The sequence below is a fragment of the Symsagittifera roscoffensis genome, chromosome 5, assembly GCF_963678635.1.
Source record: "Symsagittifera roscoffensis chromosome 5, txSymRosc1.1, whole genome shotgun sequence".
Lineage (NCBI taxonomy): Eukaryota > Metazoa > Xenacoelomorpha > Acoela > Convolutidae > Symsagittifera > Symsagittifera roscoffensis.
Genome location: NC_087066.1, coordinates 17,277,381 through 17,349,469, shown reverse-complemented (window position 1 = coordinate 17,349,469; position 72,089 = coordinate 17,277,381). Strand labels below are relative to the sequence as shown.

The 72,089-nt window shown below is 35.9% G+C and overlaps 3 protein-coding genes across 3 annotated transcripts; 1 reads left to right on the top strand and 2 right to left on the bottom strand.

Moving 5' to 3' along the window:
* Positions 1 to 24,270: 24,270 nt before the first annotated feature.
* On the bottom strand, positions 24,271 to 26,050 carry LOC134846891 (casein kinase I-like). The gene has a single exon (XM_063864304.1). The coding sequence runs from the start codon at positions 25,952 to 25,954 to the stop codon at positions 24,527 to 24,529; it is 1,428 nt and encodes a 475-aa protein (XP_063720374.1). The 5' UTR covers positions 25,955 to 26,050; the 3' UTR covers positions 24,271 to 24,526.
* An 8,497-nt stretch (positions 26,051 to 34,547) lies between these two features.
* LOC134846892 (casein kinase I-like) lies at positions 34,548 to 36,826 on the bottom strand. Its single transcript, XM_063864305.1, has one exon. The coding sequence runs from the start codon at positions 36,791 to 36,793 to the stop codon at positions 35,510 to 35,512; it is 1,284 nt and encodes a 427-aa protein (XP_063720375.1). The 5' UTR covers positions 36,794 to 36,826; the 3' UTR covers positions 34,548 to 35,509.
* Positions 36,827 to 66,098: 29,272 nt separating this feature from the next.
* Positions 66,099 to 71,421, top strand: LOC134846626 (uncharacterized). Its single transcript, XM_063864011.1, has 3 exons — positions 66,099 to 66,244; positions 69,352 to 70,036; positions 70,523 to 71,421. Exons 2-3 carry the CDS (start codon positions 69,610 to 69,612, stop codon positions 71,419 to 71,421), a joined length of 1,326 nt encoding a protein of 441 aa, XP_063720081.1. The 5' UTR covers positions 66,099 to 66,244; positions 69,352 to 69,609.
* The last annotated feature ends 668 nt before the right edge of the window (positions 71,422 to 72,089 follow it).

Below are 72,089 nucleotides of genomic sequence, written 5' to 3'. Positions count from 1 at the left end.
TCAAATACTCCAACAAAACAGTTTACAGTTAAAGTTTGAAATCACAGTTAAGTTAAATAATATTACCCAACATCCCTACCCATTAAATCCACCTAACATAACAGCTCAATCACTACCACCACCGTTTATAACTACTGAAGTAATATACAAATACGACAGATACACCAAAAACACAATTGGTTACATTACATTTTATAATCCATACTCAGGATTATCATACACATGTATATTCTAAAATTATTAATTTTTCTCCAAACCCTTTTTCTAATAACCTCAAATCAAAACATAAACCCTTCCCCTCGTACAGGACCACAAGATTTATTAGTAACACATTACGATTGCGAAGAAAATGAACAAAAAACACTACATAAATATGCAATCAATCAGGTATCACAATGTGAAACAGAACCACAAGCTATAGAAACCACAGATATAATAGCAACACTCTATTCAAAAGCCCGAGCTACAACAGTTACAGGTTATAAATTCACAGCAACATTTTCCGAAAAGAAAGTACATTGTTCACAAGTCTCGAACGGAAACAGAAACCGACTTGACCATGAATCATTCTACCAAAGTAATATAGAACGTCTTTTACATCTCAATCCCGACGATTGTAAAAATGAATTACTTAGACTAAACATCACACAAAATAAAAACTCCCAAAGAAAATTAGTTAATTTTCAAGTTTTTTCAGACTCTGTACATCAATCACAACTTGAAAGACACCAAGGACATATAAAACTAGACGAAAAATACCCGTATAACGGCGCACACGGACGATTAACCTATGACCTACACGATAAACATTGGATACCACACATTGGTATAAATAACCCATCAAACTGCAAAGCAGACACGAAAAATAAAGGATACCAAGAAATAATGTTTTTCGATTGGAAAATACAACTCGAAAAAATACAACTCACACGAGATTTATCTGATAATACAATGATCTATCAAGGAATCCGACTACCTTGTAAAAATGATCAAGGATATTGCGACCCTACAACAAGAACACAAGCAACAATTGTTTGGTTCCCCGAAGACACATGTACAACATTTCAAGTAGCAAAAATACACGCTCGTATGATAAAATTTCACGAAAAATATTTCATACAATCAATTCCATATGAACAAGTCCATCCATCACGCAAACTAAGTTCCGATTTTAGAAACATAGACAATATAGAAAATAAATTGACACGTTTTCAAATATATCAAGAAACAGAACTTGCATGTAAATACAGGAATCCACTTCACAGAACACAATACTCTGAAATATTAGTTGAATATGAAAAAGGATTCGACATGACCACTGGTAAAGTAAAAATCGACCCATACGCCACAGGTCATCCTCTAAACGAAGGAACATCCTATATACCAGTTAATTTTCAAAAAAGCAACGGACAACCTGGTGGACATCTAAAACCTTCTGACACCAGAAGCACACGCTTACAAGAATTATCACTAATGAATACTACATATTTTGGTAATATCCACTATGATATTCATTGGGATATGAAACTAGACTATACAATTAGCCGCATTTTTCAAGAAATGTCACTCTCCGAATTAGAAACACTACATCAACTATGCGAATTAGAACGAACACAAATACTACAATCACTTGCACTAGCAGTATTAAAAATACCCTACGCAGGATACTTATTATCAGGAAATAGATCAAATTTTTTAGACTACGAAGGAAACATTTTATGGTTTTATACTTGTACTAAAAAAGTATCACCACTATACGTTTTTGAAGATAAACGATGTTATAAAAGGATCCCTATCTTTTATAAGAATAAAGTACATTTCGTGGATACACTTTCACGAAGAACCTATTTCTGGGATACCGCAGTCCCATGTGGATCAGAAAATAGCCACAATGTAGTACAACTAAACCCTGATGAAAACAAATATTATCTTCTCACTCCATATCCCACATTAATGCAATCACTCAAAAAATTTTCACCAGAAAGCATTCGCGCTATTGCTCGAAACCCAAATATAGACTTACAATCAATAGGAATCTATTCAAAATCAGATATTCAACATCACATTAGAACACAACAATTCCAAGAATTATTAACACAAATGGACACTATACAAAGACAATCAATAGACCAAAATTTACGCAAACTTGCAGAAACTGCAGGATTTGCCGATATCTACACGCAAGACTATAGCGGATATTTTAAAGACATTAAAGATTATATATATCTAAACGGCGAAAAATACCGTCCCCAAGATATATCACCAATTAACATTTTTAGCTTTGTTACACTCAAAAATGAGATCCTAGATTTTCTAGGATGGCCCTACTACATCTTAGAAAAATTGACTATTTTATACGCAATGTTTAACTTTATTGGATTTCTTTTCTCACTCTTAAAAGGAATCTACAATACATGTGCTATACACACACAAGTAAACAGACAAGCAAGCGTAGCACGCATACTTTTTGCAGGATTTTTTGGAATTTTTTCCACATCTATAAACAAAATTCTTTTAGACGCACAAATAAAAGAATATAACACAAAAATAACAACACGACAAAATACATACGACGAAGAACATAACAATGTCGACCCACAGCCAACGGCACCACAATTACCACCCCTACCAAATAACCATCCACTATCCCTAGTCCCACGAAATTTTAGAAATTTAGCAATCACACATAATCCAAACTTTAGACTCACCACATCACAAAGTCCCGTCCAACATATAATGACACATCAATCACAAGATGATAATACTTACGAACAAATTATTGAACAACCACATACCACCGCTTTTCAATCTCAAAATAATAATTTTTTTAGCCCACGATGAGCCGCCAACTTGGATCACTCCATCGATCAAATTCCCATCCAACCAACCTTACCTCTTCAATCCCAATAATACCACTTTTTGCTTTTCCGCCACCCGATTTTCCATCTAGCAATGTAACATCAGGCATGAATTCCGACACTAACTCACAAATTTCAGTTTTATACTCCATTTCACAGCTAAATAACCCGAATATTGAAACCCCCGACGAATTTGCCGACTCAGAACCATCTCCATCCAATAATTTTCATAACCCTTCTCAGTTTTCTCAACCTCCTTTTCAACCCATATTGTCAAATAACCCTGACCCCATCACTCCTACACCCTCTTATGCTTCCCAAGTTACCCCAACCTACTCCTCATACCATTCTGACCAATCATCTCCAGACACCCCCCGAATCTCCCCAGAGCTAGACAATTTTATTACCCTCCAACAACAGCCCTACCACCTTAACACCCCGACCATAAACCAAATCTCCTCCACTACAACTTCATCCAATCCCCCTACACTCTCTTCAAATTATACTGAATCATTAGCACCATCATCCACATCAACTGAATCCTCACTCAACACTAATAGAGCTTACCGCACTTTTAAAAGAAAGTTCCCCAACCATCCTTTCCCAGCAAAACCAGGAACAGCCCGTGAATACATCAACCACCCCCAGCATACTAACACTAGAGAATTTTTAGCTATCACTTTACCCTCATTTCCACAATACACCTTAAACACCCCTCATGACGCTAACGAAACACGCAACTTTGTAGACGAATACGTTTTAATGCCCACTCTCTCTTGGACCTCATACTATCATTTCACTAACCCTCTTTGCTTACCTTTAACCAACACATCCATCGATATAGACCGAAACAAAGACATGCTATATCGACTAACTACACCACTCACCGCTAGACAATTTACTTACGTAGGATATAAAAAATCACTAAAAATACACACTGCACCTAGAGCTAATGAATATACACTAGAATACTACGATCACAACATCATCAGAGCTAACCAAGATCAATTCTTAGACGACGATCGCTTCGCTAACCCACAAATCACCGAGAAATTTTTCATCAAGACACCATATGTATTTACACTAAACATCTTCGACCGAAAGTTTGATCACATTATTTCAGAAGCACTAACAAGCACACAAGCGTACGAAAGTTTTAAAGAACGCTTCCAAATCTTTTCACTAACCTTTCATTTCCTTGCACCACACGAAAGAGATTTACACTGCTCACACGATATTATGTTGCGAACTAAACAAACACATACATACAGTTACTATCGTTTCATCCAAAATCACTTTGACCTCCACACACCCTCTAGACAACCACACCATCGCTTTCAATTCATCAATTCAAAATACACTTCACCGTATTTCCTAAATTTCACATATTGTATTAAAGATACTAACCTTCATGGTATTCTTCGTAACTATGACCCCATAACCCAAATGTACATTTTCTGCCCCATCACCAAGACCTTCAACGCCGAAGAATCCCGACCCTTCCTTATCCCGCACGAGTTTGTACAGCCTATAGAAATCCCCATTTTAGAATTCATCCACAACACTAAATTTAACCACAAATTATATAACTTAATCCAAAACACACCTTATGAGTTTGCAGTAGGCACTGAAGAACTAACCACTATTAAGGCACTTCAATTGCTTTGGCCACTGCTTCAAACTAAAAATATCATCCGCATCTTAGCTAAACTACTAACAACTTCAGAACTAGTTCACGATATCTTCCCCCACGGTTTTTTCCCCGACGACTAACAGGTAAGTATGAATTAAATGAATATAACTAACTAATTAAAATATTAAAAAACTCACCATTCTTTATTCATGTTTTCTTTAGATTTTTAGCCTTCATCTTCGATCATCTGAAAAATTCACAAAAGAAAAATAAAAAATAGCAAACTTCTTCAAAACTGTTTAAGACCCTTTTAACTTTTGCACCAACAATTAAATAAATATAATACCAATGCAGTAAATTAATTTATAAAATTTTCCCCCAAAGCAATAAATCTACATATGATGAAAATTTGTATCTTAAAATTCCCCCATTACTAGCAGTAAATTTCCAAATTCTATGCAGTAAATTAATAAAATGCAATTGCAGTACTAACCTTTTGATATTTTCTTTCATTCGCACAGAAATTCTATCCACACTCGCACAGCTCGCCCACGAAGAATTGTTTAAAATAATGAATTTCAGTTTCACGTTTTCACACTCAACAACTCTAACATACAATAACATGTTTCAAACTTTCCTTTAACCCGGTTGGAAAGGAATCATATACTAAACAAAACTAACCAACGCAGCTTACTAAAAACCACAAATCATAGAATAACAGCATGACTTAGAAAAGGAAACCAACGGTACCCAAACCGGATTAACCCAGTTTAAAACTGGATAATTTATTCTTTTGAAGACTATTACAAAGTCTTAGAAAGAGATAATAAAACACAAAAAAGTCGAAAGACAAACCCATACCACAAACAATTTGCTTTTTGGAAAAAGTACATAACCAACAAGACATAAGTAAAACCACAACAAACCCAACATAAAATGTTGTCACATAACAGGACTCCTCATAAAAACCGCATGAAATCATACTCCCACACCTGGCCTAACCCACCAGGAAAGGACGTCCTGAGCATGCTCTATAGCCGGCCTAACCCACCGCGCTACATCCACGCTTTGTGACCACACCTTTATTTTTAATAAGAGCTACTCAAGGGTGAGTAAATCTTCAAAATAACCGAACTAAAACAAAAAGCTTTTGTGAAAACAACTAACTAAAATCATTATTAAAAAATATTAAACTAATAAAAGTTTTAAAAAATGTAAAATCACATGATGCAATATATAGATCAGAATACAACACCAAGGACGAACATCAAAAGACAAGACGACCTCACTACACTCGAGAGAGAATGACCAACTACAATCGATATGCCGCTCACAATCACAACTCAAAGGATTTAGAGTACGACTTGACTTCGCAGAAAAGGACTTCATTGAACTAGACCAATGACCACCTCGATGTTCAAGTATACGTACAGATCCGAGTAACCAGGCATCCCCTCCATGCACAATCTCCACGCCATTCCCGAGCTAGATCAAACACAAAAGAAGTTCTCTCCGAAGAACAGAAAAACCTGACATAGCCAACCATTCTGAAACCAGAATTGATGCTGTTGCAGAGACTCAGTCGTTGTCACAAGAAGAACACAACGTCTTGTGTCCTCAATTCCAGATCCCTGGAACTTCCTTAACAAAAAGGAAACAAAAGAAAAATGATGTTCGCCAAATACCAACGTCCATCATCCATCCTTGAACTACAGAAGAACTGTTCTAAAAAACTCTGTAAAACCCGGATGGGTGGAACCTGATCTAAACTATATTTTATGATTGGATAAATTAAATGTTTTACCAATGTAAAGTATTTAATATTAACCAATCATGATCCATCTAACTAACAACCCACTTATTTGTAAGTGCTGAAGTTACTTGTAATTTCAGCACCAGAGAGATTTGAATTTAACTTAGAAATTAGTTGGACTCTCCCGAGCACTTCAGCAGCCGCAATAAACCAGTATACCCTAGATCTATTGAGCCTAGCAGAGACTAGTTAAACAACCTGAGACTAGATAGTATAAGAGTAAGATTAGGATCGGTATTAGACTAAGAAGTTGCACGAATCTATCCGGCCGAAAATAAGATAGCGTGACGAGCAGACGGTGTACCCTATCCGAAATTACTCTATGAGTTATACACCCCAGTCCTAACTCAACTGTCATTCTTCTATTTAAAAGAGTTAATGAAAAAAGCCACCAAAAGGTTGCTAAATAACATATACTTCTTTAAAATTTATTCAATATTTTAAGTTTCGGTAAAATGCAAGCTAATTGAAAAATAAACGTCTCAAAACAATCGCTCCCCCTTGAGTAAGCTATCCAAACATCTACTAATAGAACTAGTATCAAAACAAATCAACTGTGTAGTCTTTAAATTTGAAATCAATTTCAATCATTCATTTGTACTTTCATTCACACAACACGGGAACACTTAGGAAAAAAACAATCAAAACATAAAATTTAGCCTTAATTTGGCAGAAAAACTAACAAAAAAAATTTCGACAACCATAAATTGGAAAATGTGACAAAAATGCTGCCAAATTCGTTCATGCTCGGATAAAATCCCGTAAACACCAAAAATTATTCAGCCTTTTGAAGCAGAAGCTGCGTGACCGTGAGAAATTAAAGATGGAAAAACGGCATAATCTTCCTACAACAGAGCGAGAAAAGTTTTCGCAAACTGCAACTATCATCATTAGTCAGTGGTTTGTGAAGTTTTCGAAGCCATCATCGAAAACCAGTGGGGGTGAAAACACAATGATGTTAAGGATGAGTGGCGTTTGGTGATTCACATACCACGCCCTATCCCCCTCCAACTCAGTAGTACCCACAACTTACTTGACAAAGTTGTATTAAAAGCATGAAAAAATTCTGCAAATTTCTACGGTTTTTTTAGCAGGAAACAAATCGTGTATATATATACGTTTATTTTATATAGTGCAAATAAACTGTTGACAATGAGTCATTTATGATACAAAATTTATAAGAAATTCTTTTTTTTCCTTGATAAACCAATTCATCTCTCATTTCTCTGTTCAAAAGAGTCAATGAAAAAAGCCACAAGGAAAAAACTTGCCAAAAAATTATATATTGAAAATTTAATAAAAAAAATAAAAATTCGGTAAAAATGCAGGCTAATTGAACAAACAAAAATAAACTTGGAGGCGAAACGGATCTTCGCACCATTTGCTATGCAACAAAGATTTTTTAAAAATTATAAAAAACGAAAAAAATTCAAAAAGTTATAACACAAAATAGGCCTACCTACATTTTTACATGTCTCGATAAAAACTCATACCACGCAAAAATCCCAGCAATTTGAATATTAAATTAGCAACGGACCAAAACTTATCAAGAATCAACAAAGTCGACACTCTTTGAGCCGACACAAGTTGATTCAAATAGATTTGATTATATAAAAAACCTTTAAGTTTTAAGTCCCACCTGAAACTACAAAGAACAACACTTGCATTTGTAACTAAAATGAAAGTCGCTCACAGCACAAAAAATATCATTTATGTAGCAACTAAGCCGACAATCTTTGAGCAGACACCAGTTGAGCCAAAAAAAAACGGAACAAAAATAATCTTTCAAGTTCTCTTCTGATACTACAATGAACAACAATTGCCCTCGCATTGAAACTTGCTTAAATCTCAAGAAAAGACCAAGGTCCAGCCATGACGCAAACTCCAGACCTCAGGATGCAAAGGCGACGGCCTTACCCCCAGGCCAATTGGGAAGAAACATGAAAGATTTTACAGTTCAATATTAACGACACAGAGGCGAAGCGATACCAGAAAAACAGCATTGCAAATTAGCAAACAGGAAAGGAAAGAAGAGACACTAAGTCTAAAGAAAACGGAAAATTTAACGTAAAAACCAGAACTAAAAAACTTCAAAATGTTGTCTCTAATGATGTTTTATTTGCGGAAAGCGTTTAATGAAAATTCAAAAACAATTATGGATCGAAAATCAAATTGTTGTCAGTAAATTTGTTGTCAGATTTTTAAAATTTGGTGCCATCCGGAGCGAAGCATGCAAATTATGGTTCCCTGAAACAAAAAGATTAATAAGCCGCCAAAATATAAGCCGAAATCATTCAGGCCGAAAAGTTTTTAAGCGAAAAAAGTTTTAAAAAAGAAAATAAACGAAGTCAAGGCTAGTAGGATTACAAATTGCAGTACATGAAGTAAGTAAAAGCATAGAAAACAATTACAATGAAAACTGCGAACGGCAAAAAAAAATCTAAGATGTAGCAACTAAGCCGAAAAATCTGTAGCAACTAAGCCGAAAAATCTGTAGCAACTAAGCCGAACAATCATAAACAGACAAATAATAGCCGACAAAATTTACCGTTTGAAAAAAGAAACAAGTCCTGCTCAGATTCGAACCTAGGACCTTGACTGTCCCACACGTATCCGTTACCTGTGTGCCGGAGAGGCTTAGCAAACTGACTTCAAGAGGAACCAAGATACCAGGTGATTATAATAAACAAGATTGTAACGCGAAAAAAGTTCATATTCCGATTTCATAACGCTTGCTAATTGCAAGCGTAATGAAACAATCGCTCCCCGTCCCCCGTGAGTTATCTCTTCAAACATCTACTTATAGAATTAAAATCAATTCAAATCAACCGTGTAATCTTTTTCTTTCTAGCAGCTAGGCTTTAAAATTGAAATCAATTGAAATATTTCATTCACATCAAACAAATTGCGCTAACAATATTCATACAATAAGCACCAGGTAACGGAAAAAACTTTAGAAAATGTATTCAAAAACAAATAATTTTGCCTCAACTTGCCCTGAAAACTGTAAAAACGGGAAAAAAAGCATAAATTGGAGTTGGAAAGCGTAGCCAAATTAGCAAACCCGGCATGCTGAAAAACATCCCGTAAAATAGACCTAAAATCAATCGTGAAAAATCAGACGTGTAGTTTTCATCTTCGCAGCAGTCTAGACTTTAACTACAAAAATCATATCAAAAAAGCTTTGATCAATTAATTCAATAAATAGCCGTATTTACAAACTTGAAAGAATCAGCATTCAATGAACTCAGACTTTGAAAACCTCCAAGACTTAAGTTTCTAGTATTTTCTTATTCGTTTAAATTTTTTACAAGACTGTGAGAACAGACAGCTACAAAGAAAAAAACTAACTCAAAAAAAATTCAAATAACTCGTCTGAGCTCGAACACTCTGGTACTTTTCCCAAAAAAACTTCAATACGCCAATAAATAGAAGCTCAACGAATCTCGAATTTTCCATCGTTCCTCGCATCTATATTCAAAAATAACACGCAATTAATTGAAAAAAGAAAGTTCACAAACATTCGAATCTGTCTCAAATGGAAACAGCCATAAAAAAGGAAACAGCTTCAGATAGATGGTTGCAAACGTGTGGAAATAGGAAAACAAAAAATTGATAGAAAAGTTTGAACATTTTCCAATTTTCTTTAAAAAAAATAGCATTTAGCTTTTTGAAAAAAAATGTTAACGATTTATATAAAACTGAATCATTAAAAAAATTTAGGAAAATGAGTCCATTTTTGGGTGTAACTTTTACGGCCTTTTACGGCCTTTACAATTTTTCTGTTCGATAGTGGAGTTTGCCTTCCTTTTAACTTAAGGAAAAAAATTTACTGAAAGACAAATCACAACTCAAATCGCGAAAAGTCTAAAAGTCAAACCGCGAAAAATCAGAGCCTAAAAAATTTTTTCCTGAAAAAAAATCTTCACAACCCATGAAAGTGACAAAAAGCTCAGAGAAAACGAAAAGGTTACTCTTCACTTAGACCTTTACAGCTAAAGACCAATACTTTACAGCTTTTTCAACGTTATATGATAACTGAAATAAAAGAAATACTAATAAAAAATTTGATTCTTTGGCTACCTGCACAAGTTAAGTAATTTTGACCTAATTTAAAACGGAAATCAAAGATGCGTATAAACGAGAATCAACATCACAATTTCTCGCAAAACAGAGCTGAAAGGAACGAGCCAAAAACTCTCAGCCCAGTCTCATTCAGTCAAGAAAAACGCAGCGGAACATCTCCAAAAAATGCGAAATTGAAAACTCTTAATAATTCAAAATCACTTGGAGAAAAACAATTTAAAGATTTTTCGTAATAAACAAAAAAGAGTTTACTTTAATAACTATTAACTTCGCAACACATGTGATACAATTAAAACATAGCATCAAAAAACTTTGAATGGAAAAAAATTGTTAAGAAAACAAGGCAAAAAAACTTGGTTCAACCCTCGTTAAACCAAAACCGAAGATGTAGTAAAAAACATAGGCTGCAAAATTTGCATCGAAATTTTTACGACCCATCCCTCTTGACACGGAAAAATAATTTAAAAAAGTCGCATAGCATTTTTGTGGAAAAAACTTTGGGATAACCGCTACTGCAAAGGAGCATCACTCAACCATTTTTTAATGATACAAAAATCCCGCCAACCGTTTTTTCGTTTTTTCCATAGAGCCCAAAATCTCAGATAAGGGAGGTTATGTTTCGAAGAAAAGTCGATCAGTTTGAAAAACGGTCAGAAATCTAAATTTATGTTTTTCTGAGGGCCAAAATTTTTTTGGAAATTAATTAGGGCATCGCCGTATAAGCAGCGGAGCTTCCCACAACCTTTTCTAACCATTGAACCCAAAATAAAAAACTTGGGAGGGTAGTAATCCAGAAAATTGAAAATATCTTACAGAAATGGGTCAAAACCCCCCCACATACTTTTTGAAGGTTGTAGAAAGTGAGAAAGTGGGGTGAGCTCAAAAAAAGACAAGGCATACATGCAGGCACAAAAAAAACGATATTGAATTATTTATTTTAAAATCGCTAAAAGGATAAAAAAGATTTTAAGATTTTTCGTACTCTATCAGAAGACTTTACTCAAATAACTATAATCTGATATTAAAACACAGATGCAAAGCGGAGCTTCGCCACATTTGCGATACAATTAAAACCTTGCATTAAAATTGTTGTATTGAAAAAAAAATTTTAAATTAGCGCGAAAAACTTGGGTCAATCCTCGTTAAGCAAACAAAAGTGTCGAAGAAAAATTATCGGCCGCAAAATTTTAATCAAAATTATTACGACCCATCCCCCCTGAAACCTCTAATGCAGGGGAACACCACACAACCATTTTATCCGATTCATACAAAAATCCCGCAAACAATTCTCTCCATTGGACCGGAAATCTCAGATTAGGAAGGTTATGTTTCGAGAAAATTCGATCAGTTTGAAAAACGGTCAAAAAATCTCAAATTATGTTTTTCTGAGGGCCAAAAAATTTTGCGGAAAAAAAGGGCGTAACCACTTCAACAGAAGAGCTTCCCACAGGCTGTTCTATCCATTGAACGCCAAATCTAAGATAGTGTTCGAGAAAATGAAAACAAAAATCCACAAAAAATGAGTCAAAAAACCCCCCACATAGTTTTTCGAAGAATGCAGAAAATCAGTAAGTGTGGTGCTGTAAAAAGAGACTAAGCTTACATGCAGGCACACAAAAGAGTTGGAGGTCTTTAAACAAAAAAATGAACTCACCTGCAAGACAAATCATAAGTCAAACCGCGAAAAAACAGAGCCTGAATAGTTTTTTGTTTAACTTATGTTACTGACAATAAAGTGCAAAGTGCCGAAAAATGCAAAGAATTCGAAAAAATCATTCTTTAACCTAGACCTTTGCAAATGTTCTAGCGCAAAAAAAATCGAAAAAGTCGTTTTTTAACTTAGACCTTTGTACCGTAATTTTTTCCCTTAAACAAATCGGAAATTGAAGATACTGATACACGAGAAACAACATTCCGACTTCTCGCAAAAAAAAGCTGAAAGGCAGGAGTCAACATCTCTAGCAACCAGCCTCATCCAGTAAAAAAAATGCAGCGGATTGTACTAAATATTGCGATATTCGAAACAGTTTAAAATTTAGTATAGCTTCAAAGATAAAAATGATTTTAAAATTTTTTCATAATCTAAGAAAAGATTTTGCTCAAAAAAACTATCATTTGACAATAAAACACAGAGGCGAAGCCAAGCTTCGGAACACTTGAGATTGATTAGAAGAAGTCATTTTTTTTTTCAAAAAAAGCAAAAAAAAAACTTGGGTCAAACCTCGTAAACGAATATTTAGCCATAACATTTTTGTGGAAAGCAATTTGGACATAACCGCTCATGCAGGTGAGAATCACTCAACAATTCTTCCATTGATACAATAATACAGCAAACCGTTCTCTCCATTGGTCCCAAAATGTCAGATTAGGAAGGCTTTGTTTCGAGAAAAGTCGATCAGTTTGAAAAACGGTCAGAAAATCTAAATTTATGTTTTTCTGAGGGCCAAATTTTTTTTGGAAATTAATTAGGGCATCACCGTATAAGCAGCGGAGCTTCCCACAACCTTTTCTAACCATTGAACCCAAAATAAAAAACTTGGGAGGGTAGTAATCCAGAAAATTGAAAATATCTTACAGAAATGGGTCAAAACCCCCCCACATACTTTTTGAAGGTTGTAGAAAGTGCGAAAGTGGGGTGAGCTCAAAAAAAGACAAGGCATACATGCAGGCACAAAAAAAACGATATTGAATTATTTATTTTAAAATCGCTAAAAGGATAAAAAAAGATTTTAAGATTTTTCGTACTCTATCAGAAGACTTTACTCAAATAACTATAATCTGATATTAAAACACAGATGCAAAGCGGAGCTTCGCCACATTTGCGATACAATTAAAACCTTGCATTAAAATTGTTGTATTGAAAAAAAAATTTTAAATTAGCGCGAAAAACTTGGGTCAATCCTCGTTAAGCAAACAAAAGTGTCGAAGAAAAATTATCGTCCGCAAAATTTTAATCAAAATTATTCCGACCCATCCCCCCTGAAACCTCTAATGCAGGGGAACACCACACAACCATTTTATCCGATTCATACAAAAATCCCGCAAACAATTCTCTCCATTGGACCGAAAATCTCAGATTAGGAAGGTTATGTTTCGAGAAAATTCGATCAGTTTGAAAAACGGTCAAAAAATCTCAAATTATGTTCTTCTGAGGGCCAAAAAATTTTGCGGAAAAAAAGGGCGTAACCACTTCAACAGAAGAGCTTCCCACAGGCTGTTCTTTCCATTGAACACCAAATCTAAGATAGTGTTCGAGAAAATGAAAACAAAAATCCACAAAAAATGAGTCAAAAAACCCCCCACATAGTTTTTCGAAGGTTGCAGAAAATCAGTAAGTGTGGTGCTGTAAAAACAGACTAAATTTACATGCAGGCACACAAAAGAGTTGAAGGTCTTTAAACAAAAAAATGAACTCAACTGCAAGACAAATCATAAGTCAAACCGCGAAAAAACAGTGCCTGAATAGTTTTTTGTTATACTTATGTTACTGACAATAAAGTGCAAAGTGCCGAAAAGTGCAAAAAAATCGAAAAAATCATTCTTTAGCCTAGACCTTTGCAAATGTTCTAGTGCAAAAAAATCGAAAAAGTCGTTTTTTAACTTAGACCTTTGTACCGTAATTTTTTCCCTTAAACAAATCGGAAATTGAAGATACTGATACACGAAAAACAACATTCCGACTTCTCGCAAAAAAAAAGCTGAAAGGCACGAGTCAACATCTCTAGCAACCAGCCTCATCCAGTCAAAAAAATGCAGCGGATTGTACTAAATAATGCGATATTCGAAACAGTTTAAAATTTAGTATAGCTTCAAAGATAAAAATGATTTTAAAATTTTTTCATAATCTAAGAAAAGATTTTGCTCAAAAAAACTATCATTTGACAATAAAACACAGAGGCGAAGCCAAGCTTCGGAACACTTGAGATTGATTAGAAGAAGTCATTTTTTAAAAAAAAAAGCAAAAAAAAACTTGGGTCAAACCTCGTAAACGAATATTTAGCCATAACATTTTTGTGGAAAGCAATTTGGACATAACCGCTCATGCAGGTGAGAATCACTCCACAAATCTTCCATTGATACAATAATACAGCAAACCGTTCTCTCCATTGGTCCCAAAATGTCAGATTAGGGAGGCTTTGTTTCGAGAAAAGTCGATCAGTTTGAAAAACGGTCAGAAAATCTAAATTTATGTTTTTCTGAGGGCCAAAATTTTTTTGGAAATTAATTAGGGCATCACCGTATAAGCAGCGGAGCTTCCCACAACCTTTTCTAACCATTGAACCCAAAATAAAAAACTTGGGAGGGTAGTAATCCAGAAAATTAAAAATATCTTACAGAAATGGGTCAAAATCCCCCCACATACTTTTTGAAGGTTGTAGAAAGTGAGAAAGTGGGGTGAGCTCAAAAAAAGACAAGGCATACATGCAGGCAGAAAAAAAAACGATATTGAATTATTCATTATTTTAAAATCGCTAAAAGGATAAAAAAGATTTTAAGATTTTTCGTACTCTATCAGAAGACTTTACTCAAATAACTATAATCTGATATTAAAACACAGATGCAAAGCGGAGCTTCGCCACATTTGCGATACAATTAAAACCTTGCATTAAAATTGTTGTATTGAAAAAAAATTTTAAATTAGCGCGAAAAACTTGGGTCAATCCTCGTTAAGCAAACTAAAGTGTCGAAGAAAAATTATCGGCCGCAAAATTTTAATCAAAATTATTACGACCCATCCCCCCTGAAACCTCTAATGCAGGGGAACACCACACAACCATTTTATCCGATTCATACAAAAATCCCGCAAACAATTCTCTCCATTGGACCGAAAATCTCAGATTAGGAAGGTTATGTTTCGAGAAAATTCTATCAGTTTGAAAAACGGTCAAAAAATCTCAAATTATGTTTTTCTGAGGGCCAAAAAATTTTGCGGAAAAAAAGGGCGTAACCACTTCAATAGAAGAGCTTCCCACAGGCTGTTCTATCCATTGAACACCAAATCTAAGATAGTGTTCGAGAAAATGAAAACAAAAATCCACAAAAAATGAGTCAAAAAACCCCCCACATGGTTTTTCGAAGGTTGCAGAAAATCAGTAAGTGTGGTGCTGTAAAAAGAGACTAAGCTTACATGCAGGCACAAAAAAGAGTTGGAGGTTTTTAAACAAAAAAATGAACTCAACTGCAAGACAAATCATAAGTCAAACCGCGAAAAAACAGAGCCTGAATAGTTTTTTGTTAAACTTATGTTACTGACAATAAAGTGCAAAGTGCCGAAAAGTGCAAAGAAACCGAAAAAATCATTCTTTAACCTAGACCTTTGCAAATGTTCTAGCGCAAAAAAATCGAAAAAGTCGTTTCTAACTTAGACCTTTGTACCGTAATTTTTTCCCTTAAACAAATCGGAAATTAAAGATACTGATACACGAGAAACAACATTCCGACTTCTCGCAAAAAAAGCTGAAAGGCACGAGTCAACATCTCTAGCAACCAGCCTCATCCAGTCGAAAAAATGCAGCGGATTGTACTAAATATTGCGATATTCGAAACAGTTTAAAAATTAGTATAGCTTCAAAGATAAAAATGATTTTAAAATTTTTTCATAATCTAAGAAAAGATTTTGCTCAAAAAAACTATCATTTGACAATAAAACACAGAGGCGAAGCCAAGCTTCGGAACACTTGAGATTGAATAGAAGAAGTCTTTTTTTTTTAAAAAGCAAAGAAAAACTTGGGTCAAACCTCGTAAACGAATATTTAGCCATAACATTTTTGTGGAAAGCAATTTGGACATAACCGCTCATGCAGGTGAGAATCACTCAACACTTCTTCCATTGATACAATAATACAGCAAACCGTTCTCTCCATTGGTCCCAAAATCTCAGATTAGGGAGGCTTTGTTTCGAGAAAAGTCGATCAGTTTGAAAAACGGTCAGAAAATCAAATTTATGTTTTTGTGAGAGCCAAAACTTTTTGTGGAAAAAAATAGGGCGTAATCACTTCAGCAGCGAAACTTCACACAGCCTGTTTTATCCATTGACTTGAAATATCATATTTGAGAGGGTAATGTCCGAGAAAATGAAAAACTTCTCCCCCACAGACTTTTTCCATCCCCCACAGACTTTTTCGAAGGCTCTAGAAAACGGAGTACGGAAAACAGAGACTAGAAAAACATGCAGACACAGGCGACTGGGCGGTCTTGCCATTGGTACAACCTATTCGCAAATCGTATAAATTGTTCGTGATAAACACTAACATTTTTGAAAATAGTGAATCTCGCACATAGTGAATTAAATCTCGCACATTGTCATGATAAATGTTTTGATCAAACAGGAGCAAAAGGTTCGAATCATATAAAACCTAAGCTTTGGAAAAACACGACGTGAAAAACACAATTGATAAATTTGATTTGGAAATAAAACGGAAAAACAGCCAAAAAAATAAGATGAAAACCAAATTTAGGACGACAACCAATAACAAATAGTTTACAAGTATTTTTTTTACCATAAGCAAACTAAGAACTAAGTTAAATTGAATTTTCAGGAAGTTATACAGTACTGAACAGCAGCTGAAATTGAGCAGCAAATGTGTACGAAGAGTTGTTTACGGCAAAAAAGTCTAGTTCCCGATAACAGGTCATTTGCCCTCGCAAGATATTAAATTTGCACCAACTCAAATACCGCAATACCGGTAACAGAAATTGAAAAAAAACAAAAATTAAAAAGTGTGTGTGACAGCTTACAAATTGTAAATAAAACAAACAAATTAATTTTCAAGATCTACACACCAATTAATTGAGGTTTCTAGCGACAACTAAATATTGTAGTACATCAAAAAATCGTTACCACGATGCGCATTTGAGGAACCTTTCCCAATTAAAATTGGTTAAAAACGTAAGAATGAAAAAAAAAACTGAAAGAAAAAAAAACTATTTTTTTGTGAAGCTTTTTCAAAGTTTCATGATGCTTTTGTTTAATTTTTGTTGATTTTCAATCAATGTCCAATCAAGGTCCCTGTCAGTAAATTTTTTTAGGTTGTCTCCTACCATATACTGACAATTATCTCGATCCTTGCGAGGAGAGGAGATACGGCTAGAAAATTTTAGCCAAATATAAGGAAATAGCCAGGAAACAATTCAGAAAGAAAGTAGCACCACATTTTCCCCAAAAACTTCCTAAATTGCGGCAGATTTAAGTTATAAGCTATCCAACTACAATCCTCGTTCTTATTACCACAAGTATTTTTTTCATGTACCACAAAAATCAACGTAATGGTTCGAGAGAAAAATCATATTTAATACCTTTCACTCGCGATTCGAACGACAAAAAACAATTTTGAGAAAAAAACAGGTTGGAAACTTCTGAATTTTAGTCTGATTCAATGCCAAAAACTTGATAAAATCAAATATTGTAATTTCAATGAAAAGAGTTTTTGTGTGGCATAGTTATATCAAATGATCGTTATAGTTTTAATTAAACTGAGCTATAAGGATCACAAACTGTCAAACTTAATTTCACTCAAAAACTTCTTATCCATAAAAACTTTTGTCAAAACCATATAAAACGCCACTACGCTACTTAATAAAAGAATACTTGAGGAAAAAGAAATTCAGCTAATTGAGGCTAAAACTGTATTAAAATTTAAAAAAATCAGCAGAAATATTTAATGCGAGCAAAAAAATTCAGTGAAAATAAAAAACTAAAGCAAAAAAAATAAAACAAAAAAATTGAAAAATACGAAAAACATTTTTCATGTTTTTTTTTTCAAAAAAAAATTGTTTTTTTTTGTGCGTGGTGTGATGAAAACATATGACGATAACTTGAAATTTAGGCATATTTGCCAGTCACGCCAACATAAGCAAATCGAGCAACGGTTTTAGTGAAAAATTGAAAAGAAAAAAGTTCAAACTATTTCCAACATTTTTTTTGCAGAAGTCGATCTGAATTTTTTTTCAAAAGTGGCGCAAAAAACTTCAAAACATTAAGTCACTGGTAAAAAAAAATTTAAATCACTATGGCTTATCTTTCTGTAAAAAGCCTGCTCAGTTGATTCAACCCGCTCGGAATTTGACTTAACTCGGTTTTTCAAACCGGTTTTTCTCGACACAAGGGCAAGTTTTTCAAATTTTTCAATTTCGATCGAATCAGGACTGAAATGGTTTTAATATGATAAATCACTACACGCATTACGATGATTATTTGTGTAAAAAGTTTTTGGTAGAAAAAAAATAAGCCTTCTCGCTCACCTTATTCGCTCGAAATTAGACCAAAAATCAATTTTCAAATTGGAGTTTTCTCGAAACTGAAAACACTTTTGATGTCGTTCGAATAACGACTGAGATGGCTTTAATATTATAGTAGCGTGTAACGCACCTCCGGTACTTCAAACAGATTAGTGGATGTGAAAATTGCGTATGAAGTTTATGGAAAAAAAAACGAAATGAATGCAACCGCAACAAAAAATTTTGATTACATAAATTGAACCATAAAAATCATTTCAATTAAAATGTTTTGAGAACTAAAATGGTCAAACTACAGCGTTTCAGATCTTCGTATTTTTAACTCAAAAATGAAGATACCCTAAAATGGTCAACAGCATACAACTGCAACTTCCATATTAAAAAAAATTGAACCAATCTTATTTGCAAAATCATCTAATTCATAAATGGAATTCAAAATCTAGCGTTATTAATTTTAAACTATCATTGGTTTAATTTAATAGTAAGTTTAATGAAAAACATTGAAATATCAAAAATGCCAAAACCGAACATTTAAGCAATAGCGTTAGGATGCGAGTTCACAACGCCCAAGAAAAGGGTCGACAATTTGAACATTTTCAAAGAAGACAAAAACGTCATATCTAACAAAAAAATTAATGAGCAGTCATATTTCGAGTGCAGATAAACATCCTGAGAGTAACTTGAGAACGCTCCGCTATAGTTTTTTTTATCTTAAGTTTTTTGAAAGCTTTGGAAAAGCATAAGCAACGACCTATCTCCGAAACTAAAATGATTTTAGCATTCAAACTTTGAGGCATGAACTGCAAACTCTGAGCGTATCATGGGAGCACCCCACTATAGGTTTGAAATTTCGAATTTGAAAAAGCTTTATGTTAATTAAAGTATTGTTTTTAGAAATATATTTTTTAAAATCATAAGTCATATCTTGGAAACTAAAGAATTTCAGTAGTCATATTTTGAGGCAAGAATTGCACTCCCCGAGAGTACTCTGACAGCACCAAACTACAGAATAAGAATTTCAGCGTTTGTCAAGTATTTATATAAAATTGTAAGTTCATTGAAAACGTTTGAAAAAAAATCATACAAACATCTTATCTCGGAAACTAAAAGAAATTGTGCAGTCATATTTGGAGGCACGATTAACAATACCTGAGAGCACCCTGACAGCGCCCAATTAAAGAGGGGAATTTCAAATTTTGTGAAAATGTTTGGAAAAGCCACAAAAATCGTCCGATCTCGCAAACTGAAAGGATTTAGTTTTTCTAAATTGGCGGCCGAATTCGCGACCCCTGGGGGAACCCTGACAGCATCCCACTATTGGGTTGCTAATTTCAAGCTTGGTGAAATCAACTCTGAATTCAAACTGCAAAATCGAAAAAAAAAATTGTAACCATTGCAATGTACGTTATAGCTTAAACGTGAAAAAATTCTTTCGTTAAACGCGCAAAAATAATACTTGAAAAAGCTTAAACATGACAAAATAGTGAAGCCGGCATTTCAATATTTAATAATAGATATTACTCAACCCATTCCGATGGTTATTTGTACCAGATTTTGCGTGAAAACAAAAAACACACCTGATTACAAAGTTCCTCCCACTTTTCAATGGTCGGAACAGTAAGTCAACTATGCTGAAATATTAAAAGCTGACACCCAAGAAGCCGAAAACGATATAGTTCATGATTTAATCCGAAAAAATTCAAAAAACCTAACGAAACAATTTATACGATATCGCGTAACGTATACGATACGATTCATCATTCGCAAAACTCCTCAACCAAAGAGCTACAGTCGAAAGTCAGGAAGCCGAAAAAATGATAAGCAGCAAAAGAAATTAATTCCAAGTTCAATCGCTATACATCTACTGATTATAACCATATATATAACATTCCAGCAGGCTTCAATTGAGCGTTTAAAAACAGCACAGAAACGAAGTGACGAAGACCAATACGCTTTAAAAAATGAAAAATGTCAATACATACAACAAAAGTTTCGACCGTTTTTCGATACACGAACCTTCAGAACATCGGGCACGCTCTTTACATTAGGACTAAATCAGGAGATTCAGCGACGGTTACTGCTAATTCTTAATAAATGACCCATAATAGCTTCCAAATTTGTGTTTAAAGGAAAAACAGCTCCCGATTACAACATATTTGTTCTTGCAAACTCAAGTATGCATTTGTTTTACGCTTTAGGCATTACAGAGTTCACACATTCTGCGACTGACTGCGTGACTGTGTCCAGACACAATTGAAAAATTAAATATGCTCGACCTTCGCCGAAACTGCACGAAGTGGGAAAGATCTATGGCCTAGGTTTTCTTTTGATACGAGGATCCTTAGAAGAACCGATCCGAAATTTCGCTTTACGGAGTTAAATAGCTCAAGCAGAATAGAATCTATTCAACAGATAAACAGAGTCGCCACTACCAACATGGTTCTACAATTGTTTTCACCTCACCTTACTCAAACTATTATTACCTAATTATTTCAACTCAGTTTCAAGGTTTTCTCGCTATCCAAAACGCCAGAAAAAGTTCAATAAAAATCTCAATGTTTTTTTCTTTTTAGATTTACTTCGACAGCAGTTTGACGCGCAGGATTCTTGAAAACTGCACCTTGTCTGATACTTGATTCCAAGTTTTTTGCATTTTGTGAAAACAGCTCGCTGCCTAGATTTGGAACCGTGCCTGGACTTTTTAAGGGCCGTACCGGGCCCGGGCCTGACTTTCAAAAGAGTTCACACGTTTCACCGTTCAAGCCACAAACCCCCAGTAGGAGCGTGACTTCAGCAGGGCTGGGTCAGCCAAGCGTGCCCTCCTTTCTGCGGCAAAAGTCAGCCAAATTAAACTGCTAGGATCGGCTGCGGCCAATGGACTTATTAAACTTTGATTTTTTTGAAATTCACATTGGAATTTCAATTTACTTTTTTGTTAGAAAATTCGTGTTTTCAATAAAAATGGGACTAGGGCCTGAAACAACGGGACAGGGCCAAGCCAGGACCTCAAACTCATGCCCGGTTCCACCTCTGTTGGTGCCTGAATGACCACTTCTCAATACTTAATAATTTCCTTAATTCAATCGCAATATAACTATTAATGGGACAGTACAGAACAAGGAGATTGAGTTTAAAAAAATTCATCACAAACAGGTCCATGTTTAAACTCCATTTTTTTTTTCATTTTTAAAAATGCATGTTGTTTTGTGATACTTATTAAGATACCATTTTTCCATCGAATCTATTTATAGACTTTAAAAGCACATTCATTTGGTTGCTCTTTTTAAGGCTACTTTTTCTAAATTATCCAGCGACGAACGGACTAGTATATAATCCTATTTATAAAAAAAAGTGGATAAAATATTTGAATTTGATCAAGAAAAAATAACATTAACTATAAATACAATTATAACCTACAAGAGCCGCCGCTCAGATTACCTGCTAGATATTCATCCAGTACACAGCAAACATGATTTCGATTATTGATACTTTCTTTTTCTAGCAGACAAGGATCGCAAATTGTGTATTAAAAAATTAAATTTCGACCAAAAGGGGTCGTCAGCTCCGAGATTATTAATCAGGTAAATGAGACGTAAGCAGAATTAATTGAATAAATGAGTGATAACATCGCTACATGATTTAAGAAACATACGAATTGAAATCCCACAACAGAGAAAAGGAGTTAATGCTTCATAACAGAAGGACCGAACGACTAAGTCTTATTACCCAATCAAATTTCACCATTTACCAACGTGATGAAAACATGACAACTTAATCATGTTTTGAGCAACCAACCGATTAGGATTGCTTCAAACTTTTCGGCCTTTCGGACCTTCTGATACAAACATAGCCCAGAAAGGCAGGGATTGCAAAAAGCATACAAATTTTCAGCCTCACTGTGAATTTTTTTACAATCAATTTCAACTGGGCTACGATTACTTGTATACTTTTTGCTGAAAAACGATGTTGCCAGCTTGAACTTCAATTTAGATTTTCTATCCCTCACACCAATAAGAATACAATTGAAACTGTTGGCGTAAAATTCAATGAGCATTCTGCAATTTCCATTTCTTAAACTTCAAAAATCTATGAAGATGTCTGTCGCCATTTCATACGTTTTACTTACTTTCAAGTTAATTTTTATCGGCAAAGAAAGGCTTTCGCATCCAAAATTGCCACACAATAAACGTTGCCAACGACAGTTGGACAAGTGCCATCTCTTTTTAATGATTAATGATTAATTTGAGCTAACTTGATTAATTAGTTGTTTATCTAGGATCAACATAGTAAGGGCCTTGTGCCTAGCGTTGGTCCTAGGCGGACAAAAGTTTATTGATTATAAAATTGTATTGCTGTATACAGGGGCGGATCTAGGATTTTCTCTAGGGGGGGGGCGGATTTTCAAAAAAATTTCGAAAATTTTGACGACCTTTTTTTTTTTAGGTCGATCAGATTGATTTTCCGAGCTCTCCCAAAGCAGTAAAAAGACCCTGTTTTGGCCAAATTTTCTGCGCCGCAGGCAATTTTCTGAAAAAACAGGTCAAAAAAGTCGTTTTTGGGCACTTTTTGGAAAATTTTGACAAAAAAAACGCGTTTTTTTGGCGCGCGCTCCCCCTCAAAACTAGTATATATTGGCGCCGAAGGCGCCTTTAGAAAAATTTTAGGGTCGGTCGGCCAAAAATGGATTTCTTAAAAAGTACCAAAGGGGGGACCCTTTGGGTTGGCAGGGGTTCGAATCCCTGAGGGGGGGGGGGGGGGTTGGTGGCGTCCGCCCCCCCCCCCCTAAATCCGCCCCTGGCTGTATATGTCATTGATTAAGTCCGCTGGAATTTATTATTTAATTTAATTCAGCTCAAGAATCCTTTTTGATTGACATTTTTTTGATAAAGCTAACACAATTTGAGAGCTCTCGATCATTAGGTTTTTCCTTCCGCAATATCTAAAAACTAAAACGTACTTTTAGAACTGAAATTCAATCAATTTTTTGCGCCATTTTTATTTTTGTAAGAGAGAGCGCTTCTTACCTTCCTTTTGACAATTTGATTTGAACTTAAAAAGAAATCAAAAATTAAGCCGCGAAAGATCACATTTGAGCGGGTTACAACTTCAAAATATTTTTATTTTAGAAAACTAAGGATCACGACCTAAATAGGTGTCTTCATTTTGTTCATTGGCACTTTCAAAACCCGTGCGGCAAAATGTCGCGATTTTCAGAACCAAATCCATGACAACCAGTAATCACGTGCTCACCATTCGCAGATCAAATTGCAAATTTTCGGGCAAATAGAGTAGGCGACATCTTGGGATACAGTCAAATGGAAATAAACATATTTATTTTCGATAAAAGCATTAACAAGGTCATTTTCTTAAGAAATCGCATAAATCTGAGTACCGCTAATTGAACCTTAGATGTTTCAAAACATTCGTCGATGGCGGGTAGAGCAGCTTTTAGCATAAAATCTTTCAACAAAATTTTCAATCCTGAATATACGAGCTCGCTCATCAGTTAGATTTTCAGAGAACAGTATTTTAAATGCTCGGCAAGTCAAATGGACACCTTTTTCAAAAGCAGTATTAAGTAAATTGTTTTCTTTGCAGATCTTTTTATTTTTTATTCACTAAAAAATTCAACTTCGAGCGAGTAATTTGACGAATACTAATGATATCTATTGAGTATTGCATTGCAGGTGTGTATGATGCATAATAAACAGACAGATAGTGGCGCGCAAAACGTTGACGTCATTTCTGCCAACTCAAAACTAGAAAGAAGAAGTGGCAACTAAGTTAGATAGGGAGCGTTGAAAAGTTCTAGAAAGTTCGTTCTTGCCGTCGTCCAAAAGCGTGAACTAAATACCACCGATGAACTTGTTTGTTTGTCCACTTTCATTGCGAGTTTGTTCATCATGTTCGTCGAGCTGGGGAGTTGGTCGCTCCTCTGTTTCGTTTGCTCTTTTTCTTTCGTATTTTGAACAGACAGCAGTTGATTTCCGAGCCGGTGTAGTCTAAATTCGGATTTGTGGAAGGATTGTTCACAGTCGCTGAGTCATGTCGTTCCGGCGATGTCAGATTTCCTCCGTCTCCCGTACTATGTCTTCCCCCACCCGAAACATCCGTGTGACCTCCCCCTCCCCATGAGGGTCTATTATGCACCCCTAATTGACCAGTGCCGCCTGCATTCTGAGCCCCGGATGAAGGTTTTTGCCACTGTGAATTGTGACGCTCTCTAGCTCCTTGAGGAATAATCATTCCAGAGATGCTTTCCATGGACGCTGATGGCGAAGGAATCGGAATCTCGCTCCAGTCGAAAACAGAGTCATCTTCGTATCCCTGGCGCTTGTACAAGCCTTGGAACAGTTTGATCAAATACTGGTAGTCCGGAGTCTCGAAGAAGTCCAACTTTCTAACGTACCTCAAATAAGTCGCAAACTCCTCGCATTGATTTTCGCACAGGACATCAATGGGAGTGTTTCGCTTCGTCTCTCCGATTTTATGGTAGCGTTCCTTAAGTGTCTCTGCTTTCAATCCTTGCCAGGGTAAAGATCCTCGAAGAAAATACAGCAACATATGACCTAACGCTTCCAAGTCATCGCGACGACTTTGCTCCTTTCCCAAGTGTGTATTGATACTCATGTATCTAGCTGTTCCCGTGAGACTCTTGTGCTCTCTGTAGGGAATATGTTTGTTGGTCTCCGGATCAATGTACTCTTTGGCCAGACCGAAGTCTATTATGTGAATCAAGTTTTCCTTCTGGGTGCTTTTGCGGCCGATCAAAAAGTTCTCTGGCTTTATGTCGCGGTAGATTAGATGTTTCTCATGGAGATACTGTATTCTGGAAATTAACTGGATTGCAATCATTATGACTGTTTTGAGAGAGAACCTTCGATGACAGAGGTCAAACAGATCCTCCAGCGACTTGCCCAGCAGTTCTAGCACCATTGCGTTGTACTTGTTGCAGGGTCCGAAATAAAACACCTGTGGCACTCCTTCGTGGATCCCAAGTTGTTTGTAGTACCTGTATTCCAAATGAAGCTGAGGCGCTCTAGACTTCATCGGCTCCAACTTTATTGCAACTATCTCTTTCGTGTACATATTCATGCCTATTCTCAGCTCGCCAAAATTACCACAGCCTATTTTCTTTCCCACTCTATAATTCGGTCCCACCATCAACGGCCCGGTTGACCCTTGACTTCCTCCGGTCGAGCTTCCGGGGGTGGAGCCGGTGGTTCCGACATTGCCACGTGCAGTGCCTGGCCCTCTGTTTTGTGACGACGCTGATCTCCTGGTTCTGTCCTGTGATTGGCTACTGGCTGGTGGCACACCTTGAGTCATATTTTAAAAGGGGTGAAAGAGGACAGCTTGGGCCAAGTCGAGAATTTGTACTGAATAATTTCTGGTCTCATCCGAACTGAACCAAGAAATTCATTATGACCTGAAATGGACATCAATTTCAAGATTGACGAGAATCGTGCATCAAATCTAAGTTTACAATTCCAGTTTAACCATTGCCAAAATGAAACTCAAATAACACATTAATAGAGATCAATCAGTGAAACAAACCACCGCTACACTAATTGCATCGGCACAAGGTTCCGACCACAGATAATTTTGAAAATAATAAAAATTAGATTTTTTCTTCAAATTGTTGTTTGTTTGTGAGAGAACGGAGAGAGACTGAAAAAAGCTGAAGCGTAAAAATTTTAATGTCTACTGTTATTTTGAGAATTTTCATGCAGGAAAAGAGCTAACTGAAGCTCCAAAAACTAGTTCTTGCTGCAAAAAAAATAAAAACTATTTTTGTAGTTAAAATAATTCGCACCATTTTTTGTAGTTTAAATAACAGCTAATCTCTAGTCGCCCTTGACTCACTGAACTTTCCCACTGTTAAATTGGCTAAGCAAAATCAATTTTTTGTCTCATTTAAAATTAATTCTCCATTCATCGAGGATTGTGAATTCAAGAACAAGCAAGCACAGAATGTTCCGACACATTCATGAGAATACAAACAAAATTTCTTCTTTTCTTTAAATTTGGGTGTAGTTTTTTGTGCGCGGTGAGATGAGAACAGTAGAAAATTAATAATATAGGCATAATCGACAGCAGTGTATTCTAAAAATGAAATACAATCACAATTTTTTTTTTAATCTAAAATTTCTTTGTTTCCACATTAAAGTTTAAAAACATTTTTACTGCCAAAGATGTGCGAAATGAAGCTTAAAGAGCTGGTTCTCTATTTTCGGCTACATCTCGGATTCTATCTGTGACCTAGACATTATGATTATCACACACTAACCATTGATCCACGGACACTTATACATCACAAACACTGGCCACAAATAAAGCAGAGAACAGATGCTATGAAATTTCCAATGCTACAGATCGTGACTACAGCAAAAGTGCAACCAAATAACCAAACACTTTTATTTGCGAGTTAGCTTATATAAAAAAGAAGGTCTGTACTAATACACTAATGTTCGCAAGCTTGCTAGTGTAAATAAAAATTTTACTGCCAAAGAAGCGCTAAACTAAGCTTACAACGCTAGTTTTCTTATTAGTAAACTCAATCTTATTTTAGCCTAAGGACAAATTATTATACACATAGGCAAACCTGAGCTTTGCGCCAATCAATTGCGATATAAAAATGAATTACTATGATTAAAAGCAAATGCAAAAAAAAATCAAACATTGAAGAAAAAAACTTTAAAAAAATTATTTTGCCAGAACTTTTAAAATAAAAATTGCCATTACAAAAAATTCATGGAACAAAATTACCTGCACCATAAGAAACTTTACAAGGCGATTCGGAACCTTCGAAAAAAGCCGAACTGTTTTCAAAGTCATTTCTGCGAGACTAAACCGACAAACATAAGCAGAAAGAAAATAATTTGAAACAGCCGAAAAATTTCAGATAGCAAAAAACAGGTCCCAACTGGAATCGAACCGGTCCCGGGCTTTGTTGTCTCAAAGATATGTGCTATAGCAACTTGGGAGAAAGCTGACCCAAAATGAGTCGGGCTACGGGAACTAAGCCGAACAAAAATAAACAGACGGACGATGGTCCGAAACAGCGCAAAATTTCTAGTTTGCAAAAAAAACAGGTCCAGACTGGATTCAAACCACAATTCTTAGCCATCTCAAACAATTGTGCTAACTATTCCAGATTCGCTGTATGGTAGACTTTTCTGATCCTAACATACTGAAATTGAAGTCACTAAATAACAAATTGGCTCAATTACCGAAATTTACCGACCAATTTTTTTCGACACCTTTTTGGAACTTACGTAATAGCCGATGCAGTTTGCAAAAATAATGCCATAACAAACTGCCAGTAAAAAAATTAAAACCGTGTGCCTTTCAATGAAGTTTTTTCGCTCAGAGACTAGATTTGCTCTGCACAGAGGATAAGTTGTAACCCAACAAAATAGTCAATCAAAAAAAGGCTGAAGTCAAAAATTCAGAAACGAATTCAGTCATTCAGGTTCGAAGCAACAAGCTGTATATAAAAAGCGGTTGTAAATTAGCTACTTTAAATGGATTTTCTTTCTATGCAAATCGCAACCTTCCGAAAGAGCAGAGCTTGAAAATATTATTTGAAAACCCGCATCAAAGCTTGTGTTTCCGAAAAATTGTGCATTTTAGCTTGAAAAGCTATCAGAAAATGTATCATTTATGTTTGATTAAAAAGTACAATCACAAACTCTATGAAATCAGACCAAAGCCATTTTCTGCAAAAATTTGGACAAATTAAGATGTTCATTTTGATGATATCCTACGCTCTTTAGCAGCCTGGCTAACTATCGGTTTATTCGGTTTGATTTAAATAATTAGGATAAAAATGAGAAGGGTGAAGGACGAAAAAGTTTGAGAGGGGTGAAGGACGAAAGGGCGAATGGAGCCGGTACCGAAAAAAAAACAATAAAAAACGGTGTGATTTCAGATATGCCAACAAACTTTAAGTCGGACAGATTCGAAAACAACCTCAGATTAAAACCTTTTCAGTATTGATTTAGATTTTAACGAAATTCAGCGAGCTAAAGCATGCTGAAAAACAAAGGAATTTTTTCAAGCGACATGTCGCCATGCAAAATAAAACAGAGGCGAAAAGCTTCAATCTGCTTGCATTCAGAATGAATGACAAAGACCAAAAAATACATTGAATAGTCGGAAAATGTGAAATATATCTAATATTTGCAAAGTTGTTCCTACTGAATCAGATTTTTAATTCAACTTTGCGAAGTATAAAAAACGACACATTTCGACGTTTTAACGTAACGTATTTTTTATCGGTGCGTGTGAATGCAAAGAGAGTGGAGCTCTTTCCCCTCTGTTTTTACATAGTTCTTCTTGAATGTTTTTTTTTAAGTTCAAATCGTCTTTGTAGAAGCACTGATGGTTCGAAAAACCTGTCTCACCAGTTTAACGATGATTAAGGAATTATATGGAAAAAAAACAGCATGAACTAATTTTTTCAAACTTTTGTAATCAAATTGACTCATTCCTCATATTTGAGCCAAATTGTCAGAACATTTTGATAGACAATTGATAGCCTGAACGTAGCGCATGGATCAACAAAATAAACTTTCAACAAGCTTTGAGGACAGCTGATCCCTACAAACAGCTTTGGGGCCCGGTTCAATTTGAACTCCGCAAACATAACCGGAAACAAAAATGAGGAGAATGAAGGTGAAAAAGCAAAAATCATCAGAGCAAATTTGAATGAGAAAAAAAAACTGCAAAACAAAGACATCAGACAGTGTTAAGGGACTTTTCGAACTTTTATATTTTTTAGTCCCATCAACACAGACCAAGCGGAACTTCGTTTAACAAAAAAAATTCTACGGAGCCAAGCCAGCGTCTGTCGCCATATATGTGGTTGGAACCACTTTAAGTCTAGCGGTTTTCAAAAGCTCAGAGAGCACGACAAAGATTTTCACTATCAATCTAAGAATGAATCTTATATACTACCCCCTCATGGGACTAAAAACTTTAAGCTTACTCGCCAGCCCGCTACAAATCCCCCTCCAACAATAAACTCTCACCCAGTGATCACACCTCCCCTTGTAGCCTATCAAACTCTGACTTCGCGTCCGTAACGAGGTTTTTCAAAAACAAATTTAAAATTGAAAAATAGCACTTCCTCGCTTGGACCCAATTACTCAATTACTAAAAAGGTCCGTGTTCGAGAGGAAGGGACTCTTTCCAACCTTTTTATAATTCCCTTCTATAAGGAGAACTAGAAATAGTGAAAGACCGAATTTTAGGGGCGCAATGCGTACAACTAAAGGCCAGGAACCAAAATCTTTGTATCATAATTTTCTACACCACTCCCCAACCTAGCTGCCCCCAAAGACTTCAAAGCCTTTATTACAGCTTTTCTCATCTGATGAAAACAGAATCGTTCTCGGTGACGATAATGCCCTCTCCAATATCACCGAAGACCAACATGGGGCCAGACTCGGAGCAAAAATACTGAACTTACCTTTACCCCCACTAGACGAATATCATCAAACTGGGCTCCCATAGGATAGTTACATGTGAGCATCCTCGGGTCTTTCCCTATCCTCGGGTCTTTCCCTGGCCTCGCCGTCTATTTTATTAAATCTTCCAAGGCAAACAATTTTAAAGGTAAGCTTAGAGCATCTCCCAATATTAATTCCGATTATAAGTGCCGAAGATATACCGTTCGCCGCAAACTTTTTCTACTTTTAGGAAGGCAGACTAAAAATTTAACTAAAAAAATTGAGATTTCAGTGAAAAAACTGGCGCAGCACGGTGTACACGCCGCGGAACTGAACTTTATTGACACGATATTTGCTGCAGAATGTCGTCATATACCCGCTGGCCGTAATTGTTTTTAATTCTAGCCCTCAATGAGTTTATAAAGAAACTTGCTCACTAGAGAGATCATATCAGACTTTTCAACCCATCGGACCCTTTCTTAAATGTTTTATACAAAAAGATCACGGCCAAAACTTCTAAAGAAGAAAAGAGAAGGCGAGAATTCCTCCAGAATTTTAATCATCATACGTCCTCCAGTAAATTCTGGAAAGTGTCCCAATCATTAGATGGCAGCAAGTATCTGGTAGGAAACCATTCAATTACTTTTAATGACAAAATTTTTTTACGTGCAATATACTAATTGAAAACCCACTAAAGCAGAAAAAATCGAAAAGCAGCTAATGAGAAAAGCCCTCAAACTTAGAACCGAAGGCTCACTAAGTTTTATTCTTCTAAAATATGAGAATAACATCAATGCGGCAAAGCCCTTAAAAACATAACCGGATGGTCTATGCACCGACCGCCTAATGCACATCGGACCAATAGCCATAGCCTTTTTAACAGACATTAATCTTTTAAATTTCATTATTTCTTTCTCTTATTAAAATCCAGTACATTAGAGAAAATTCGTAAGTGGTACCCCAACCAAAACGAACATGTCATAGTTTCAAACTCCCTTGCACAGTGTAGATTTTAAGTCAACTGTCAAAAATGAAGAACTTTTAATCAATTCCACCCATACCAAACTTCAATATAATCAGCCATTGCACCATCCTGGATCTCCTTCATGGCACCAGCGTACCGAAAACCTACTTAAGAACTTTTCCCACTACCTGGGTGGACGTCAATCAAAAGTTATGTACAGGGACGCTTTGTCAGCACCTAGGATTGTTCGTAAAGGCGTCCCTCCAGACTCAGTCTAATCAACAACACTTTTCTTATTTTTACGTCGATGACGCTCCACTCTCGCCCCCAGATGTAACACTGCGCTCGTACGCAGATGAATTCCCGCCGTTTTCTAAGTCGAGCAATTACTTAACCGCCTCATCAATCTCATCCAATTCTCTAACTAAGTTGCACAAACTTTTCGGCTATGAGTGACTTGTTCTTTCTTATAAAAGTTCGGCCAGCTTTTTTTAAACAATGTCCCTAAGTTTCGCAGAACATTGTACGCGAACATCCTCAAAAGCTGCCCGCATGTTATCGATCATAAAGTCTCTATCCGGAACTTCTTGCCGCCAGTCAAAGAAACTTCACTGGTTACTCTAAAAGCATTGGTAAGATCAATTTAAGATTATCCGAGCCCTGCCAGGTCCCACGCTGCCAGAAAATTTTCTTTAAACAAACTACAAAACATCAAAATACTGCTCTCCGCGTGACAACAGGGTGCACAAAAATGAGCGCAAGGACACATTTACACTCGGAATGTAAACTTTTAAAAGTGGACCAAAACCATCAAATGGCGTCGCAGTTCGAGCTCAAGACTTTCGTTCTTTTCAATCCGCATTTTTTATCATCATTATCTCGAACACCAACGGAACATCCGCCCTTCGGTGCTTTAATTTCAAACCCTTGAAACGGACACTATCTTATCCGAAACTAAAACTCTTACGCCTTTCAAAAACTTTAGTGAACGAAGTTCTTCCAATTTTACCTATCTTAAATAGCTTCACAAACAAATACACACTTGAGTTAGACAGGCCATATCAGATGGAGGACCCACGAACGTTCTGCCCCGAAGACCGTATTAAAAATCCCAACCGAATAATCCCTCCCTCGTTCCACTGGGATCCCTCCCCGAGTTGAGATCTGGATATACCCATTTCTTCAATACGTACCTGAATCGAATTGACTCCAAAGCTCCCCGAAACGATCTAGATTGCTCTTCCGCATACCACTTTTCATCGTTTTAACTGTTCCCAGAACATTTTTTTTTACCGCAATAGACTTGTGGCTTCGTTGCGAAGTTTTTGAGGCTTTGTGTGGGCATGCCGGACACGTCCTCTCGAGGCTGAAAACAACAGCATCTTCGCACCATTTGCGATTTATCAAAAACATAGAATGGCAAGCTACCCGACCGAAAAAAAAATGGTTTTGAACAAATCAAAAGCACTCAACCAAAAATTTTGAACCTGTCTCATACTAATTTAATTTTGGAAAAACGCATTCAGAAAAAAAGAATTGTCAGCGGCAAACTAGCAATGAAACAAAATTAATGAATCAGTAACTAAGAGGCCAAAACTAAGACGATCGTTGAGCCGGAAAAATCGTCATAAAACATTTCGAGCAACAAAATGTTTCAAAACCCTCCTAAAAAAATTATCATCTCTTTGTAAACAACGCAATTTGAATTTAGAAACAAGTTTATAAATGAAAAATACTTGATCCCGCTTACAATTTCCATTGTAAAAATACTTGATTCCGAAAAATACTTGATTCTCATTTGATCCCGCTTACAATTTCCAAGCGTGAAAAGCTACTTTTTACATATCTTTGAATAAACGGTAGCGTTTTTGATACAATAGCGTCGTTCTTAGGGAAGTTTGGCTTGGCTGATAGACGTGTTTTCGTCAAACGAAAATCATAAGAGACAAATTATGAAATTATGCAATGTTTCATTTGTTTGGTATCGCAAGTGGTACGAAGCTCTGCTTCACCTCTGTGTTGTGTTTTCAAATTCATTCGCGAATGATTTTGAAAAAACAAGACAGAGGTGAAGCAGAGCTTCGTACCACTTGCGATACCAAACAAATGAAACATTGCATAATTCATCTCTTATGGTTCTCGTTTGACGAAAACACCTCTATCAGCCAAGCCAAACTTTCCTAAGAACGACGCTATATTATCTAATTATTCCGCTAAAACAAACCGAAACAATTTAGACCGAATAAGGCTTTCAAGAGAAAACAACGAAAGCAAACAAAGCAAATCCAGGGCTAGTAGTTGTACTGTATAAAGAAAAAACAAAAACACATGCAACTGCAATGAAAAAAAGCTAAAATCATTCGAAAACCCCTTTTTATCCAAAATTAAAGACCTAAATTCGACAACTGATGTGTCTTTACTTGAAATCGTCGGCTAAAAACCCAGGAATTTTTTTTGCATTTGTTATTAAAATCAGTTACCCAAAACACAAGACGGATTCATTAGCAAATTAATTTTATTTCTTTCTCATAACTAATAGACGACGAAAATGAGAAAACTGAACTTTCGGTCAAAATATAATGATTTACGTCAAAATGATTTATGTCAAAATTACCAAAAAAACTTTCTTCAAAATCTTAAAATTATGCGTAAACGTCTCACGCGTAAACGTTGAGGCCAAATGTAATGGACAAGTCAAGAAAGTTGATTTTATCAAATGATTCAAAGGATTTTGTTAACTTTTAGTTAAGTTAATAATCTGGAAAATAAACAGCGGGAAAAATCAAAACGCCAAAATAAAAAAAAACAATGTAAAATATCAAAAAAAAAAACAATAACTGAATGACTTAAAATTCATATGTTTCATTAACACTTACAAAATTACAATGACAACGGGGAACTATTTGAGCCTTTTCCGGTCAAGAATTGTCAGAGATCCAGATTCTGCATACTAGATGAAATTTCACTACATAGGTTAAGAAAAATAAGCGATATTCAAAAATTTTCAATTAAAAAACTGGTCGAAAACTGATCCAAGGCAGATTCATGAACTTCCAGCTCGCTTTTGCAAAAAAAAAAACATACAAGACACCTTTATAAAATCTTGCATCTAACAATTTTACTAGCATTTTTTACTAGCAGAGCACCTACAAAACTACAGCTTTCAGTAAAATCGCTTCTGCTAAATTAAATCACTATATGAATTGCTGCTCCCTTTAGTTAACTATCACAACCATGTCTACAAACTCTCATTAAACACTACGTTAGCTAATTGACAGAATCTCGTTTCTGTGCTTCAGAACTGTTACGATCTCATTGACGTATGACTCGAGTTGCTGATTATTGTTTGCTGATTGGAAGATTTGCAGTTTCATTCGTATTCTAATTCTTATTCAGCACAGTCTAAACATGTGACGTAAAAGCTACTATTTGCTATCAGTTACGCGAATGTTTTTTTATTTTTCAGTTGCGTTGACAGTTAAAAGCTTCGAAAAACAACAGGACGTTGAGAAAATTTATTCTGAATAAAGAAAATTAAGCTGATAAAAATAGAAAATAGGAGCACATTAGAGTTGGTTTGCTATTAGCACAAGCTAACAATGAAAATAACTACTAATAACATTTGTTTAATTGAAATAAACGGCTGACATGGATATCGTTGTTTTATTTTGAACGGATAGAAGACGGACTACTGGACGCAATAAATGAACAAAACAAGGAAAGTTAGGAGGAGACCAAGTAAAACTATCACACTCTCCCCATAAAAACAACATTTAAACGTTAGCCTCCTTCAGTTGTTCGGCCATAATCAGGACGAAACCCGATGTGCAACTAGTGCATTGATTAGCTGAACTTAAAACTGCGGAATAATAAAAAAAAAAACTTCTCTTGAGTTCATTCAGGATGGTATTTTCGTGTTCTCAGGGGAGCGTTAGATAGTAAACTTGATTCAAGTTTAGTGCATGTATGATAGTAGTGGGTGCCAGCTACCAGCATAAAGCGTCCTTAAACAGAACGTTTGATGGCTTCTGAAATGTAATATTTATATTACAGCTGATTAGGCTCAACGAAACATCAAATAAATCTAACTAATTTCTTTTATTTTACGACGGCAAGTGATAAGCTGAGAACATCTTCAAAATCCCATATGAGATGATTTTGGACGTTTTCTTTCTCAGCGTTCGGCTGAAGAAACATTTTAGGCTAATTTTTGTGGTCCGAAAGAAGGAATAAGTTTTAATCAAAATTAGACAAATCAAAACCATCAAAACGATCTACTGCAATCATAAGATGTGTAGTTGCTGCGCTAGCTGATTCTTGAACGAGGAATTTCAGAAAGTTGTTGACAGCATAAATTGACGATTTTTCGATAACTAATTGACAAAATATTTTCAGCAAATGCGCTTTAGCTCAACAGAAGAACCTAATGGTAGATAGTCCTATACTTGATTCGTGAATGGAAGCTCAGCGAATCCTGTTGTTTTCGGCCGTTGAGCTCTTCCTTCTGTTTTTTCTCTTCTTTTTGATCTTGAAGAGACAGCAGTTGATCTCCGAGTCAATCTCACCCCCATTTGGTCCACTGGGGTTGGTTCCTACCCTCGATCCATCAGTTCTCTGAGGAACCAACTTTGATTCACCGCGTGACGTTTCCGTGTTTCTTGGGGGTTGCTCATGAGGCTGATTATTTGGGTACTTTGAGGCCTGTCTCGGATCAAGAGGGAAGCCCGTTGCTGGTTTGTTAGGGGGGTAGCCCGAGCGGGGACGATTCGCAGGGAAATTTTCCTCGATGACAGAAGGACTCGGAGATGGTGTCTGAATAAGACTCCAGTCAAAAATCCTGTCATTTTCAAATCCTTTCCGGTCAAATAGGCGTTGAAACATGTTAATCAGATACTCGTAATCTGGAGTTTCGAAAAAATCGAGCTTTCTGACATACCTCAAGTATGTGGAAAACTCATCGCATTGGTTTTCGCATAAAACGTCAATAGGAGTATTTCGTTTAGTTTCTCCAATCTTTTGGTACCTTTCTTTTAATGTATCTGCTTTAAGACCCTGCCACGGCAGAGAGCCTCGAAGAAAGTACAGCATCATATGACCAAGTGCTTCCAAGTCATCTCGACGACTCTGCTCTTTTCCCAAGTGTGTATTGATACTCATGTACCTAGCGGTTCCTGTTAAACTCTTATGCTCGCGGTAAGGGATATGCTTGTTTGTTTCTCTATCCATGTACTCTTTGGCCAATCCAAAATCAATTATGTGGATTATGTGTTCTTTTTTGGAGCTCCTTCTCCCGACTAAAAAGTTTTCAGGTTTTATATCTCTGTAAATGAGGTGTTTTTCATGAACGAACTGAAGACGTTGGATGAGCTGAATAGCTATCATTAGCACTGTTTTCAAGGAAAATTTTCGATCGCACAAATCAAACATGTCTTCCAGAGATTTTCCGAGCAGATCCATAACGAGTGCTTGGTGCTGATTACATGGTCCAAAATAGTGAACACAGGGTAGTCCTTCGTAACTCCCCATCATTCTATAATAGCGATTTTCTAAATGAAGTTGAGGAGCACGAGATTTCCGATTCTCCAACTTGATCGCTACTGTTTCCTTCGTGTACAAGTTTACACCAATTCTCAATTCGCCAAAGTTTCCAGATCCTATTTTTTTTCCAACTCTGTAGTTGGGTCCAACCATCAATGGGCCGGATCCCGGGGCATTAGACCCTGCACTAGATCCTCGAGTATCTACCATTGTGATACGCTTGCTAGTAATTCATTTTGACTGAAAACTTCAGAAGGTGAAAAATTACATTAAACATGTCAACTAAATTTTTAATGGAAATCTCGTGCTTCATTCGCAAAACCAATTGATGAAAAAGCAAAAGGATATATATTTCTTTGGACCAAGTCACGGAGTGACGGAAGGGATTTATGGCACAGGGCGGAGATTTTGCACCCAGCTTTTTTTTGCATCTCAAAGAAAAATCGTAAAGCGTAACGGGTAGTATCATCCTAAAAATCTTTCAACAGAGATACGAATTCCAATGATAAAACGTCAGTCACTGGAATTCGTATTAAAAGACAAGTTTAATCGACGGAGAGATATAACTGCAATTAAAAATTTAATTTAAAAATGGAATGAAGTAGCACCAGCAGGGAGGGAAAAAGCACAGGAAAAGAAAAAAAAGAGATCCTCAAACTGCACAAGACTAGAAGGCTCGACTGATGACCATAGTGGCGTTTCCTCTCATGAGGCACACGGAGAAAGTTTTGGAGAAGGAGGCGCACTGATGCCAGAATGGGAGTATTGCCAGAATGGGAGGGTGCACTAAGACTCTTCATGTTAAAATGTTTGTTGTGTGAATCGGCCGAAACCTCTAGTCGCCTTCTGTTAAAATGCGGGTATTGCGTGAATCGGTGGGCTATCTTGAGCAAAAGTTTAGCTTGTTTTGTATGTTTACCTTGGGGACCTCATCAATCTTATTGTAAGAGAAGAATTGACAAAAAAAAAAGAATGAAAGACATAGAAAGTGGAGAAATCAAAGTCCTTCAATCAAAAGTAACTACGTAAAAGCATTAGAACCAAAGCATAGCTTTGTCGTGCGTGTGTGACATTCGACCAGAATGGCGCCAGAAGGCAACGAATTTTTATTATAACATCGGACTGGGAAGATTGACCGTTTTAGTGGATTAGCTGTACTAATTTGACAACTTGGCGAATTAGGAAAAATAATAATAGTAATAATAATAATAATAATAATAAACAAGAATTTAGAAAAAATAAATCCAAGGGAGTAAGCTCCCTTTCAGTTTTGGTCAAATCAAAAGTTTTAAAAGTTTAGTTTTCTAATGTTTTTACAGTTCATGCATCGGCAGTCAATTCTCCATAAGGGTTCCATAAGGGTTTCCATAATGATGAGCCATAACTTACAATAGGTACAACATATGACTTGTATGATTTTAATTTCATGGCCTTTGTTGTTATTTTGGAGATGTTTCTATTCACAGTGCATAATGCCTTCAGAGCTTTGGCAGATCTATTTGTAACATTTTCAGTCCAACTTAATGTGCTAGTGATTATAAGACCTAAATCTTTCATTTCTGCTGTTTCTTCAAGAACAGTTCCATTTACTTCAACTTTTGCATTTTCTTTCACACTGAGAATTTTGGTTTTTGACACATTTACTGCCATTGAATTCTTTACACACAAATTCCAAATTCTCTTCGCATCGATATTTAAAATTAATGGGTCATTTCAAACAATCTGTTATCGTCTTTGTAGCCAAAACTTGCTGACATTGCACAATCTGGTAGGTCATTTATATAGAGGATAAACATCAAAGGTCCGAGAATTGACCCCGGAGGCACACCACTGTGTACTGGTAATGGCTCGGATACTGCTTGTCCAATGCCAACGGTTTGATTTCTATCTGTTAGATAATTTTTTAGTAGCTTTAAACATTGTCCTGTGAAACCAAAGCTCCTAATTTTTCCAAGTATCATTGCGTGGTTCACCTCGTCGAATGCCTTTTGGAAATCTAGGTGGAGGCAAGCCAGGTAATTTGTTTCGATATTATCATAGTAAGTATATACTTCATGGAGATACTCAATGAGATTTGTAGCAGTAGATCGTTTTCGTCGGAAGCCGTGTTGTGAGTTTGAGATGCTGAATTTTACTGATGAAATCATTTTATCGAAAATTAATTTTTCTAACACCTTTGAGATAACCGTTAGCAGACTTATTGGTCGGTTGTTTGAGACAAGTTGCTTGTCTCCCTCTTTGAAGATAGGAACAATTTCGTTTATTTGGCTTTTTGATCATGTTAAGTAGCCAAGTTTATCACAGTTCAGTCATTAGATATGGGTTAAATGGGTTTTCATCAATGTATTGAGTTATTTTGTCCCAGTTTGCTTTCGAGAATGAGAATCCCTGGAAGCCATTGCGGTCATTCACTTCTTTTTCTCTGATGTAATCATTTTTGAAATTAAGTTGGGTTTTGCGTGGCAAGGAGGATGATCCGTTTTATACAAGGATGTGAGTCTATTGTCTTTTTTCATGAGAGTTAACAAATCTGGGTGGTTGCAGAGTATTACGTCGAGTTGTTCTTTTTCTTTTCCCGTTATCGTTTGTTCGAAGTTAAGTTCTGCAAGAGCGTCCAGGAAGGCCTGTTCGTCTTCCTCAGAGGAGATTAGGGTCGACCAGTCCGTTTGAGCAAAGTTGATGTCTCCAGTAATCATCACGTTTCTTACATTTAATTCTATTTGGTTTTGCCTAATAAAATACAGAAAACTCAATAGGTTGTTTGACGACCAGCGGTATTCGCTTCCTTTCGGGGCACAGTATATGCAAGCTATAATGACGAGGTTTTTTATCAAGAGCTTGACTATTAGGCAGTCATTGAAAGTTGAGGGTATGCAGTAGTGAGGTATTTCGTGGTTTATCCCAATTATAACACCTCCGTGGTTTGATTTGCCGTTAACGCTTTGCCTGTCATTCCTATGGATGCTAAATTTGTCAAGAAATATTGCTCCTGTCGTCACATTTTCAGTTAATCATGTCTCTGTTAGACAAATGATATCGTAGATTTTTTATATTGGTTGGCATTCGAGAAGATAGTTCTTCTAGAATGATCTAAGATGTTTCTGACTCGAATGGTCAGTTTGGCGTGACGTAATAAATTCGTTCCAAAATAAAGACACGTCAAGACCCTAAAATTTTGCTTTAACTTAATTGAGAGAAAATCAGAACGACGATTGTCGCGAATAGAACAAGACAGACAGATTTTCGTGAGAACGCAGCAATAGTAACGACTGAAATAACAATAGAAGCTGTCCGAATAGTAACGATTGTAACTGTACAATCGTTATTGAAAACTTCCCGAGAAACAGGATGGGTATTGGGACGACATTACCAGCCTTCCGGAGGGACGATAAGACCGCTCTTCGTTCGGATTCCAGAATCCGGAAGGGTCTAAGGGAGGAAACTAACTTCTTTTTATTAACTTTAAGCTTTCTGGAATGTCCTGAGTTGAATTCAATTAACATCGAATTCATTGTCAGAGTATGAATAGCAGGGAGTTGAGGGAAGGGGTTGATCAATCTCCGATGGATATGTTGATTTTTATTCACTGAACAATGACTACATCAATATAAAAAACAAGTAATAGCCCTGATTTTAGTAGTGACTTCGTGGTCTGGGGATACTGAGACCCAGCCATGAGCTCAATATTTTTACATGTAAGTAAGTTAATCTGAGCGTTCTGGCCGATAGCCCAAAACAGTAACGATTTTGTCGACCCGATGTTAGAAGGACCACACAAATATTTGGCTTTTGTAGAGACGGTTAAAAGCATTTAGAGCTGTGCCTAGACGCTAGCCAGTCGTTTTACAACCTAGCTTTTTTCCGTCGATATGTACTTCCGGTCGAATGTTACAGTGGCCTAGTAAAATACTCAATATATCGTCAGAATTTTTGGTTCCGTATAAGTTTTGATCTACAAAAAACCTGAGTATGAATGAAAAGAAAAGTGCACAAAATTGCTTTATATAGTTAACGAAATTCAAAAACTTCAAAAAACTTGAGAAAATATCAAAAACGAAACATTCGAACAGGAATAATTAGGTAATACTCGCCCGGAACTACATACCGAGCGAGAAAAACTAACTTATAAAACGGTTGGCTAGAGTTTCAACAGTCGTCTGCCTAAGTCACATATGAGGTTAAGAAGAATATGCCCTATAACCATTGGCTCAAGGGTCAGGGACACTATCTCTCGCGCTTTTATACCTCATTCAGTCGGAGCCAATTCGGTTCGCGTAAGATACGAGACTACAAAATCGTGTTACAGCTTAAAGGTCACTACGAAAATTCCCCCACTCATGGCTAGGTCTCTAATTACCTAAAACATGCGAACGTCATCAATAACAAGGTTGGAAGCTCTAATATACCATTTTTTTTATTGGACAGTGGACCTTCGATCCAGTTCAGATGGATCAACCTATGACTCACATTATCTCAACATAATCACATAAAATGCACTCAAGAAAATAAATTAAGTACTGTTATAGTGACACGACTTTAGAGTAAAGCAACTCTAGAAAGTTTTTGTAATAGATAGTTGTGAATCAAAAAGTTCAGTTTAATTAACCATTGGGCAGCGTGACTCGTCTGCCTGCCCAATCAAGATTTTTTCTCGCCCAGCGATGGTACTTTCTTAGGGCTTCGGGATGCTCTCTGTCAGGAACAAGACAGCTCTACTCGAATTGATGATTTCAGTAAAATTGCGAACGGCAATTTTACTCTGGTATGATTTTTTATCGACTTTCCCCCAATTCTGATTCAAGTTTTCTGATCACAATAACTTCTTATTTTTAGTTGATGCGAGAAACTTGAGCATGACATGATGGATTCGAATTTTTCAAAAAAAATTGTTTTCCCTAAAATCAAGGTTCAACTTCCAAATAATACTGACAGGCACAATCTAAATAGAGATGCTTTTTCAACCGTCTCTACACCAGCCAACTCAAGGAGGTTATCGTTAGATGGGGTTGACGAAATCATTTTTGCTTAAAGGCTATCAGCCGAGCCGCTCAAATTAACAAAATTGCATGAGAAAACAGTGAGCTCCTTGCTGGGTCTCAGTTTCCTCAGACGACGATGTCACTCCCAAAATTTGGGCTGTTATTTTATTACGATTTAGATACTATACTACTACTGTTTTTGTACAGTAGAGAAAATTACCTCAATCATCGGAGATGAATTGACACTTTCCCTCAACTCCCAGCTTCTCATTATGTGAAAATAAACTTAGATGTTATTAATTTCATTTCAGGATTTTCCAGGAAGCTAAAACTTTTTAAGTGTAAATTCTCCATTCCAAATTCCAACCAGAGACCATTTCGTTTTCTTCCATATCGCCAAAGAAGTTCCATTTGCGCAAACAGGAAAGGTTGCAATCCTTTCCGTCAGCTTTCCTGGCTCGTGAGATATGTCCAGTAATGATTGTGACTGTAAAATCAAAGCTTTGAAGGTTTTCTGTTCTTCAAATATCGATTGTTCGTTTTTCACGTTGCCGTGATGTTGGATGTCACAGATGCCGTCTAGTTTTCTAATAGTGAAAACTGTCTCTTTGTTGTTCGCGTTTTATGTTTTGCGAATTTTTAGAGTTGTCACGTGTCTTTACTTAAGTCGAAGTTTTGAAAATGCTTTTTTTTAAACTCAAAACAACCCTTCTTAACTCAATTTTTTTTCAGACAACGTTCATAATCGTCCTATTTGACGTATCTTATGGTCATATTTTTCTGATTTAAAATCATTTCCTCGGAACAAAATTGGCAGCATTCTGGCCAAATAGCACATTTACAACAATATGTGGTATAATATTACTTTCAGTTTTATCAGTTTTAAAGACAGGATAAATTTGCAACAAAATCTAAGAAAGCAACACATTTAGAAAAAATCTTTTTTTTAAGACAAGAATAATTTGCAACAAACAAATTTTAGAAAAAATTCTTTTTCAATACAAGAATAATTTGCAACAAACAAGTTTTGGACATTTTTTCAGCCAGAAAACTAACCAAAAATTAGGTGTTAAATAAAGAGAATATTAAAACCGGATTTAAGGAGAAAAAAAATAGATTGTTAAACAGTGTTACAAAGGTAATCTGTCTGTAAAAAATTGTTTTTTTATCACCTTTCCTTAAACCTTGAAACAGTTTTATATGAGGCTGCAAAGCCAGGGAAGGTGTACAAGGGCATTTTTAGATGTAATGTGAAGTTTTATGCGCAACATTTTTTATACGGAGAGAAGTTTTGAAAGAGCCGAGTATAAGATAGTTCCAACTTGAGAAAAATAATGCTGTTAAAAACTGACTGTAAGCTAGAAGGAAATGAACTATCTGGAAAAATCTGGAATGAAAATGAAATGAACAATCCAGAGCAGAATGTTCAACTTCCATGACGCAATGCTAGTTGAGAATACAATTTGCGATTAAAAATAATTGATACCAATCCAGATTTGATTGAACGACGTTTAAAACTATAAGCAAATGGGTCAATAATGAACAAACTTAAAAACTTCAAACGGGTCTTTCTCAAAATGAGTTTAGTTTAGCCAAAAAAAAGACTTGGAATATTGGAACAAGCCTATAACATGCCAGAAACAATTCGAAAAAAAAACACGAAATAACTAGAAAATTTTGATTTTTTTCTCAAAAAAAAACATCTTAAGTTTCAACTTAGATGCTTGTTTCCCAAGTATAAGCACTGAACACTTTTTGAATGCCAACTAATTAGTTCTGAATTTTGGAAGCTTGGCCAGATCTAGCGGTTCTTGTTGTACCTTTCTTGACAGTCTTTTGAGACGTTGTTGTTGTTGTTGCACGACCTCTATATCTTTACTTGTCATTTTTCTGGCTGGGAAAATCTAGGCAAGCTTTGTTTCCATACTCGTAGCTAATCTCCTAGAGTGGTACAATTGTTCAATTTGCCACAAAAAAAATGCCGCGACGCACTTTTCCGTGCAGTCTTTGAGGCGTATTCAAGTGGTATGGCACACTGTCCACGTTTGCCACCTTGGTGTGTGAGCTGGCCCAGATCATGAGGCTGCCAAATGTTATCATCCCGTGCTTGACGACAAAAGAGCTCATCGCTAGCGTCAATGCTCAACATGTACCTCGAGAGCCAAAAGAGATAGTTTGAGCGCAAAGATCACCGGCCGTCCATGATGATTTTGTCTTCTTGGATAACAATCTCTTGCCGTGATAGTCAGAAAGGGTATCGCTCCTCTCAAAAAAATCAGTTGCTAATAAAAGTATATAAATACCATTGGTAAGTTTAAAAAGGAATAAAATAAGGTGTGAATTAAAACTGACCAATGTCTTAAAAGAGCAACTAGTGACGCGAAGTCCACTGGACTTCGTAGAGTAGACAATACTGGTACTTGCTTAATCTATAGAAGAAATTTTTGCTAAAAAGTAAATTTCAAACGTTTTCGCAACTATGTGCATCGTCAGGATTTTTACAATAAACTACTCTAAATGACGATAAAACATCAATTTACAAATGTTATTTACAATAAATCACATACAATTTGGTTCTAAACCATCATGATAAAAAATTAGCCAATCACAGTTGACCTCTAAATTACTATTAAGATTAAAATACTTTTAACCTCTAAAATTAATTAAACATTTTAAAATTAATTTGTCTGGAAGTTTCTGAGTCATAATTTCGATTTAGACATGTACGTTTTGAATAAAAAACCAAAAATATTTTGGGACTAAATTTTCAGTGTTAACTCCCTGCTCCTAAACTCATCGCGCGTGTTCAAGCCCGGTTTCTCTTTCCTGATATGTATTGCCTCTAGTGTTAGCAATTTTGTTTGGTTGTTTGACCTATCTATAATTTCCCAACTAAGATCTGCGCTATTTCCCTCAAGTTGGCATTGCTGAAGGTGGAGGCCTACCGGTGAGTCTGCTTTCCTATGTTCCTCAATTCTAGTGGTCAAATGTCGAACAGTTTGTCCGACATAGGTGGAAGTGCATCCACTACATGACAGTTTATAAACCACTCTTGACTTGAGGTCATTAGAAAATGCTGACTTCAGTGATGGTAAACATGATTGTAGTTTTCTTGTGGTGAAAACCACTTGAACGTTCGTTAATTTTCGCAACCTGTTAGCAAAATATTGGCTCTGGTTACCTCTATATTGCACCATCAGCATTGGGGGCTTTTCATCCTTTGGTGATTGAACTGACAAACCCCTGTCACTATCCAGGGGCTTGCCTTTACCCTCGATGATCTTGCACAAGGCGTCTGAAGCCACCTTTGCGGACCAATTTTCAGGGTACTGATTTGTCAGCCATTGCGCCCTATTAGTTTCCATAGCCTTATCAAATTGCTCCCAGCTAGATGTACTCCTAAAAACCCTGTGTACAGTGCCTTGGATAACACTACGCTTATACTGAGTTGGGGCGCAGCTTCTATAGTTCAGTATAGTCCCTGTATCTGTTGGTTTTTGATACCAACTGCAAGTTACACGCCTATCCTGCGATATATTTATGTTCAAATCCAGGAACGGCAAATTCCCCTCCGAATTAGTTTTCTCTAGAGTGAACTGCAAGTTTGGATGAAGAGAATTGGCGGCATCGAGAAGACAACTCGGCTCCCCTCTGACTGTTCTAACAATGTCATCCACATACCTGAGGAAGTGGTCTATAGAGGTCAAGGTTAAGAGATACTAAAATACTAAATCACAACATTCCCCACTGCACAAAAATTTATATCTGCCCACTCCCCAATGTAGTCAATATCACACATATACTCCAATCTCCCTCACTCCACCAGGGCCAAAGTTGAAACAAAAAATAGCAGCGTTTAGCACCAATGGAAATTCACAGAGATAACAATTTACAATGGAGATGATTATATGCTAATATATACAGGCTACCTACAAGATTAAACAGATATCTACAGTGACTGTACAGCAGACAAAATGATATGTACAATTGGGGTTATGCGACATATCAACAAATTAATCAAGCTAACCTACATAACTAACTAATTAAAATGTACAAAGTCACTCAATCTGAGAATAAGTACAGATACGTAACATAAGTAACCAATGGAGAAAAAAATGTCGGTACTAAGAATTATGCTAAACGAGTTTTTCAGTTTTCGGAGTTTTAGTATGTGGCGTAAAATATGTCATGGAAACTGTCGGCCTCCTTCCTTACATTTGTGTCTATGCCTGAAGATATATCGCTCCCGTTATCGTCCTGAATGTCATGTCTGACTTCTTCCAATGGATAGTACTAGAGAGGATAGTACCGCGATCTTTGGCGTCAAGGAGGTAGGGGTTGACGAGGAGCCTTGTGTAGTTTCCGCCACCAGTGTTGGATGGAAATGTATGTCTTCGAGTGGTGTCAGGTAGTCCGAAGGAGAGTCTGAGGGAAAGTTCGTCTGTAGGTTTTTCGTGCCGGAGAAGGTGATCAGGGGTTTGTCGTCGGAATCCGCTATTTCGATGGTTTCTGCTCCTAGGGTCACCTGGTCTATGAAGCGCCTGTCTCCGTAAAATTTAGGGGAGCCTGGATTCCTTCTGGGCCGTGGTTTGTTGCTTTTCGGGGTTTTGGGCGTCTCCAATGTCTTTTCCGGAGAGCTGTCTATCCTAATTGTGTTATCGCCTGTTCCCGTTGAGAGAGTACTCGTCGTCTGAATGTTGGTTTCACTCGCTTATGAGTGTCCTGACTTATCTAAATCACTTTCAATATCAAAAGTCGTTGTATTAAATACAATTTCCGAGTCCGTACCCAAATAATCATCGATAACTTTGTCCCAATGAATGCTAAAATCTAAGAAGCCGAGGTGTTGTTCACTACCTTTGCTGACGGGAACTTTGAGAAGCGGTCGATGCAAAGTAAAAGGTAATTTGAGTTGCCCCAATTTATGTCCAAAGGACCCGCGAACTCTAAGTATACTTCTTCGTTTGGTTCAGAAAGGATTTGTAATTTCTCTTCCAAAATCACTTTGAAATTGTTACCAGCCTTGATGCACTGGATACATTTTTTCCATGATAATAAATCTCTCTGTATAAATGTGGCCACCAAATGTTTTCTGCCAGAGATTTCATTCCAAAATGTCCTTGGTGAGTTTCATGGAGTAGCGAAAAAAATGGCGACCTCAGAGCTGCTGGTACTATCAGTTTGTTATCGTTAAATAACAGTCTTTCTTTAACATGGATGTCTCTTCAAAATTCTTTGGGTAAGCTCCGAATCTATCCAATGGTCTGCCTTCTTCTACTGCCTTCTTCATATCCTTGAGAATTTTGTCTTCGTCCGTCATGAGTCTAATTAGTTCTATTAGAGCAATGTTCAATGAGGGATAAAAGAGTGTCTGGTAACTTGAGGTCTCCCTTAAATTTGGAAAGTAGTTTCTCATGGATGTCTGACATTATATCATTGTTAAAATTCAGTAGAATTCCTTTATTTTCCGCCCTGAGGGAAGTTTTTAGCGAGTTCGCGGACGTGATAAAATCTTCTAATCGCTTTTTGTTTTCTGAATCTAGGGAATGATTAACTGATAACAGTGACTGCGCAAGAAAAAATCAGAAAGTTTTATCTGACAGGTAAAAATAATTAAAATCAAATTTTGAAAGATTTAATGGGATACAACCGCTTGTACAGGACTCTGAACGCGAGTGATTGGAATTACAAATTCTAAATGTGTCGTTGACGTAATTCGGAATATTCGAGAAGAAAGACCGTTGGATGCATAGCGTTAGTTCTTTTTTTCCGCCCATTGGATTATTTCATTCCAAGTTACTAATAGTATTTACATCCACTGGATTGTACAATTCGTTCTTCTTTGTACAATTATTCTTTTTACAATCAATATTTACAGAGAAGTTTTCTACGATCTTTTTAACTGTTGCCACTACAAATTCATTATCGTAAAGTGAGGTTGGGAGGGCTTTTCCTGAAGGTAATCTCGACAGTAGATCTGTAAATCCTATTTCTTTTCCTGGTATGTGTTTGATCTTGAAGTTAACTGGTAAAAGTCGATTTACCCAACGGGTTATTCTGCTGTGCATAGTTTTGTTACTATGATTGGCATTTAAGGCTGATAACAATGCCTTGTGATCCGTTACAATTTCAAACTCAGCGCCATACAAGTAATTTTTAAAACGCTCTCTAGCCCAGACTACTCCAAACAATTCTAGCTCGTTTGTAGAATATTTCGTTCCGTGGCTATTTAAAAATCGAGAAGCGAATGCTATTGTTATCCAATTTATCCCATCCCATTGTTCTAAAGTTGCTCCCAGGTCGCTATGTGAAGCGTCTGTTTTTAATCTTGACATCCTTTTTATGTCAAAGTGATTGTTCTCTGTAATGTTGACGATCTGTTTCTTTAATTTTTCGAACGCCTTTGTTTGATCGTTGTTCCATTGATAAATTGATTTTTTTTACTAAAAGTTGTCGTAAGGGAGAACTTAGATTTGACAGGTTCGGGACGAACTTCATATATTGGTTGATTGAGCCGAAGAACGACCTTAATTCGGATATGTTTTTGGGGTTTGGGAGACTTTTTATAGAATCTGATTTTCCCACCAATGGTTTCACACCCGAATTTGATATCTTGAAACCCAGCCACTCTATTTCTTTTTGGAAAAATGCGCATTTCTCCCATTTTACCGCCATGTTCTTGTTGTCTAAGATGTTTAAAATTTTTGTTAATATCGCTTTGGTTTCATTTAATGATCCTTTCGAAGCTATTTAAATGTCGTCGATATAACAATTGGTAAAAAAAATGTCTTTCAATAAAGAATCCATCACCCTCTGGAATTAGTTTGGCATATCGCGTAGTCCGTAAAATCCCGTTAAAAGTCTGTGGGTCCGGGTGGTTTCACCACCTAAAATACTAAAATTGCATTATTTGCTAGTGTCCTTTCATAATTGTAGTTGACTGTACGCATTTTTTAGATCTAAATTACTGAACCAAACTTCCCCTGAACCTTTGCTGGAAAGTTGGAGAGCTATGTTGTCGATAAGCTCGTGTATGTTTGGCATTTGGTATTTGTTCTTGAATATCTGGTTATTTAAAAGTTTCGAATCTAATGCCAACTTGATACTACCGTCTTTTTTCCTTGTTATCACTATAGGACTAATAAAACAGTCTTCATAGCATTTGCTTAATTTCACAATGTGCCCCTCTTTTTCCATTCTATTTAATTCCATCTTTACACTATCTAGTAAACGCAGAGGAACTCTTCTGCCTTTGGTTTGAATAGGTTTGAATGGAGAGTGGAAATGAGTGATTTTTCTGTCCAATAGTAATTTCCCTACTCTGTTAAGTAATCCTTTGTACTTATGTTACAGATTAAGAATTGTGTCTGAATGATTGTTGAATTTACACACATCCGGGAGTGTTACGTTGTTGACGGGTAGTAAAGGCTGCCGTTGGGCTTCGATTCCGATTTGTGGTAAATTATCGTTTCCCAAAATATTCCTCTCATGTCCAGAAGTGATAAAAAATGAAGTTTCGTCTGCGATCCATCCATTGGATTGTATTTTGACTACAGTTTTCCCGATGATGTTAATTGTATCATTGGTAAACCCGCAGTACAATTCCCGGGTCTTCTTGTCTAGCGGGTATATTTTCAATTGTGGGTTTCTCAACTTCAATTCGTGCAGGAAGTTTTGCTTCAGGAAGCTCACTGGTCTCGCAGAATCAACTGGAATGTTCAGATTAACTATCGTGTCGTCTCCCAGTCCAATATTAACTAATTTCTTGGTTTGCATACCATTGGTGTCATAGATGGTTCTGGTTTTAAGAAAGAAATAGTCGTCGTTGTCGCGGATCCCCTCTTCAGTCCATGCGTTGATGACGCCACAAAAAATTTCTTCACTCCTTGCTTGAAGGTTTTCTGGGAAGTATAAACAATTCTGACTATTTACAGATTCTTCAACAGTATTTACAGCGGGTTTTCTTCCTTTCGATTTACATAGTCTTCCGAAATGTCCTTTATATTTACAAATATTACAGATTATTTCCTTCTCCGGACACCAATTTCAGATGACCCTTGGTAAACGCATTCCCGCATTTCATACAAGTATTAGATCTTTCTATGTTCCAGCTTGGTTCCTTTTTTATATTATTAAATTTTTTGTACACTCTGCCGCTACTTCCTGTCGGGTTGATTGATCTAGTCATATTTGTTAGTTTCAGATGGTTGTAGTAACCTTTTCCGTCGATGATGGTTTGGTTGAGTGCATCCAATGGATTAAGAGTTTCCGAAAGTAATCTACGTTGTAAGTCACAGTTTTTCATGTTAAAAATAAATACATCTTTGATCCACTCCTGTTCAGCGTTGATTCCAATTTCGCATGATCTTGCTAAATCTGATAGTGCGCCCCAAAATTGTTCATAGGATTACCTATAGTCCAAAATTGTTCATAGGACTAAAAAAAAACAGTTTTCATCGCATTTGCTTAATTTCACAAGGTGCCCCTCTTTTTCCATTCTATTTAATTCCACCTTTACACTATTTAGTAAATGCAGAGGAACTCTTCTGCCTTTGGTTTGAATAGGTTTCAATGGAGAGTGGAAATGAGTGATTTTTCTGTCCAATAGTATTTTCCCTACTCTGTTAAGTAATCTTTTGTACTTATGTTACAGATTATGAATTGTGTCTGAATGATTGTTGAACTTACACAAGTCCGGGAGTGTTACGTTGTTGACGGGTAAAGGCTGCCGTTGGGCTTCGAATTCCAATTCGTGGTAAATTATCGTTTCCCAAGATATTCTTCTTATGTCCAGAAGTGATAAAAAATGAAGTTTCGTCCGCGATCCATCCATTGGGTTGTATTTTGACTACAAATTTTTCGATGATGTTAATTGTATCATTGGTAAACCAGCAGTACAATTCCCGAGTCTTCTTGTCTAGTGGGTGTATTTTCAATTGTGGGTTTCTCAACTTCATTTCGTGCAGGACGTTTTGCTTCAGGAAGCTCACTGGGCTCGCAGAATTAACTGGAATGTTCAGATTAACTATCGTATCGTCTCCCAGTCCAATATTAACTAATTTCTTGGTTTCCATACCATTGGTGTCATAGATGGTTCTGATGTTAAGAAAGAAATAGTCGTCGTTTTCGCTGATCCCCTCTTCAGTCCATTTGTAAATCACGCCACAAAAATTTTCTTCACTCCTTGCTTGAAGGTTTTCTGGGAAGTATAAACAATTCTGACTATTTACAGATTTTTCAACAGTATTTACAGCGGGTTTTCTTCCTTTCGATTTACACAGTTTTCCGAAATGTCCTTTATATTTACAAATATTACAGATTATTTCCTTCGCCGGACACCAATTTCAGATGACCCTTGGTAAACGCATTCCCGCTTTTCATACAAGTATTAGATCTTTCTATGTTCCAGCTTGGTTCCTTTTTCATATTATTAAATTTTTTGTACACTCTGCCGCTACTTCCTGTCGTTTTGATTGATCTAGTCTAGTCATATTTGTTAGTTTCAGATGGTTGTAGTAGCCTTTTTCGTCGATGATGGCTTGGTTGAGTGCATCCAATGGATTAAGAGTTTCCGAAAGTAATCTACGTTGTAAGTCACAGTTTTTTATGTTAAAAGTAAATACATCTCTGATCCACTCCTGTTCAGCGTTGATTCCAATTTCGCATGATCTTGCTAAATCTGATAGTGCGCCCCAAAATTGTTCATAGGATTCCCTATTCTTTTGCTTCCTGCTTAGCAGTTTATATCGTTTATTTGTCGGTTTGATAAAAGCAGCTTCTAGTAGTTCGAAAACTTCTTTGAACAAGATTCCTAGGACTTTCGCCCTTGGTTGTTTTTGAGCAAAGACTCTCTTTCCTTCCGCTCTTAGGGCCAAATATAAGATTGGTCTTACTTTTTTGTCGGCCTCATATCTCCTCATTCCTCCGAATTTTCGTTTCTCTTCTGCTAGTCTTTTGTCTTCCGCGTGCTCGTGGACTCGCATGGTCTCTTTATTTCTGGCCTCCCTAGTTTTTCTCTGTGGGTCAGTTTCTGACTCCTGGGCGCCTTCTAGGACTGGTATCATTGTCTCCCCTTCCAATGGTTCCTTTAGATTGTCTATATCTAGATTTTCCTTAGCAATGATAGCCAGATGAAATTGGTCTATCCAGTTGTTCCATTGGGCGGGGGGTTCTACCGTGTGGTTTGGCCAAAAGGCGGGTATTCCCCGCCGATTCGAATCAGTTGTTGACTGCGCCATAATAAAAGTATGTAAATACCACTGGTAACTATGCTAACTAACTAAGTTTAAAAAGGAATAAAATAAGGTGTGAATTAAAACTGACCGATGTCTTAAAAGAGCAATTAGTGACGCGAAGTCCACTGGACTTCGTAGAGTAGACAATACTGGTACTTGATTAATCTATAGAGGTCAAGGTTAAGAGATATAAAAAACTAAATCACAACAGTTGCCATATCAGTTCGGTCACAGAACTGTTACCCCGTCCATCTTTGTGAATACACAAGTTGAGAAACTTTTTTACAGTTGCTGTTTTCTCATTGGATTTCACGGCTGCGATCAAAATGCTAGGTCGACGCACCAAATTCTTGATATCTCAGCGTCCACTAATGCGTTTTTTGGTGGTTTTCACACAACTCAGACCAATTTCTGCACAGAATTTTTTGACAACTAATTAGTCTCCTTTTCAATATGTTTCTGCAATCAATTTTGCTTCGGCGTTTCTTTTTGCAAAAAAAGTGTTAGTTTTGATGCTTTTTCCAGTAGGAGTCAATGCTTTACACAAAGTATGCAGCATCGTGATCTAAAAAATTCATCAGTCATTTCACATTCTTCACCTGAACATTTGCTGGCGACAACCGATCTTCGTCCATTTTCGCGAATTTTGTCAAGACATGATAAATCATATTTCTCTTTTTGGAAATGACAATTCCCACTGTTTTATTGACGAACCAGGAACCAGGTATTGTTCCCACCGTACGGGTCAAATGAGAACCCGGTGTCGAGAAATTACTGCTTTATGAATCAAATACGGTCGAAAATACTTCCCATACACATTCAGCAGGCTCCACATTTCACCATCCTGTTGACCGTCCACCGAGTTGAAGAGATTAAAAATCGAAAAAAATTTTGATGGCACGAGGTGTGCGTAAATAAAAGCAGGCCCTGAATACAATACTGGCGTAGAAAGTATGAAAAAGCTCTTCCTCGGTGGGATTTTGGAAGGGGTCCTTTTCAAAGAAGGAGATAAGTTCTCGACATAAATTAGGCCTTTCTGTCATATGACAAGCTATGAAGGTTCCGGCGTCGATGATTCGGACAGAAGTTTGACCCGGCGAAGATTGTGATTGGAGATTTAAACATCTTTTTTGTTATTCAAGAAAATTTGGTCTAAGAGACAGTTTTGGTCTGAGCTTTCAGAAGATTAGGGCAATTTTCACCTGTTTTTTTTTGGCGTTTTTGACAGAACTTTGAGTAAAAATGCCCACTATGGGGAACTAAGACTGCTTGTGGAGTTACTGCTTATTTTTAAATTCGTTTTAGAGATTGGCGCAAAAAAAAAACTTAACTTAGCGAACTTTACTTGAAGTGAAAAAATTTGTGTTGGTCAAAGTTTGCTGAATTTGAGATTGAATTTGAAGGAAAAAATTTACAAAAAAATCAAGAAATTTCACTGAAACTGTTTCTTTATTTGAAAATTTTGACAAAAATTGTTCAGTCCACTAATTCCTCCGTTAACATGCAAACCTTGGAAATGACGTTCCATAAAAAGTTCAGATTAAAATTAGCTGAAAAAAGCAGATATGAACAAAAAGTGTAATTGGGCTTGAACATTGAGATTTTAAAATTTTGGTCTTTAACTTAGAGGTTTGGGCAAAATTTGATCATCACACTGATTGCTTCAAAAACTGCAAATCGTCTAAGTATTCTCCCAATTCAAATAAACAAACTTAAACAACCTTTTTTTATCTTGTTTCAGAAATTTTTCCGCCAACCAAAATGTTTTGCTCTCTTTTTCGAAGTTGTTTTTTCAAAACGAAGAAGTTTCTCTCACCTGAGGTTCTCCTTGCTTAAAAACATCATGATTATAAAGTTTTTGATGAAATTGTTAGCTATAAAGGTGGAAGAATAAAGGTAAATTTACTCTTTAGTGTTGAAGAAAAGCAAAAAGCAGGTGTATTTTTTTCCAAGTGTATTTAACTTTGACAAAAAAACTCGCTGTTAAATGAAAATGATCATAAAATTTTTTAAAATAAAATTGGAAGAAGAAATGCAAGTTTAACCTTTGTTGATGACCAAACCGTCGTTGCAATTTTAATCCTTTTACAAAAATTTTTATTGGCAAAGCATGAGGTATTGCATGATTTGGAGAAACTTAAATTAACCCCAGACTAAAGAAGCGTCCCTCAACTGAATCTGTCTTCAAACTAACTTAAGTGTTAAATAAATCTGCTAACCAGCGCCTACATTTTTATTCGATAATTTTTCACAAATATGCGCACTATTATTATTGCCGTTTGTGCGCAAAAAAGATATGGGTTATCCAAGAACATGCAATGAGGATTGAACTAGAAAAATCCATATTTCAACATGATTTGATAGGATCAGTGGTTAAAAAATACCGCCTATGTAATTTTCTGATTCGCATGGTGCTGCCCGCTTATTGAATCACTTTTTCAAAGCCAGAAAAATTTTTGAACTACAGCAGATCAGCTCTTTTGTTATGTGCGCTATTTTCAATTAAGTATGTCTATAAAATCTTTCGAAAACCCTGCGAAAGCCGATTACCGCTTAATCGACGAGATGTTTTTGATTTAATTGTAGTTATTCAACCTTCACAGAAATCGACAGATGAAAGAACTTTTTTGTCATCACTTTTTTGCTACCAATTATTTCCAGGAACAAGAACATCATACCTCCCTCGATTAGATGGCCAGCTTGATTTGGGTTTTTCATCTCAATCTTCAGATGTTCAGCTATGTCCAAGATTTGTTTTACCCCAAAAATCATCACATATCAAGGATCTCAGTCGTCAGATTGCACTCAGCGATACCTCAGTAGAGTTTCCCAAGCTTCCAAAAGCAGTCATTAATACAAAAAAATCCCATGTTTCAAGAATGTCAAAGCTAAAACATGCGATGAACACCGGAACATAGAAACCTGATCGCCCAGGTAGAACCTAATTTTGTCAAGATATATTGGGCGGATAGAAATTATCATACTGTTGACAGCCTAGCGGGAAAAATGCAGAGCAACAGTAGGCGAAGTTCAAGATTTGTTCAAAATTCAAGAAGTATTAATAAAATGGATATTATAGAGCACGGGTTAGAAAACGACAAATTGGACTTCTAACTGGACTTCAATCAAATAATGTTCCTTCGATGCTGTCTGCAGTTCGATTTGATTGTTTTCGTCATTATAGATATCTGCACGTTGATACCATTTGTCCATTCCTGGAACACAACTGGAGAAAATATTAAATCAGTTTTTGACAAGACACAGATTCCGAGTTAAATTGGTGGAAGCAGTGAGGCTATGGTCGTTCAACGCTTTTGAACCTGAGAGTTTCATCAGGGTTTTCCTTGTATTTGGGAAAACGCTCACCTTAGAAAATAAACGACGTCAACCGGCACATGTTTAGACTTTTGAGTTTAGAACTGACAGATAGCACGCTTCTAACGAAATATACTGGTAAATCCTCAACATATTTTAAGCATTTGCAATATACTGGTAAATGCTTAAAGTCTTCAAAAACAAGGTGATTGTTTCTTCATTTTTTTTGAATTTTCATCAAATAGCGCGAGACCCGTCTTACACATTTGTCAGTTTCAGGGACCACACTATTATTCTTGTAGCCTTTTTTCTTTAAATGATTTTACTTTTGTCACTTATGCACGTGTTGCATTTTCTTCCTGTATAAATCCACTATCAAGATAAAACGATAGTTCTTAGAACGAACTCGAGTGATTGAAAATAACTACTATATAACTACCTATCAAAACATTGGCCGTGGATTGGACTCAAACACATGCATTCGTTTTGGTAGCCAATTACTATAATCATACCGTCATTACCATAACCATGGCAAAACACTTATGTGCAAATGGAGTATCGAAGCTTCTGCACTCCGAAAATGATAACATTGACAAGTGAAAATGACGACAAAGAGCTGGAAGAGCTGCTGTCTGAACGTGAGCTTGAAAAGGTACAAACTTTTCATTAAAAAAAACTTTTAGAATTCATTTTGCTTTGTCGTTTGAGTAAAGTCAGCCCTCATAAAGTTTATCTGACTGAATCCGATTTAAGGACTCGCTCAACAAGCTTGCGTATACTTTTGTTTGTACCGTTTTATTTAGCCCGTCGAAAACAAGCCGCAAAACTAACAACTCAAGATAAACTTACCGTTAGAACCAACCATGCACCAAGTTAGCAAGGCCTACCAATTCAACCAGCCGCGTTATGCAAAAAAATCGTAAATCAGTGCAAGGTGATGTCCAGATACGTCTGAACAGCCACAGTGCAATGATTCCTTATTGGTACAATGTTCAATTCGCTTCTTGTTGTTAAGAAAGAAAAACATTTATTAAAATAATTTTTATAAATTTGTTTTTTTTTTTAGTTTTGTTTACTTCTTTTTAGAAGTCAGCCGCAAGTCACTCTTTATCTGAGTTCCGGTCTTGAATGGGATCTTACATTCAGTTGGTCCAGCCGGTGAATTTTCGTGGAGAGTACTGTGAGCTTGTGTCTTTCCATTTTGACTGTAGAGAGAGTACCATCCTCTGCTAGCTTTGGGAGTTAAGTTCCATAGTTCGGCTGAAAATACCAGCAAATTTGCGTTGGTTCAACCTGGGAGTCCGCGTAAGACATGCATTTTTTCCATTTGGCTGTCAAAGTGTAAAACGTTACACAGTAAATTTTGTATAAAAAATAATCATAATTCGTTCCATTAAATTGATTTTAATTCTTCTTGATTTGCCAGAAAAGACTAGTACCGTGTATTCAGAGCCTGGATGAATGAGTATGCTAAGAATCGTTCAAAAAAAAATTTTCAAATCAAAACGCAGTCAAGAGTGGACTGAAATTGACAGAAAAATCGACCGGCAATTATTGAAGATACGAAAAGGAAGTACTGAAAAATAATACTGTGTTTTCACGTTGTACCTTAAGTTGAACCTTTACAAAAAATTTTGCCGCAAAATAGACAAGAAGGAGCTGGAAGAAGAATGCGCTCCAAAACACATAGACGACGATTGCGGAGTCAGTGTCACAAGGTTACAACTTGGAATATGAAAAACGGCGGATACCAAGATTCAGAAGAAACAAAAAATTTGGAAATTAGAGTTGTCTGATTGATAAAAAAAGGCAAAAAAGTGGCATGAGAAAAAATTTCAATTCTGTATTGAGCGATTAAAAACTTAACGGGCGAATCAGCTAAAATCAAAACTCGAGAAAAATAAAAAGTTATTTCTCTGCCTTGAGTTCAAAATTGTTCCAATTACAAATTTACAACTAGATCTAACTCTTTTTCAGAAATAATTACCAATTTTTTCAAAGAAACTTTAGTGGAAAAGATAATTAAATTACTCCAGCCTGTATGGTTGTTTTTAATCAGCTAAAAACACTGTAGATTTTAGTTGACATGAAGAAACTTGAGTAACTTTCGTAGATTTGTTTGTTGCCAAATTTATATACATATATATACATATAGATACATACATATATATATATATATATACGAGACATTGTCTAAAAAAATTTTTGATGATAGATGAAAATGGTTTATGGGAAAACGTTAGAAGCTCATTTTTTAATATTGATCTTTGAAGCAGTGAAGTCCCAGCAGATGCTGTCATATTTCTGATAGAGTAATATTATAATATTACATCTTTGAACACTTTAGGATTCAAAGCTTCGGTTTGAGAACCATGACTCCTTTTGTTGCTACCCACCGCTGATTTATCAAAGCGCAAAGCGATAAAAGATCAGTTATTAGTTTCCATAAAAGTTAAAAATCGAGTTGATAAATCAAGTCTCGAAAATTTTTTATTTGATATATTGTGACAAAGTTCTTCAGAACAGCATATTTTTCTGTTTGAACTTATATAATTATACGTTTTTTTTGTATTCCTTAGTTTCTCAAAGAACTAACCATAGAAGTAACATTTCATTGGTTGTAAAAACAGTCAAAATAATGATCTGAAAGTGTGCTTGAGAACTACAAAAATTATATCAAAGTTACGCTTGCGAGACCCCCATTTACCATCGAGACCCCCATATAATTTCAGTGATTGGTTTCTTATATTAAATCTTCTCAACTGCTAAAAGGAAAAAATTTTGTTGCAAATCAGCAAAAAGAAGTTAGTTTAAATGCTGAGTGATATCAATGCAAATACAAAACTTTTAACTTTCATGAAAAAACTTTAGTTTTGTAGCTCAAAATGTTGTTTGGCAGATACACAACCCAAAGTAAACCTGTGAGTATGCGAAATAGTGCAAAGTAGTGCAAAATAGTGAGTATGCGAAAAATTAGTTGTCACAATAGAACAAACGACATATTTTTTTTGCTTTGGTTATAGTTTTCACCTCGGCACTTCGTAAGCAGATTTACAGCCACGGGGAAGATTCTTGTTTTTTATTTTATAAGCTGATTTTTCCAATTGAAACCTGTTCAAAATAGCAGTTTCAATTTTGTATATAACAAAAAAAATTTCCCTAAACACATCAATACGAAAATAAAAAAAAAAACAATGAACAAGAAATATATTTTTTTTCAACAGCATTTCTGAAAACTACTTCCTCTTGGACCATTTTTGTGAACCATTGGGGTCGAAACATTTTACGTCATTTGCAGAGCAATTCATTACACGAAAAACTGCGACAATGCTGGCAACAAGCGAAAAAACTCAGGTGCTGCTCGAGCCGAATCTTCTCTACGAATCAGTTCTGCGGGCAAAAAATTGATCTGCTCGCAATAAGCCGAAAGCGTTGTTTCAATCATTTCTTTTCTTAATTTTTTATCCACCCCTCTATAAATTCAAAATTGCATCACTCGTCCTTAATCACGTAGCCTCGTCAAAAAAAATTCTTGTAGCCTCGTCAAAAAACTTTGACAAATAAGATAAATCATTGGTGCGAAAATGATTTTCTGTAGGTGATTATATCTATAAGTCATTTCAAACAACACTTATTTTTAGCAGAAAGAGATATGAACTGCCCTAACGATACACAATCAAGCTGTAAGCTAAACCAAATGGAACCAGTTTAAAACTAGTATTTATATCCAATTATATTATTGATAAAACTATCTGTATAAAACACTTCTTACTAACGAATCATGATCCATAACTAACACTAATAACAATTTGCAAGAATGAAACTATTTATAGTTTCAGCCAGAACAGAATTAACTTAACTTAGCAAACAGTTGCTCTTCTTCAGAACAGTTCCTGATATCTTATCTCACAAACACCAGAATACACTAGATCTGTTAGAGTAAGATTAAGATCCGTATTAGACTAAGAAATTGCACGAATCTTTCCGGCCGAAAATAAGACAGCGTGACGAACAGACGGTGTACCTTATCTGAAATTACTCTATTCAGAGCCACCCCGAACCTAAACTCAATACACACAGCACTCAAATCTCAGAGCTCAATAAAGAAATTTTTCCATTGGGGTCCATCATTAACGGTGCCAACGTGCTTGAATTCTTAGAGATGCAGACATAAGACATTCTTAAAAAAATAGCATAAAGAGAACTCAAAGCTGGATCCGGTTGCAACCTAAGCCTTAAACTATAACGGATGCCTTTGTGTTTGTGAATCGCCACGGGCCGGCGCAACTTCATGGTTTCAAGCAGAATTTTTCTTAATCATCTAGGTGCTAATGAGCCTACAACCATTTAACTCCAGAGGAGCTGCATCCTAACAATTCATTATACGTTGTTTTCGTATTCTCTTAGTTTCTCCGGTTTGACTATAAGATTGATATGCAAACCAGGAATTTTCTTCTTTTCGTCGCAGCCAAGAAGTAATACTGTTTGTAAAAACAGTCAAAATAATGATCTGAAAAAGTGCTTTAGAGCTGCAAAGTTATATCAAAGTTACGCTTGCGAGACACCCATTTGGACCTGTTTAAACAAAATTATTTCAAAATTAGTTCTTATATTAAATCTGCTCAACTGCTAAAAATTAAAACATTTTGTTGCAAATTAGCAAAAAGAAGTTAGTTTAAATGCAAGTACAAAACACTTAACACGAGACACGAGACCTACTTCACAAAAGACCTGCAAAGAAAAGTTTGACGGCTCCTCGTATTTTTGAAAAGTACTGCGTGGTTGTTAGTAAGGATGGCTGCAATTTATTTGTTTTTTGATAACTTTCATGAAAAAAAACTTCAGTTTTGAAGCTCACAATGTTGTTTGGCAGATACACAACCTAAAGTAAACCTGTGAGCACGCGAAATAGTGCGAAATAGTGAGTATGCGAAAAAATAGTTGCGAAAGAGATTCTTTCTTCGTTTTCGATAACACCTGCTTAAATTCTTAGGTGCAGACATAAGACACTCTTAAAAATATAGCATAAGAAGAACTCAAAGCTGGATCCGGTTGCAACCTAAGCCTTAAATTTTAACGGTTGCCTTTGTGTTTGTGAATCGCCTCGGGCAAGCCCAACTTCATGGTTTCAAGCTGAAATTTTTCTTAATCATCTAGGTGCTAATGAGCCTACAACCGTTTAACTCCACAGGAGCTGTATACTAACAATTCATTGGACCTACGTCAACGTTTCTGTTCGTTTTTGGTCGGTACCTTGATAACAACAAAACTGAATGGACTCGAACTTTGTGTCCTAAGGTCACTAGAACCAAATGTGTAGAGATAATTCTTGCTTTTTTTAGGTAAGATAAATCAGGCCCCTCAATTTGAGTAATGAGTATCATCTTTTCCGCTAACAGTTTTAATTTATTTTCAATTTTTTAAACATAGACAGAGTTCTAATACAAACCTGAGAAAAAAAATTGTCAACTATCAATGAGAGTACTTGCTTGCGATTATTTATAAGGATAAGACCCAATTTATTTTGAAGGGAAACATTCAATTAAAACATTTAATGTTTTTACAACAGAGAATCTAAAGGGGTTCATTCACACCCGGGTTGTTTCAAGTTTTCCATGTATTTAATGTTGGTTCAAAAAACAAGAAGGATTATATTTTTGCTAATAAGTATATATCCATTACATTTTAAAAAATTTTATTCATTATTCGTCTCATAGTTTTTTGCCAAGGCAGCATGCAATGACTTAGAAACCCTCCTTGTAACTTTTTGAACAATTATAAGTTTTGAAATCTGTTTCGTTTTTAGAGTAAATTTTAGGCTGTTATTCAAACCTTTTAAAAATTGTGTGCGCGCAACAAACAAAAGAGAATATAACAAGACGTGTCCGCATTCAAGTTTAGGCGTAAGTAATCGATTATAACGGATTATTATGATGAATTTTTGACACTTATAATTACCAAAGTTAGGTGTTTAAAGAATTTACAATCGAATAAAATCAAGATATTTTCCAAAGGTTATAATATATTATAATCGATTATAAATGATTATAGTTCATCCAAAAACACTTAAAATCAATTATAACCGGTTTCCATCTGTTATAGTCTCTTATTTTGTCATGATTATATCTCATGCGTAATTATTTTTCTGTCAATAGCAAAATCTCTAGAAACGAGATGTCTTGTCACACTTTGGTTCATCTGAACATAAAGTTTTACCACGAAATAAAAGTTTCATAGAATTCCTTTTATATTAATTGAAAAGTTCCCGTGGTATTTGAAAAATAAATCTTCCGAATAAATCATGAAACTAAAGCAATGTGCTGACATTTTGGTGGTTAAAAAAACGTAAAATGGGCATCATGAAACAATATCAAGGAGAAATGAACACAATGAAAACTTGAAGCATTTCTATTTCAATTTTTTTTCAATTTTATTAAGACTGGAAAGCATCACAAAATAAAGAATAGCAATTACACATAGCTGTAGTAGTTGAATAGGTAAAATAATGAATTGATTAAATAACATTTTCTCCCACTAGTTGGCAAAGCAGCAAAATAAGGACTCTGGAAAATAAGCAAGACTAGGAACATATCTAACATAACTTCTTGAGAGATATAAAATACAAAAATTCGTATCAGACAAGTTGGTCAGAAGAATGATTTTTTGCTGAAAACTTTTAATGTCATATTTTCGTTTCATACACTGTGAACAACGATCTAACTGGTATTGCCCTGATACTTCGGTATGACAGGCATAGTTGGTATACGTGTACAATCCTTGCCTCTTGGTTGTTGAAGAGTTCTCAATTTTTTACTGGTTTTTCATTTTGGTTTCTTCAAACATTCTGGAAACAAAACTACTGATTACCTATCTGGGTTTTGTTTACAAACAAGTGATCTGTGCTCAATGTTCTGACATCTTTCTAATTTATTCAAAATGAGGTGCTTTCAAACTTTCATTGATTGTGCTCTTTTTGTTGCCTATATAATGGAGGGGTTGCAACTTCTTAAATATAAAATCTGTTTGTTTTAGTTGATTTATGGTAGCATTCACAGGCTGCAAACGTTTGTGGTAACAGTCACAGAGTGCAATTCACGATTATAATGGAAAATTATTGTCCAAAATGTTGTCATTTTAATCCATTATTGTCGCAAATTTAGACCTCGAAATCGAGTATATCGTCATTAAAATCGATTATTTTCGTAAAAAAACAATCCATTAAAACCCATTATAATCGATTGTACTCCATCTCAAATCCTTTATGATGGATTATAATCCATCTAAAACCCATTATAATTGATTATAACGGATTGTAATCTATACATTTTTTTGCGAAATCATTTGCAAAACTTGCAACACTTCTGCGTTACTCACGGCCCACTCGCAATCTAAACCTACTCGAATTAACCCCCCTCCCCCCATTTTCCCCCCTATCGGCATTTTCCCAAACCCCCTCCCCCCACTCCCCTACCGTTATCCTTACGCTCACCCCCAGTTTACTAAAGTTTATCCCCAACCCACCCATGTTTACAGTTCCCCCCCAGTTTGTTTTCCATTTTGAACGGTGACGGGGGAGGGAGTATACTCAGTTGTTCAGATTATCCTCCCCCACATTTTTTACCAAAGGGGAGGAAAACGAGGGGGGAGGGTAAACTGTGGAGGGGGGTAAACAGAGAGGGGGGGAGGGTAAACAGGGAGGGGGTAAACGGGGTATATACGACAAAAATTATGATTAAAATTGAAAAACGAAATGTAAAATTTTATGAAACCTATTATGTAGCAACTGCACTAAACAAAAAATGCGATAAATTTGAGAAAAAATTGTTAGTTTTATGACTAATTTCTCGAAAAAAAACCATTTTAATTAATTATAAGCGATTATTAGGGATTACATTGGTATTAAAAATATAAGAAATGAAAACATTTTTAATGGATTATAATCGTTTATTTTTGTAATTTTATAGATACTGACTAAAAAATGACAACATAATCTATTATTATCCATGGAACTCCAGTGCGGGTGGGTTACTGGATGATAATTTGAAACAAGGCTCCTTTTAAATTGTGATCTGTTAATGATATCATAAATCAAACGATACAGTTCTCTTTCAATATATAAGCAAAAAAGCGTAATCCACAAGATATTGAGAAAAATTTTGTATAAGATTTGAAGAGGTTAGAACAATGACCATAGATTAAAAATTGTTAAGCAAAACTCGGACTAGTAGTCAGTAATGCTGCCTCAAGATTGTTTGAGAGAACAATTAGGGACAAATTAGCAACAACTCAAGAAAATTTGAACAAACAAGAGGCGATATTTGGATAGAAATATCAACTACGCTTGTCATACAGAAAAAGGGAATGCGAGTCAGATTGTTGTCGGTAGGGTAAGAAATAGAAATATGGCAGTAAAAGTGATCAGCAACAAATCGTTCGTCTGATCAACCGGCCTGATCAACCGTCTGATCAAGCTTGTAAATCTGTTGTGATTTCAAAATAGATAATCCTAATATAGCGTCGTTTACAAGCCTCTTTTGTCAGCACTTTGCCAAACGAGGGAGAGCTTGTTATATAAAGAAGCATCAGTAAACTATACGTATTTTCATTTTTGTTTTTATTTGATGCGCGCACACCATTTTTACCAGGTTTGAATAACCGATTAAACATTACTCTAAACCAAAGCAGATTTCAATTTTTTTTAAATTCATTGCACCCATTTTATTTGGCAAAAACTTAGAAAAAGGGTTTTCTAAGTTATCGCATATTACTTTGGCAGAAAAATTAAGGAACATTTTAAATGAAAAAATTTAAATTGTAGTAGATATATGCTTTATAGCGAAAAATTTAGTCCTTCTGGTTTTTTGGAAACAGTGGACAACCTGAAACAATACGGGTGTATGAGCTGTTCTAAAACAAGATATTCCTATTCCAATGTCTATTCTCCCCCCTTCAGTCTAATTACAAACTTGCACAAAAGATATCTATATAAAAGAATAGGTTGATAGAAAGCAATTTTATGATGACCGAAAAAATAAGAAAAACATTTTTCTTTCTGATTGAAAATAGTAACTTTGTGCAATTTATTTGAAAGAACTGTTAATTATGCAACCACCTTGAGCTCAAATAATTAATTCAAACCCAGAAAATATTGATGAGATTTGTAGAGCATGGAAAGTAAAAAAGATATACTATTTTAAAAAATGTATACTACGTGAGCACATTCATTTTGCATATTGGGAAAACAAACTGTCAGTAAGTTTTTTTTTGCCAACTAGGGGAAACAATTATGACCTCATTGAATCAAATTCGTGGGTTCATATTTGGCTATACGTCCTTATTACTCTTTCTTTTTCCTTGCGCGCAACTGATTTCTACTAATTTTAGAAAAAAAATTGAAAAACAAGGCAATAAAATCGAAACATAGCTCTAAAATTAGTTGCAGTCGTTTTAACTGTTGGAATAGTAATGAAGAGAGTACCTAGGGTATCGCATGTCACCATGGCAGAAAATGTCTTGGAAATTTTGAAAACAGATTTCTAAAGTGTAGTAGATAGGATATTTTAATAGCGGAAAACCTTTTTTTGTTTTGTTTTTTTGAACATTATAAAAGAAGTGGACAGAAACAATCCGTGTCTATGATTATTTTTGATGCAAATACAAAGTTAATGCGCTTTCACTGCACAAACAGAGCTCCCAAAATACAATCCTGCCCCAGATGATCTATACAAAGAATTGAGCTGATAAGCAGCAAACATATGATGAGACAACAAATAACGAATGAAACTTTCCGGTTCGGATGCAAATGTGAGCTTTTTCATCCAAAAAAGAAGAAAAATTGTCTGTTGAGCCAAAAAGGTTTTGCATTTGAGATTGAGCTATGCAAAGCTGCCCGGTTTTAAGTCCCATCGTTAATTATTGCTATTTCTATAGGATCCCATTGATCACTATTTTCCAGCACTGATTCAAGAATAATTCAGGGTTTTTTCCATATCTAAGCTGCGATATTTCAGATCTATTTCAGTAGTGATTTCTAGAAAGTCAGTGCTAAAACTTTAACTCATTCTAGTAGCTTTTAAATGACAGCGTGAGTTAATAAACTGAGTTAATGCTTGAAGTGTATCTTAGTCTTCGTGTCGCAGATTTAGCAAACATGTCTACTTAGCTGATAGTTGCGTTGCGAGAACGAACCCCGGTAGTTTCCTATTTTGCTAATTTTGAAAGGTTTTTTTATTGCTGTTTCATCGCTGAGCATTAGCCAAATTAATCAGCGATAATCTATCGATTACATTTGCTATTGCTGTTGGCGATTGCTGTTTTTTTTTACTTTTTTTATTACTTTTTCATTACTTTTTATACTCTAAGTTTGAAACCTCAAGCCGGTGTTTTAGTGTTGTTTAGAGAATTGAAACCCGATCGAGACAAAATTGTTCTGCGAGTTATTAAATAATTTGTTTTAAAAAACCAACAGCGAATTATTCTTTAATTTTGTGAATCAATATTAATTTTTGGCAGATTTTGTTCATTTTTAATCTGGGCGTTTTTTGTGGCCATTATCAGATTAATTTGTTTGCTATTTTGCCAAAGTGCGAAATAAATATTTGCCCTGTCCATACATTGCTTTGATAGGGACCCGATTATCATTACTATACTTTTTTATTAATTTCTCGGTTGTTGGTTTATTTAAACCAAACTTTTGTTATTTTTTTGTTATGGCTTTAAAAAAAACATAATTTTATAGGTTGATTGAATTTGCATGCAGTTGGAATTAATAAAAATACCAAATCTGGGCAGTTACCAAGTTGTAATAATTGAATCAAGCTATATTAAGTTGCAATCATTAATCAGTTTATATACATTACCTCGAATCGCAATCATGAGGCAACTTCGTCTTACGACATAAATGGCGATTGTTTGTTTGCTAAAGTTTTGACAAATTTCTAAACGTTTGTGTTTGTTTATTCAAAATTGCTGACAAATATACTTTAAATTGTTATTAAGACTGTTTCAAAATCTTGAGGTTACAGCAATCATCATATTCACAAAATCCTGATTAAGAAAACACTTATTTGTTTTTGCAAAACAATCAAAAACCTTTAGAGGAAGTTTGAAACCAATGTTTGATTAACAAGCAGGTAATCATTTTTCTACTCAAAACGACAAAAATCTCAAAAATCTACACCCTAAACCTAGAAAACCATTTCATAACTTTGTACGTCATCCATTTTGCCCGACTAGTCCCAAAACTTTTTAATTTTATTGTCATAACCATCACTAAATTGATTATTTGGCCTTTCAGAAAGCCGCTTTTTATTTTATGTTATCATCATTTTGTCGATAACAACATTTTGAGTGTTTTTTGAAAAAACCGCCGCCTTTCCCTCCTCGAGACGTCCGTGGGTGCAAGATTGGTACTTTTAGATTGATATTTATCGGGTCATTTAGATTGATACTCGAAACAATATTTTTGAAAGCTGGGTACTTGAAAGGCGTGTCCCGCCATTTTTTGAGAAGATCAAAAACGCAACTCAACAAATGCGAAAACTCTTCCCGATTTGAAGAAAAAGTGCGCTAAGATTTTCTTCGGAGTCCCCATCTACATTTTGGGATCAAAAATCATCATAATTTCAAAGACAAATTATCGAAACGTTAAAGATAGAATGTCGAAATGATATTTTTAAATGAGCAAATGGTAAAAAATTAAGAATGAACTTTTGTGCGCAATTTTTTTTATCCCTAAACGCAATGATTTATGGCTTAATTTTTTCAGGAAACTATTGGTGTTTCTATCGATTTGAAGATCTTAATTTCCTGCGTTCAACAACAACAACCAGAATCATTTTTGTCGTGAATGTAGGTCCAACAGTCTTTGGAAATCATACAAAAGTTTGAGTTCAAAAAATAAACCCCAAGTCAATTTCCTGCAGCTGATTTTTGATAGAACGTTTTTTTATTCAGTAAATGCCACATTTTGAAGTGAACTGTAACTGAAGGTAGACATTGACACCCATTTTTGAATACTTCTCATTGCTAGGCAAACAAAAATATAAAATTTGAAAAGGAAGTTTTGCCGGTGGAAATCAATACAGCGATCTTTTTTGTTACGACTTTAAGTTCTCTTAAAATAGTTTTCGTCTTTTCAACTAGTCGGTTTTGGTTAAAAAATGTTGTCTGAAAGATATTGATGTCTTGATTTCGAAATCATGGAAGAGTTATATCTTTATTTGTATTTCATAAAACCAGTGTTCACCGCTTAATCTACTGTTACGAAAATTCTACGAATACTGTTGTGAAAATTCTACGAATTTTCGCCTGTTACGAATTGTCGCCTCACGTCATAAAACTATACGAATTGTCGCCTCACGTCATAGGTTTGAAATTAGCACATTTTGGAGATTTCGATTTAACTAACGCGGGCTCTTAGTTGAACAATTTTCAGGCAATTAAATCATAACCAAAGTGGAAGCTGGTAACTGAATTGCTCGAAGAAATTTTTACTAGAGTAAATTTCGTAATTGACCTTGTATGTTAGGGGCAGACTTAACATCATAACAAAGAAAATTTCATTTTTTGAATTTTTTTCATATGGTGCCTTTTAGAATAAATGGAAGAATTCTAAAATGCACTCAGAGTTTTGTCCTGATACGACCTGTTTTTTTTTTGGCTTAAAGTGAATCCATTGTCTTGTGCTTTAAGCCAGTGCCGGAAAACGCAAGCCTCCAATTAGCTTCTTAAATGGATTATAGTTCAATAAAATTTGAGAAAAAAAACTTTCATAAAATAATTTCGAAAAATAGTAACATTATATTCCATTTTTAATCGATTATGATCAATTCTTTTGGAAATTTATGGAGACTGACACAGGAGCGGATTTAGGGGGGGAGGCGGGGATTGGGGAGGCGGGGCGGTGCTCTATATAGAGAGTTGCAAAAAGTTCGGACAGACAAAAATAATTAAAAAGAGCAACTGTCTAGACATCAACTGAAATTAAAACTGAAATAAACATAACATCGAAAGTTCATAAAGCAGAGTTACGGGATCTACTTAACAATCCCCACTTTCAAGAAAGGGGAGGAGATTGTTAATTAGATTACTGGCAGCAAACTTTCGACCAATCAGAATGCAGCAAAGTTCGAATTTACATACAATGCTCTAGTGCGAATTTACTGTTTTTATTTACAAGGGTGGATATTTTTTAGTAAATACAATAGGGGAAGGAAAGGGGGGCGGGTGGGTGAGATTGTTAAGTAAATCCGAGTTTCGCTCAAAATTTATAACCACGGCGGGCAATTGCATCCGAAGCGTCGAGCTGTTTTATAATAAAATCTGGATGTTCATCGCAGTATTTAAAAACTAGGCTAGCATAATTATCGGATAACCGACAATCTCGCATTTTGAATTTGGTCTGAAAAAAAATTCAAGGTTGTTCGGCTTCAGATTTTGCATGCAAAAAAGCGTCGAAAAGCACTGATTGCTCATTTTAATTAATTCTGTCTGTCCGAACTTTTTGCAACTCTCTATAAATTTGAATTTGACATAGTGAGATGAAGTTAAAATCGCAATCAATTTTTCAAAATTGCATTAGAACCGACAAAAAAGCAATGCAAAATGATTGCGCTTTCTCAGAGAATTGCATTTTTGCCTTATTTCAAGAACAGAACTGAAAAAATTTTTTCATTCAAAAACGATTTGCAATGTAATTTTTCAGCGCAAAAAGGCCGACAAAAAGCAAACGCAAAACTTCAAAGAAAGATTTTGGTTTAGTTTAGTTTTGAAGGTCAGAATTATTTCAGAAAGCTAACACGTAATACGAAGAAAACTAATAAGGGAGCGTAGTGATTAGGATGTGTGCCTATTAGCATGCGATGTTTGCTTCAACTGGGTGCGCTTTCAGACGAAAATAAATTATCTTACAAATTTCAAATAGTTTCGAAAACCACTTAATATGCTATGAGAATCAAATTTTCACTTTTGCCTAATTCAAAACTCGGCTAAGTGCACGTCATTCAAAATTGCAAGTTTGTGTGAGCAAAACGCGCAATAGCGAATCTTCATCAATCTACATTCTTATATAGGGGCATGCTAATCGGCTCACATGCTAAAAGGTTGTGCCCGTTCGATAATTTTGTTAAAATTTATACATTCGAACTTCTTTCAACGTTTTTATGGGCAAATTTCCATAAATTTTTGCAGAATCTGAAAAACAATGATTAAACTGCACTTACGGAGTTACCAACGCGAGGATTTGGTTTCCCAAGCCAAGTTTGAGGACGACCTAGATGCTGTTCCTGAGTCGTGCAAAAGTTGGGGGAAAATCAAGAAAATTGTCACTTCTTACTTTTGCCATGTCAAAGAATACGACTTGAATCGAGTCGATTTGAAGACTAAATTGCTATTTTTGAATCGAATTGCTGATTATCTCGAGAACCATCAGGACAACGAATTCAAATTTTGGCATCTTTTGAACCGACTGGCGCTAGTTGAATTAATATATGGGTACATGCTTAACCAGAAGGAGAGCTATTTTGCAGAACCGATGCACTCGAACTTAAATGAGCTCTATGGGTTGCTAATCAACGGTTCGGAAAGATGCAAGGAAATCCGAGACAAGATTATAACTCTGGGACTCCATAGGTTCATTATACGAGACATGGAGCATCCCTCGATCCAGCGTCGTGTTCTGAAATACAACGGGAACCGAAGTTCATTTGAACTTACACGTTGCGATGAAGCTCTCGACACGCTGTTTACAGTTATCTACAATGTTCTACGCTACAACCCAGATTCGCAGAAGACGATTCGTAACGAAGGCATCTGTCGGATCTGCATGTTGTACCTCGGAAGTGCGTTCAATATCCCAGGAGTGAAAGCGATTGCTCTTTTAGTGTTGTCTTTATCAGCTGATTTGGACTCAGAACAGGAAATAGGTACAAGTGTAATAGATGGGTCCTCTAAAAACAATACACATAAGAGCCCTCGAATTTGGTACAATTTACGGCATCCAATTTCGTTCGACTGATCCAAATATTTGTGATCCAAAGTGAAAATTACTAGTTTCGATGCGGAGCAAAATATTTTGTCAAATAAGGGTCATAACGGTGTTTTGGAGAGCTCGGAAAACAATTTAGTCGACCTAGAAAAAGGTAGACAAAATTTTGAAAGTTTTTTATAAGTACGCAACAACTAGATCCGCTTCCTACCGATTGGACACGTTTTAGCACTCTATTTTTTACCACTTTTTAGCACTCTATTTCAATTTTTTATCGAAAACTCGAATACTGGGTTTTAAATCAAAAATCGAGTCTAGTTTCTAGTTTCACTTAATTTTTTATCAAAAAAAGATTACTTTTCAATTATAAGTTTTTCAGATTTTTCCAAACGTGCCCTTCTATCAATTTTGTATTGCGAATTAGTTCAAGCCACGGAATGTAACATCAAGTACGTAGTTTGCAACCTTCTTGAAAACGCGGTCAAGTCAGCCTCAAGGCGAAATGAAGAAGGCTATACAGTCGAAGAACTACTAGACTGCTTAACACGACTCGCCAAAAACCGAAACAATGCCACCGAGTTGCTAAAATGCAACATTGTTAAAATATGCTGCAAAATTCTCAACGAGGACTCGGAAGAGCTAGAAGTAATAAGAAGTCTTTGTCTAATTTGGTCGCTGAGCTTCCTCGACGAAGGTCAAAAATCTCTGCAAAAGCATGAAATGATTTTGGAAAAGATTAAAAGTTTGATCGAGAGTGAAAACACTGATATTTCAAGCGCTGCTAAAGGTATTTTGTGGGAGCTAGGGCTGATCGAATGTACGAGAGGTGAAGAAAGTTCCGAAGAGGTCAACAACAACCAGTTGGACGATGATGCTTCGACTCATGTTATGATAAGTTACTGCTGGAAACAACAACCAATCGCTTTGAAGTTGTTTGAGAGGCTGAAGAACAATGGTAAAAAGGTGTGGATCGATATTGAAAAAATGGAAGGCGATTCGTTGGAAAAAATGGCGGATGCAGTCGAAAATTCAGAATTCGTTGTTTGCTGTTTTTCAGAAGATTACAGTAATAGTCAAGCCTGTAGGTCAGAAGCGACTTATGCTTACAAGCAGAAGAAAAATATCGCATTTGTGAAAACGCAACCTGATTTCGAACCCAAAGGGTGGCTGGGGTTAATTTTGGGAGCTGAAATTTATTACCAATTGTGCAGTGATTCGGAGTTTGAGACGAATTTCCCAAAATTGATAAGATTTATTGAAGGAAAAAACACGACTTTTGAAAATAATGACGAAACGGATTCGGCTAAAGGGATCTATTTTTGAAAAAAATAAATACATTTGGTAATTTTGCGACAATCTGAGTTGCGATACCATATGATTTAACGCCCAAATTTTAACAGGAAAACTGAAAACTGCTTAAAATTAAAAATCAATTATTCTCAAAGATCACCAAATCACAGAAACAACGGCAAAATCGCCAAATTTTTATTTGACCGAAACTGAAAAAAGTAGATGAAATAATGCGTGAGGCGACAACTCGTTACAGGTGACAATTCGTAACAGGCAACAACTCGTAGCAAGCGACAATTTGTAACATTAGATGAAGCGGGGAACACTGATTCACGCGCAATATTCCTCTCATACCGGATGTAAGCGCAGCGGAGCGAAGCAGAGCAAGCGTATTGTACTTGCCAATGCCTTGTTATGAATAATCGCCTGCTACGATTTATCGCTCACGAATTGTCGCCCTAATAAAAATAATTACCTGTCACAATTTGCGGGTAATTTTATTTAGACGGGGTTTCGAAAATAGATCCAAAAATAGTTCCAACTCGGAAAACTTCAAATGTGGAGGAACCCGGTTACATAATATGGACAAGAGCCGAAGTACAAAACTGGCTTCAGTTTATTGACCCCGAAAACAGCAACAATTTTGGTAACATGAAAAACCTGACTGGACAAAACCTCCAGGAGCTGAAAATCTGGCAATC

Excerpts from the sequence above, each read along its gene's own strand:
- LOC134846891 (XM_063864304.1), bottom strand. The coding sequence starts at position 25,954 with ATGACTCAAGGTGTGCCACCAGCCAGTAGCCAATCACAGGACAGAACC.
- LOC134846626 (XM_063864011.1), top strand. The coding sequence starts at position 69,610 with ATGCTTAACCAGAAGGAGAGCTATTTTGCAGAACCGATGCACTCGAAC. Across the intron at positions 70,037-70,522 it reads GGACTCAGAACAGGAAATAG|TTCAAGCCACGGAATGTAAC; the intron begins GTACAAGTGTAA and ends ATTGCGAATTAG.
- LOC134846892 (XM_063864305.1), bottom strand. The coding sequence starts at position 36,793 with ATGGTAGATACTCGAGGATCTAGTGCAGGGTCTAATGCCCCGGGATCC.